The following is a 70,364-nucleotide window of genomic DNA, read 5'->3' on the forward strand; positions in this document are numbered from 1 at the left end:
CCAAGGGCATTCATGTTTTTTTCAGTGGTCTTGTTCACTGTGGTAATAAATGCTTGAAGAAAATGAAAATATGGCTGCCACATGATATGATGGGCCTAAGCAGATATAAATCAGGAATATGGTGTGCTGAGGCCTAAAGTAAGATAAAGTGTAGGGTTTTCTTTTGAAAGTTAAAGGAATCCAATCTAAGATTAGGAAGTTAATGTTAAAGCGTAACTCTCGCCAAAATACAACCTAGGGTCTTTTTGTGAATGTACCCGAGTCAAACTTTTGTTTAAAAGCATAGTTAGGTCGGAAGCGCCACTTTTAAGATTGACCATATTGTCGTTTTCGGGTCAAATGCCCATTTGAATGGGAGTGCTAGGGGCACTACTACTTTGATGCAATCATACTATGATCGCGTCAAAAACGCTATTTTTTAAAACACTAAGAAGGCTTGACACAACATGAAACTTTGCTCAAAGTATCACCAGGGTCTCTACACATGAACTCGAGCATTGAGAACATTTTTTTGTGTACACCGAGTTTTGTGTTGTGTTGTGCCTTCTTAGCGTTTTAAAAATAGCGATTTTGATGCAATCATAGTATGATCTAAAGGGTTGAGGGTTGAGTGATAGGTTGCATTTTGGCGAGAGTTACGCTTTAAGGGATCGTATAGAAAGAGCAATAAAAACACGTTGAGAATAATAACCATAACCACCATTTGTGAATTGTTTTTTATGCTCAGACAAGAGGCAGGTAAAGAAATGGAGACATTCAGTGCAGATCCAAGCATTGCAAACCCAAAGCTCCAATCCCTGTGGAAAAATTGTCAGCTGTCGGCAATTAGGTCAGTGAACAGGTAGATGAAGTGTTCTTACCAGTTGTCCTCGTGAAACATGCTCAAGGAAGAACATGGACTGAAAGATTTCAAGATCATAGGACTGAAAAAAGAAATAGGTCAAAGTTGCATGTTCTGTTGTTCTTTCTGGACTTCAGTGCAGAGGTAATGATATTGATATGTTTGGGAACCCTGATTACATTTTCTGATCCTTTCATTGATATCTGTGGTGTACGTACAGTTTTGTAGGTCATTTTAAATCCAGAAAAGAACGTGAGGCAGAGTGTGGAGCAAAGGCTATGGTCTTCACTAATGTTTACATCAAGAACTTTGGTGAAACCTATGACGACAAGCAACTTGAAAACATCTTTTCAGAGTTTGGTAAGTTCAGACATACAGAGAGGATTCTTTGAGCTCCTGTGTGTGTGACAGGGCAGCCCATAGTTCATTTTTTTTAACGTATTGCTGAAAGTCATTCCAGATCAATTCAACAACAGCCCCATTTTCTGTACTTATTACTTATTTTTATCTTGCGATTTTAGTCAGAAAAGTAAATGTCCATACTACTCCAGTCATATCTGATGTGTTTGTGTGTGTGTCAGACTCAGTCATTGAAGACGGCATGTGTTTTACAGGCAAGACGCTGAGTGTTAGGGTGATGCGCGATGAGCGCGGGAGCTCTCGTGGCTTTGGCTTTGTGAACTATGAGAATCACGAGGACGCTCAGAAGGTGCAAACACATTTGGTATCCTGTGCTGTCCTTTTCCTTTCTGCATTTGGTATCCTGTCCTGTCAGGTGTCCTGTCAGGTGTCCTGTCAGGTGTCCTGTTGGTGTCCTGTTGGTGTTCTGTCCACTCTGTTTGGTGCTCGCCTCTATAATGTTTGATGAGTAAAGCAATGATTGCTTTACTTTTAGTCACCGTCGAAATAAAAACTTTTGTTGTGTTTTCCCCAAACCTTTTTTTATTAAGTGTTGTATGAACCAAGCTGCCACTCATGACTGTCTCTAAATAAATAATCATGACTATAACGTCTGTTTGAAATAATCCGAAATCAAACGCACCATTCTGGTTCCATTTTTTTCTGTTGGTTGTAATGGGAGAGCCTTTTTGTCCTCCAGCAGCAGGCTGTGCACATAGTGAGTGTTTTCTGACAGAGGGGGGTGAGTTGGTATGGCCTTGTATGAAAATGGTATTGGCAGAACATGTGAGTGTGGTTGGTTGTTTGAGCAGGCTGTGGATGCGATGAACGGGAAGGAGCTGAATGGGAGGATCCTGTACGTTGGCCGTGCTCAGAAGAGGGTGGAGCGGCAGGGGGAGCTCAAACGCAAGTTTGAACAGATCAAGATGGACCGCATGCACCGCTATCAGGTGTCAAAACACTCTTTCCTTCTCTCTCGCTCTCTCTCTCTGCCTGTCTGTCTCTCTGTCTCTCTCTCTACACTCACACACATACATTTATTGAGCCTGAAGTCTGCTTTACACTAGTCAGCACATCAAGGACAGTAAAAATGAAGCTTCCTGCAAACGTTAAGATACACTGAAATCAATATTCACTAACATTAACTTGTCTTGCTATAAGGTGATTGTACACTGTATCTGTATGTGTATGTATAATTTGTGCTGCAGTTGAGGATAGTTCTAATAGTGAAGTGTTTGTTTTTTTTCAATTGGAAATACAATGAATAGGAGAAATGTTTGGTAAGTGTACACATTGTTGACAAGTTTATTTAATGTAAATGTTTAAGTAATGCACAAGTAAATATACAAGTAATAATTGGTCACTCACTCTCGCCTATCTATCCTTAACTGACTGTAAATGTATTTTTTAGGGGGTTAACCTTTATGTAAAGAACCTGGATGATAGCATCAATGACGAACGACTGAGGAAGGAGTTTGCTCCCTATGGCACCATTACCAGCGCCAAGGTAAACCTGTACACTGGAAAAGCTCAGGCTCAGTTTGGTGACATAGCTAGTTGAGCAAGTAGTTGAGCAACAGACTGAAATACTGTAGCTCGTCTGGTAGCTGCGCCCAAAAAACTGAGATCACGCTGTGCCACTTGGGTAACCCACCTTGACCCCTGTGTTTCCACCTGTGGCCCTTAAGGAGCTTGCACACTGCTCCAACAAACGCCAACGAACTCCAACAAATACCAACAGTTGGGTCAGTGTGGGCCGGCCGTCTTTGTTTGTTGCCGTTTGTTGGATGGAGTCGTTAAGAGTTTGACATTACAGTTGGTTTTATGAACATTCTAAAGACTACCACCAACAGCTGCCAACTTAAGAATGTTGGAGTTTGTTGGTGTTTGTTGGAGCAGTGTGCAAGCTCCTTTTAAGGCATTTGCATCCTGCCCCAACAAATGCCAACATACTGAAGTTGTAAGTTGTTGGTTGCCGTTTTTAGAAAGTTCAGAGAACCAACTTCCAGCTCCAGCTTCCAGCTTTTTGGAATTACTTTTAAAGGACCAGTGTGTAGGAAATGGAAATGGAATATAAATTGTAAGCATTCCAAAAATGATCACCATATGTTGTCAGAGAGTAAGGAAACACGATGAATTGAAGTAATGGCTTATTTGACAACATTACTACAACCCGTAAAACCCATGAAAAAAATGAGTTACGGGGCGGAATCTCTTGGAATTTTCGTTTGTGTTTTGAACGATTAATTCTAGAATAGCGTATTAATAATGGGCTGGCGTGTCCTCCTATTTGTGTTGCCAAATTGGCAAAGGTCAACTTGCAGTTGTAGTCATGAACGCCTACGAGAGGCAGGCAAGAAACAAATTAAGTGGACATCGGAGGAGCTTCCTGAGATGGCAACGTCTTCATCAAATGAAGAATATTAAGTCTGACGCAGAGCTGGACATATTTCTCCACGACAGGTAGCCTAGGCTAAACTTCATCTGCATCGCTAACTTCAGCTAAATATCGCGTCTGGTAGTCTTGAGAACGTTCACCAGTGATTTGATTTTGGCCTACAGAACGTTCGGTAACAATCCTACAAATCGCTCCTTTAAGGTGCTGGCACACTGCCCAGACAATGCCCAACCAACCCCAACATTCTTAAGTTGGCAGTTATTGGTTGTGGTCTTTAAAAAAACAACTGTCAGTTCTACACTGCCTAGAGACATGTAGAACTCGAACAATCAATCCAACAAACACAAGGCTGCATGATTTGTGGAAAATATCTAATTGTGATTTTTCTGACCGATATTGCAATTGCGATTTTCACTTTCTGTCTAGGAGTATGACATGGATATAAAAATCATAGTGGTAACAAGATTATCCATTGGGACAGAGTTGCAAGCGGCAACTTAGTGATTAACAAAAAATAACAAATACAAACTGATGGTGCACACTGACCCAACTGTTGACCCAAATTAGCAAAGGCCAACTGTTGACCCATTGCTGAAGTTGGTTGGTATTTGTCTGGCCAGAGTTTTCATTAGCAGTGTTTTATAGTGATGACTGATGCCATAGGCAGTGGCACTGTATAGTTGAAATGCAAAATAGAGTTGACAATAATTTATTTATATACACTTAGGAAACAGCAGTAGTTAATTAATTAAGTAAGTAGTCAGTTAATCATTTTGGTACTTTTCTGGGCTATCAAAGATCGTCATTGGGAAAACCCTGTATTCAGCAAGTCTAGAACTCTAGAAGCCAATTTATACAGAAGATAGTAGTTCTACAAGTTTTCATGTCTGCATCAGTGTGTGGCTTTTCATTTCTGACTGCCTTTCCATGTCCCCTCTCCTGGTTCAGGTGATGACTGACGGCAGCCACAGTAAGGGCTTCGGCTTTGTTTGCTTCACCTCTCCAGAGGAGGCCACTCGCGCCGTCACGGAGATGAATGGGCGTATCATCAGCACCAAGCCCCTCTATGTGGCATTGGCACAGCGCAAGGAGGAGCGCAAGGCCATCCTCACCAACCAGTACATGCAGCGGCTGGCCAGCGTCAGGACCATGCCCGGAACCCTGGTGACCAACTACCAGCAGCCACCCTACTACATCCCCACCATGCCACAGGTGAGGAGGATGAGGAAGAGGAATAGTAGCAGTAGGAGGAGCAGCAGCAGTAGTATGATGAAGAGGAGGAGGAGTAGGAAGAGGAGGAAGAGGAGGAGGAAGAGTAGCAGTAGGAAGAGGAGTAGGGGGAGGAGGAGGAAGAGTAGCAGTAAGAGGAGGAGGAGGAGAAGTAGTAGTAGCAGTAGAATAGGGAGGAAGAGAAAGAGGAAGAGGAGGAGTAGTAGTAGGAGGAGGAAGCGTAGCAGCAGTTGGAGGAGGAGGAAGCGTAGCAGCAGTTGGAGGAGGAGGAAGCGTAGCAGCAGTTGGAGGAGGAGGAAGCGTAGCAGCAGTTGGAGGAGGAGGAAGCGTAGCAGCAGTTGGAGGAGGAGGAAGCGTAGCAGCAGAAGGAGGAGGAGGAAGCGTAGCAGCAGGAGGAGGAGGAGGAAGCGTAGCAGCAGTTGGAGGAGGAGGAAGCGTAGCAGCAGAAGGAGGAGGAGGAAGCGTAGCAGCAGGAGGAGGAGTAGTGGTAGCAGGAGGAAGAGGAGGAGTAGTGGTAGTGGAAGGAGGAGGAGGAGTAGTGGTAGTAGAAAGAGGAGGAGTAGTGGTAGTGGAAGGAGGAGTAGCAGTAGTAGTATGAGGAGGTGTAACAGTATAAGTATACTCTTTTGATCCCGTGAGGGAAATTTGGTAAAGTAGTAGCAGGAGGAGGTGCAGGAGTAGAAATGTAATTCTGTGTCAGGGTGTGATAAGTGTTTGTATACATGTTAGTGTTGCACGGTGTATCGATACTAAAAAGGTATCGCGATGCCTTCACGCAAAAAACTATACGATTTCAGACGTTTTTAGAATCGATACTTTATTAAAATAATAACGTTCTGTGTGATGAACTGCTGCTCTCACTGCTCCTTGCACGCATCTAGGCAAGTGGGCGTGTCAAGCAGGCAGCTCTGAGTGAGTGAGTGCGCAGCCAACGTCAACATAGTTCTTTGCCGACAGTTGTTCTAGGCCTTGTGGATAAAACAAAAAGTGTAGTGAAATTTGCAACTATTTCGGATACATCGCGAATTAAGGCAAGGTACACAAAGTCATTTAAAAGCAGTAGGCTACGCATGGAACTTGGCTAAACACCTCGCAGACATATCCCAACATTTTTAAAGAGTTCAAAGAACGACAGGTTAACGAATATGCTATAGAAAACACGACTAGGCCTACATGGTTAGTGCCAAGTTCTTCTCTTATGTTTTAGTCTAGCCTAAGTGAAACGAGTATGGCTCTCTGGGATAAAGCGAACCTTCCTTCATCAATGAATTTTGACGAGACATAACGAGCTGTAATCATAGGGTGCTAACGTGATGAAAGCGCAATGTTCACGCCAGAATAACATTACCATAACTTGTAAACGATCTATTTCATGTTCGATCAGTAGCCTACTACTGGTAATATTTCTCATGGCATGTAGACTGCAATTTGTTCAATAATTATTGCCCAGATGTAGGATAGGCTACCCGAAATGCGCTAATTAAAGCCCACAGCATATAATACCACTGCAGCATGTTGAGTCCTAATAATAATAGCGGCGTATTGTTACAGTATGTGCTAGCAAATCATGTTATCAAAGAAATAGACGTAATGTAGGAATGCACACAGATATATTGCAACAGGTAATGGTGTAGGCCCCTCTGCATAGCATTCAGTGATTTGCATGCAGTAATTTTAACACTGACCTTGATCTAGCCTAGTTTGGCTATTTAAAGCTATTTTATTGCCAAAACACAACACAATGTAAATTAACTGTAACAAACAATAAAGGACTTAATCACAGAAACACTACAAAAGTGCACCAAATTCAACACAAATGACTCAATACACTTGGAGGAGGTATGAGTCCTTTCTTCTCCAGATGTCTTAGGATTTCGCCGTAGTATCGTTTTAGTATCGAGCATCGTGATATTTATGGCAGGTATTGTATCGAAGTCATAATTTTGGTATCGTGACAACACTAATACATGTGTGATGTTAATGGTGATGTAAAGTCTTGTTTCGTTACAGCCTCCAGGCCGTCATCCATACAATCCAGGTTCTAATGTCCGCTTTGGCCCAAGATGGACCACTCAGCCTCCCAGACCACAGGGTTAGTATGTCAGCTTGTAGGTTCACGCCTCCTGTTTTGTTGGTGTGGGGAAGTGGCTCTGGTGCAGCTCAGTTGGACCATCTATCCCAGAGTGCCTCGGTCTAACAAGCTTTTGTCTGGTTGGCTACATTAGCGCTGTACTCTGCTCAGTACGTGACGACCCGCCGGGCCTCCACCCCAATCAGCAGTGTCCAGCAGGCCTCCACACAGGCCCCACGTGTTCCCAAAAACATGCTAAGGATGGGTATGCCATGTGTGTGGGGACGGAGGGGGTTGGTTTTGAGCACGCTCCTCCCACTTATTCCTAAGCACTTTTCCCACTTTCATGCAGGGCTGCAACTTACGATTATTTTGATAGTTGATTGATATGTCGATAGTTTTCTCAAATTAATCGAGTAGTTGTTTATCGATAAAATAGTGAAAAAATTTCTTGAGTGTTTCTCAAAGCCCAAGAATTTGTCTTCAAGTGCCTTGTTTAGTCCACAGGCCAAATCTATTTAGTCATAGAAGTTCTATACGGTCATAGAAGAGAAGTTAAAGCGTAAAATATTTAAGTATAAGGAAGTAAAATCTGAGAATTTTGAGGTAGTTTCCTTATGAAATTACACAAACGGATGAACGATTCCCAATATAGTAGGTGATTTAATTCAATAGTCGCCAACCATAACTAATCGATTTATCGATTAATAGAGTACTAAAGTGAAAAAGTCACGTTGTCCTGGCAACCGGATTTTCACAGCTTCGCTGTGTTCTTTCTTTTAAAACGAGAATAAATCAATTTCACGAGGTGAAAATCACTAGATTGAAACGTGTGGAGGCTTTTATGTATTTTTCCGGGGTATTAAAAGGAAAAGTTTGCGCTAGTATGAAAGATAAAGTTTACACACCTGAAAAAAAATCAGCAGGTATGAGTACTCTGACTGATGCCTGCATGTAGGGGCGAAGCACTGCACCATACTGACAGCAGTTCTATTCTATTCTCAATATTACTTACATCATTGGTAAAGCAAACTCGCTAATCATTTCGCAAAAAAATCGTTCCTTTCAATTCAATTCAAAGAACTTTATTTTTCTGTTAGGAACTTCACATGTGGAAGAGCATCAGGGTGTGTCCATACCCAACAATACATACAATAAACACACACACACACACACACACACACACACACACACACACACACACATCATGATCATCAGCCCACGTTTTTTTTCCATAAAACGTTTGTGTGGCATAAGATTTACCCTTGTTAATTTGGTTTGTTTAGAACTGAAAATCAGGTTGCCAGGACAGCGTGACGTCACACTTGAGTACTCTATTGTTGCAGCCTTACTTTCATGAACTGCAAATTTTATTTACGGTACTTTGTAGTTGGTATTGATAACATTTCTGAAACTAATCAGTGCCTCTTATACTGCTTTAAAAAATGATTAAACTGAATGTTGCCTTAAGGGTGGGAACCATGCTCTTGGAGTTTTTGGGCTGCATGCGATTCTTTATGGAAAAGACACACAAAAATGCACAGGCCTTGTGTGGAGGTGTTCAGGGGTGAGCTGGAGGTTTGCATGATTTGTCATTCACTGCTGGGTCAGAGACCTCTGAAGTTTGTTTACAAAAATGACCCAAAGCTGCCATCTTTGCCCATCTAATGAAATCCTGGAGTTAACCGAGTTGCACTGCAAGTTAGCTCTCGAAGATCACAAAACCCACTCGCAGTCAGATGACAAAAGTGTGTAGGGCAGGGGTCACCAGCCCGTCGATCGCGATCGACCTGTAGATCTTTGGGACTTTCCCAGTAGATCCTGAGAACAACAGGATCAAATTCCTGCATGTTTGCCAACGTTTAGGCTACAGGGCCTAAATTTCAGCACAGGATTGCGGGTGTAGCGCATGATTCATTCCAGTTCCGCAATTCTAGCCATTGAGCACACATTTTACAGTGCCAACTGATAATGTTAATCTAATAATGGAGTGTTGTGAATGTGGGACTGGACGGACCAACTTCTGACTTGAACTGAACGTAACCCGATGTAGAGAGACATGCGCACAGAACCACATCTCTCCCTCTCTCCCTCCCTCCCTCCATCAACTCCTAACTGACAGGAAAGGAAAACAAAAGTTTAACGATCAGGAACAAGGACTACATAGTGGCCATGAGACGCGAGGGAACATGGATGTGTTCTCCATTTGAGGAACGTAATCGATTGTGGACATGCACAGACATTACACAGGTGCACCCCATGTTATTTTCCCATACTCCCATCTACTAATGGATGGCAGCAAAGATGGCAGCTTTTTTGCAGGCGAACTTCCAAGGTCTACTGGGTTGTTTTTGTGTTTGTCTCAGCCTACGTGTGTAGTCGGGTTGGGGAATTATTAGGGCTGCATGATTGCGATCATAATCGCAATATGAACCAACGCAATTACTCAATCGCAAAAGCTACAACAAATCGTTACATTTCTGACTTTTATATTATTTTCATCTTCATTGGTTATGCCACTTCTGGTTGGTGCGTGTGCGTAGGGCGTTTAAAGAGGCACAGAAATTCTGATTGGTGTGCTTCAGTCAGTCAGGGTGCTGTGCTTATGTGACATTCTAATTCATTGACATTCAGAAATCGTATCACAATCGCAGTTGAAATATCTGTCAGAAAAATCGCCATTGGATATTTTTCCCAAATCGTGCAGCCCTAGAAAGTATGATGAGCTCTCAGTGAGCTGCTTGCTCTGGAACCAGTGATCAGTTGGTAATATCAAAATTAAAACGGTGTCTATGGACATTTGTCTTCCTTTCCTTTCTATTACTCAAATAGTCCAAATGAACATAACATACTGTTTCCACTGGGATCTTTTGCAGTGTAAAGGCTTCACGACAACACTCTCATTGTAAGATATTCATTGTAAGATATTCACATCAGTGCAGAGCCGCTTGGACGTAAATGTCCAGTGACTCAGCTGCAAGCCCTGCAGTAATTGGCACTTTATGAATCATACTCCTCTTTTAGATTCTGACTCCGAGCTACCAACTCTTACCTCATTGAGCGGAGTTGTACAGTGGATCTCTATCTAGTCCGTCTCAGACCAAATATTTGCAACGAGGCGAATTGCAATTCCTTCAAACAGCAACTTGCAGCAATTTATTTGCAAGGGTTTTGCAATGATTTTGTCTTGTCTTGTGTGTGTGTGTGTGTGTGTGTGTGTCTGTGTGTGTGTGTGTGTGTGTGTGAGAGAGAGAGAGACAGTATTAAAGGGAGCATGAATTAAAAACATTAAAAGCTATAAATGTGTAAAGAGAGTGTTGTGATCTCCCGGCAGCCAACATCGGTACCCAGACTGCAGGAAGACGAGCAGTCACTGGCGGTGTGAGTCGTGGGGTCAGCCAGTACAAATACTCCAGTGGAGTCCGCAACGTCCAACAGGTGATGCCCGCACCTTCGCCCCCTGTGGGCCAGCAGGTACGCCCACACAGTCCAGACATGCTCAGTGTTATACTCACACTATGCCATTCATACCGTGCCCGAGTACGCGTGACCCCCAAAGTCCAATTCATTTGATCAGTGTGTTCGCTCCATACCGGGGCCTGTGCCTGCTTGAAGCGGTGGTCTCGGGCACGGTTCAGTGAGACTTGGGCCTGGTGCCCATGTAGTGTGATCGCTAGCCATGCCCCAGCACGGATCTCAAACATGATGTCAATGATGCGACTAATTTGAGACTATTTGGGTCAGATCTTTTTTCACTACGTTGAGGAACGTATATTCTGTAAAAAGTAAAGTGAGACCTGTTCTTCCCCCATAATAACCACCAGAAAGGAGAAGGTATAGGAGGTGAAACCAAACCATGTTCGACTGTCAGCTATGAGAGTGGGGGAGAGGGGAGGGGGAACAATCGTGCTCTGGCACGGTACAAGGGAACTAATAGAGATTAATACTTGTATTGAACTTGTATTGAAAACAAACCGCATTCATGTCGACGCCTATGTGCTGAGGCCTTTAGATGGCAGCAAAGTGGTAAAATGCATATGATGCTGCTTGCTCGATGCATTTGAAAGACAAGGTTGTTTTAACTACTGCTGTGAAAAAGGACTATTTTATCTCATTGAAAAACATTTTTGTAACATTCCCATTGTTTTAAACGGTAGACATAGTTGATTATGATATGAAACTGTGTTTGGCGCTTTGGCTGTTACTGAAGTGTTTGCTGGTGTCTAGGTTGCAAGCGGCCCAGTGGTGGAGCCAGCGGTTCATGTGAGGGGACAGGAGCCTCTCACAGCCTCTATGCTGGCATCAGCTCCACTCATGGAGCAGAAACAGCTGCTGGGTGAGTGTTCACTAAGTGTGTGTGCGTGTGCGTGCGCTTGTGTGTGCGTGTGTGTGCGTGCGTGTGCATGTGTCCAAACTCCTCTGGGGGTACTTATTCTCCTAACACTTCAACCCAACACGCTTCCCATGCACTTAGGATGCACTTCCATTTATTTCTTCTTTTTATTTCTACCTCCCTTTTTCTACCACTGTCACCTTTGGCTACACTTTGATTAGTACTTACAACGTCTGCACTCTCATCCTCTGGTAATAGTACTGATTGATGTTTTGTAACTGAGGAAGAACGTGAGGCTCGAAACGTAACTGGTGAAATCTTCTCATTCTTCACTTCTCAAAATTTTCATTTTTGTAAGTGGCCATGGATAAAGGCATCTGCCAAATGAATAAATGTAAATGTTACCCCCTAAGAACCTTTTGGTGTTTTATTTGTTTGTATCTGTGTCCATCCGACTGTCCAGGTGAGCGTCTGTACCCCCTGATCTACGCCCTGCACCCCAGCCTGGCCGGGAAGATCACTGGCATGCTGCTGGAGATTGACAACTCCGAGCTGCTCCACATGTTGGAGTCTCCCGAGTCTCTGCACTCCAAGGTAACGCGCTTCTGCAGCCGACTTATTTTTGATCCTCTACGGAGACCAGCTACCGCTCATTTATCCACTATGCAGTATATATCCAGTGTTGCAAAGAACTTTAATTTACACTTTTTAAAGCATAGTTCAGATAAAGTGAAGTTATTATAATTTTGTTTTCAGCATAATGGGCATATGCATATGGGATGGGATTTAGATTAAACCAAAAACATAAATAATGTTTCAAGAGGATTTAGGCCTTGTGAAACAAAGTACTCTCCCTGATTGTGAAACTACACTAATAGTTGAGGATGGGGATTCATCATTCTCATTGACTGTCATCTGTTCTGTATAAGCCTATTCAGCCCGTCATATCAGTTCAGCTCATTCACTCTAGCTCAGGAACTGACTGAATGTCTTTGGGTGGTTTTGACCTGCAGGTTGAGGAGGCTGTTGCTGTGCTTCAGGCTCACCAAGCTAAAGAACTTGCAACTAAATGAAGTGAGTACCCCCCCCTTCTTCATCTCCCTCCCTCCATCCCTCCTTCCCTCCATCCCTCCCTCTTCCCTGAGTTCACTTTAGATTCCACTGATGTCACAGATGAATCTTATCCCAGCACTCTTTAAACCAAATATCCAACCAACGGGTTCTTAGTGTATGTTCCTTTATTCAGTGTGCATCTTTTCACTGGTAACTAGGGCTTAATTGGTAATGTTATGGAGTTTATATATGCATACTGTACCCTCCAGAATTATTGGCACCTCTGCTAAAGATGACTAAAAACTGGTATAAAAAATAATCTGTTGGTGATTTATTGTAATCTCACAATGGAAAAAAAAATGGGAAAAATCCAACCCTGAAGGGATGCAAATTTATTTTGAGAAAAAGGAAAAACTAAATAAATATTTTTAACTAAAAAACGTTGCTCACTATTATTGGCACTCCCTGAAAAATCTTATTTACAAAACCTAACAGACACATTTTCATATCTAATTTCAATTTATTTAAGTTAATCAGAGTGTCTGTGAACTTTCAGACATAGTTTATGACTTTCTTTTTCACTATGGTATGAAAATAGTCACACAGAGGCTAAATCCTCTAGTCATTTTTCAACATTGGAAAGACAAGAGAATACACTAAATGTCAATAAAAAGAAATTTGTACATTTGACATTTGTAAGTCAGAGAATGTGTAAAACTAGATACTTTGTTGAAAATACCTATATTTACAGTTAAAACAATGATTAAAAGGTTCTTATAATCTGGAAATGTGACAAACATGCTTGGACAAAGACCCATGTTTTTATTCCCAAAGGCCTTGGGAACCTAATTAAGGTGCATGGTATCATGAACACCAAGAAAAACCTGAACATTTTCAAAGGAAACCTGTCAATCTCTGCCAAGACACTAAAAGTTGGTCATGATTGGATCATTCATCAGGTCACAAACGTCCAGATCTAAACAAATATGGTTTGCTGAACACAAAATCAAGCTTCAGACATTGCCATCTCAGTCCCCTGATCTAAACTCCATAGGAAAACAGTGTAGTGAGTCAAAGAGGAAAATGCACAAGTGTGAACCTAGGAATGTAAAAAATCCCTTCCTTTGTATTCTCCAACTTTATGGGATTCTTTAGCATAGGTGCCAATAATTCTGGAGGGTACTGTACATGTAAGGTGTCGGTTTGGTGATGTTGGTATATATTATATTTACAGGAAAGACACAACAGCAAGACTTTACTGAAAGGGCACAAAAGTAATGTAAAATGATTTAAAAAAAAAAAAGAAAAATTTAAAAAATATATATACAATTCTATAATTGTGAACTGACATCATTTGGCTATTCTATTGCCATCATGCAGTTTCAGTTTGTTGCATATGTTGTACTTTTGTTAAAAAAAAAAAAAAATGTTAGAAATTAAAAATGTGTGTTACTTGTTGTGCATTAAAATCTAGGCATATCACAATTGTCCTGGTGCTTTTTTTTCTCAAGGTATGAGAGTAGGGGAAACCTCATTTAATTCAAAAAATGTTTCCTGTGGTAAAGCCATTATCAGTATCATCAATGATTGATTTACATGCTAAATAGAGTGGTGTGTGTGCGTGCAAAGAGATGATAGACATTGCACAAAGGCAGCTAAGGTAAAAATGCACAGGTCTTGGGAAGTGTTAGTTTCACTAATCTGACTGCAATTTACAGGCATGTGACTAACATTTTAAATACGTTCATCATTTTCGTGTAGTTTCCATAGCTGTTGGGTTTTGAAATTCCATCAGCACTTGTTAAGTTTCTAGTTGAGGCAGTTCTTCTGCTTCTCTGAAAGCACATTTTCAGCCACAAGTTGGAGAACTATGTTGTGATTTAGGTGTCCTGCCCCACATACATCTTATCTGTTTAGCCATGAAATTACACTGAGAATGTAATGATTGTCTTAACACACTTTACTCTGAATGTGCAGAAGATCGCCTTAGCAGATGCAAGAGCGTACACACACACACACACACACACAGACAGACAGACAGAGCTGTCAAACTGTCTGTTTGCACCCACTTGTAACAGATCCAGTCGTGCTTGTAACAACACTTTTGTACATAATTACATCAGGGGCAGTAAATGGCACTGGACCAATTGTGTCTCTGCTAGATTTGGACTTTTCTGCTGCTAGTGCCCCTTCAGCAGAGCAGCGCGCCTTTCATATGCTTCCTGAAGGCCTGGTCCCTGAGGCCGTAGATGAGGGGGCTCAGCACCCGGGGCAGCAGGTTTAACACCAGGAACTGGCCAAAGAGTACCTTGGTGCGCCACAGAGGGAACACGGTGATGAGGCTGTCGATCACAGGACCCAGGTAGGCCACCATGTAGAGCAGCAGTTGGGCAGCGTGCAGCAGTATGGTGTGCTGGGCCTTTTGGTGTTGCCCCTTCGAACTGGCAGCTCGGGCCGTCCAGAGCACGTGCACATACGTGTAGAATAGCGTCACCCACACGACGGCCATGAAGATGCCGTTGCCCGCTGTGATCACCTGATAGACTGGCCCGAAGACGCTACTGTTGTAGCACAGGATGTCAGACGTGTGGAATTGCAGGGGGCGTTGTTTCAGGGATAAGATCAGGCTGACCAGGCTCGGCGTGATTCCTGCACACCACGTCGCCGCGTTGAAGACCTGCGCTCGGCTGGTCGTGCAGAGGCGGCCGTGGTGGAGGGGCAGGCACACTGCCACAAAGCGCTCCACCGCCATGCCGGCCAGAATGACTGGAGTGATCTGGAAGCTAGCGGTGGCGGTGATCACCAGGATGTAGCAGAGAGGCACACTGATCAAACCCGGCGCGTAGGTAAGCACATGCAGCAGAACGGATGTCTTCACCAGCAACATGTCGTTTAGCACCAGATGGACGTAGAGCACGTAGCGGGCCTCCTGCCTGAGGGAGGGTACGCTAAAGTAGACACGCACAAGCGCCCCATTAAAGTAGAAGATGAAGAGCCCACACAGCACCACCGTCAGATTTTTGGTCAGCACCTCTTCAAAGGTGTCCAACTTCTGCCTCTGTGTGGTGTTGGAGCTGGTGTTCTGCATGTCGTCTGCAGCAGCAAGACTTCAGCCACTTAACATGATGCTAGGCAGTCGTTTTAAGATATCTAATCTCAAGATGATCTTCAGCCTGTGGGGGAAAAAAACAAACAGTTGGGTGTTCTGGGCACTCTGCTGAAGTGTGTGGAGTCACTGTAACTGACGCATGATGTCTTGCACTCCTGCTCTTACAGTGATGTAGACCCTGAGTTTGTGTCGCTGGACTTAAATACCTTGAAAGATAGGGGGCACACAGTCACAGAAGTTCCCTGAGGTGTAATGTTGAGAGAGAAATGGTCTGTTGAAAGATGAAGCTGGGGACCAACTGTGCCTCTGAGAAGATAACTACCTCATGCACATAATGACTTCATTTCATGCTTTACATAGTTTGGAAACAGTTAATAGTCACCTTATCTGAACGTTTAGTCCATCTTTTAAATGTGGTTGAAGAGAAAAGCTGAAATAAGAATCCAGAAGTTTTATAATGGGCTCACTAACAAGGTTCAATAAGATCCCACCCCCCTCAGCCCCACTTTCTGAGTAATGTATAGCGTGTACGTGTACATTTGTGCAATGCTGATTTCCATTTGAGATGGAAAGTGGCTGAAAATCTTTGAGATCAAGTTACACTGAAATGTAATATATTTTGTTACAGAAAAGTGCAATGGTTAAAAACACCTCCAGAGCCCTTTAAAATGTTTTTCCTTTTCAAAATAAAATGAGATCATTTATAAAACAGTCTTTAAAGTTGTTACCCAAGGAGCTTTTCCATGTTAAATTTGCAATTTAACAAGCTTTTCCTTGTTAAATTTGAAACCAGGTGTTGTCTAAGTACAAATAGTTCATTATGCTATGTAATTCAGTGACCATCAGAGTCCTCACAAGGAGTTACACCACTGTTCATAAATAGTCATGCTGATAGTGCCATGTAGCACACTCCACAAGATATTTGGTGTTGAATTATAAAACTGATAGGCTAAAGCAGTCTGGTAACAGGACGTTATTGTGAAATCCTGAATAACTGACCACACGAGGGAGCCGTAGGGCTTTGCCCTGTCAGCACACTCAAATTTGACCTGGCTATTCAAAACAAAAAGTAATTTGTGTGGTGGTGATGGTATTTTTCAGTCAGCCAGTCTCCTCTGCCAAATTTTGTATGTATGATGGCACTTTGCTCCCGGTATAAGTTCAACACCAGGGTTTGCTGCCGCAATGTATTATGCATTAATAGAGGTATTCAAGTTGTAACATTTGACATTATTATATATGTCAAAAATGTCCTAGTGGGGATTAAACATTTGTTATTAAAAGTTTAATACTGTAATAAAAAAGAGAAAGCATACAATTCTGATTCTAATAATGGGAAGACTTAGCCTCCTTGACACCAGACCTTATCTCAGTTGAGATTAAGAGTGGGTCTGAAAAGGCTTCATTGACTTACAATTTCCAGGGTTGTAACTAAGTGAAATTATAAATAACAAATTGGTGCATTAAACATAATTTCAGGAGTGCAGCAATCAAATGCAAATGCAAAGTGAATTCAAATTCGCTAAAAGGTTCATCTGGGTTTTCCCAGGCTATACAAGACTGGGTATCTACAAATAACTCCTTTAGGTGACGAAATGTTTAGGAATTTTAAAAACAGGAAGTACATACTCCCAAGGCTTAATTAACATTAATGTTAGTTTATTCTTGAATTTGTCCACATACCCAGTAGTACCCACCCGAACACTTACTCAAGGTCTTAAAACCCCTTAATCCCATCCTAGAAATACTCTTGAGGGAAGATGCTTGAAGTTGGTTGTAAACAATATTTTTTATTTTTATTTATGTTAATAGAAATTATTAATATTTGGCCTTATATGTATCCGTATTCTTAAACAAAACTAGAGTCTAGTTAAGTGAAGTAAACAAGGCCCAAACAAAGATGACTGGGGGGAGCCGCTGACATTTCAGCTCTTGGTCCTTTAGGTGTCTGCTCTGGGACACAGATCGCTGATCGTAAACAGTGCCATGCCACTGAGAGAAATTCTCAGGGGTCACTGAAAGGCCAAAACCGATGTGATGTGAGTGTTTATCAAGGTTTAATTAACATTCATGGGATTAATGTCACAGAAAGGCACCCACAGAGACAACGATGAAACGTACTTCTCATGAAAATAAGCCCAGTGGCATTTTGCTCCCATATGCGATACATGTTGTTTTCAAACATTCAGGAAATCAAAGACAGAATTCTAAACATGGTTATGAAATATGCAACTCTGACTAAACAGTTAAAATGATGTATAGGAGAGGAGAGCACCTGTGTTTAGAGGGTTATACTTAAATACTTTATAGTTAAAGCAGAAATGTCAAAAGCATAGAGCCCTCCATTTTGACATGTAGGTAACACATGAACAGATGGTTGCAACAGAATGGCTTCTGCTGTGACAGGAGGTAACATGCATGCACATTTTACAACCCCATATTTCAATATTACATATCTCTCCATCTTCAGACATAAATAACAGATTACACGGCAGTGATTATGGCTACATGTCACTGTGTGTGTGTGTCAGTAGGCATAGGCATGCTTCCATGTGTGAGTGTATGTCTGTTTACCCTAACCCATCATCAACTCAAACAGAATGTGATGACTAGATAGCTAGTACATTCCTGTGTTGCTCTAAACAGTGAAGTGTGTTTCTGAGCTCTTTTTTAGTTATTTTTTTTACAGTTTAGTTACAGCCAGCAACTACATACTGTCATCTGCCCATATAACTGCATTGAATTCCTTGTTAGTGACCTCATTTAGAATTCCTAAAAACAAAGAACGGCACTATTGTTTCTATATGGTTTCCATAACACAGAAAGTCCTTTACAGAAACTCCTTTAAATTGTACGTCTATAAAACGCCTATGGAAATAGGCCGTTTCTGGTCATAGCAAAAAGCAACAATCTGAAAATGAAGACATATCATTGACATATCAATTAATCTGAAGATAATTAATTTCAGTCAATACCACACTAAATGTCCAATGTTCAAGCCCAGGATGGGCCTGAGTAGTGAGCGTGTGGCTGATGGTGTTGCTGACGGGCAGCTACAGGTCGATGGAGACGGCTAGAGGTCAATGGAGACGGCTAGAGGTCGATGGAGACGGCTAGAGGTCGATGGAGACGGCCAGACGAAGGCAGAGCACTGCCTCTGGAGGCACATCCCTGGTGCTAATCTCATTGCCATCCAGCCTGAGCACTCTGATCTGGGAGAAATTGGCCATGTCCACTACCCTGCAGAAGCTGCCCAGAGAGAACTCTGCAAAGTAGGAGCAAAACACATGTTAGACTAGAGCCATCTGGTGAAAACGAGGGATTGTATAAGAGATCTGGGAGGTGTATTTGATAAAGACCCCTGTAATTTAGAACACATGCACAGTGTTTTTGTAATAGGTATTGGCATGACAGCATGTCATGACTTGTGCATTATGTATTTTCCCCTCAAGACATGAATGCAATTACACAATCCATTAATCTTTGTTGATCTATAACACTATCTGTCTATAGAATCTATACTGTTAATTATCTCACATCCTAGAGGCAGTTTGCATGTCTGATTTTGTGTTTGGAACATCTGTTTGGACTACCTAGTATACTCCTCAGAACACAACTGGTCAAAGCAAGACACCTGGCACAGAGGAGCCATTATAGATATTTTCTTTCTTTTCAGATAAATGCTAAATCTATGGCTTCTCTGAGCTGCGTTGTGAGAGGGGTCAAAGCTGTGGTGCCCTGGTGCAGTACCTTTGATGTGGTTGGCCTGCAGGTAGAGGTTCTCCAGCTTGGTGCTGATGGTGGGAATCCTCTCCAGGCGGTTGTGAGAGAGGTCCAGTTCCAAAAGACTAGTGGTGTTGAAGGCGCTGGACGGAATCCCATTGTCGGTCAGCAGGTTGTGCGAGAGCCTCACATACCGCAGAGTGGGGTAATTGGAGAGGAAGTTCTCGGGGACGCTGGTGATCTGGTTGAAGTTCAAGTAAAGCTGCTGGAGGTCCTGGGGAAGGCTGGCCGGCACTTTCTCCAGGCTGTTGCGGCTCAGGTCCAGCACGGTTAGGGAGTCCAGACCCTTGAAAGCACCACCCACTTCCTTAATGGCGTTGCCGTGAAGATTCAAATGGCTTAGGTCCACCATGTCCTTGAAGGTGTCGTCCGAGAGCTTCGTGATTTTGTTGTTGTTCAGCCGGAGGTCCACAAGGGAGGTGGGGAGGTCCTCTGGGATGACCGTTAAGCTGTTGCTGTTCAGGTAGAGCTTCTGCAGGTTCTTCAGTTTGCTGAATACTTTCTTGGCAATCTTGTCTGAAGTGAGCTGGTTCTTGTGCATGATGATCCAGACCAGATCTGTGGCATTGTCGAACACGCCCTCCTTGATGCTGGCGATCTGGTTGTTGTGCAAGTAGACGTACTTCATGCGCGAGGGGACAAAGGGGACGTGCTGGAGGTTGCGGCTGTGGCAGTACATGGCCCTCGGGTACAGACCCGGGCAGTCGCATTCTAGAGGGCAGTCGGACTCAGGATTTTCGGTGTTCCATTGTGACGCTGGATAACCGTTCCGGTAGCCATAGCCGTGCCTGCTCCGCAGGTGGGAGAGCCAGTAGAGGGAGTTGCGGGAGTACGACAGGCAGGGCTGGGCCAGCGAGGCCAGGAGAAGCAGCAGAGCCCACTGCATAGTCACTGCAGACACAATTCAGACCCTCAGCAATGCTGTCCAAAGAGGCAATCCAACAATCACAAAGAGGCATGCAATTTATGATATTCATAGTCATTTTTGCAGGACAGAGGTCAGTTTTTAGGACAGATGTGAGTATTTACTCAGTACTTATCACTTATCAGTCACCAAAATGTGGGGACTTAGTCAATGCATTTGGGTTTGGACTTATATTGTAAACCTGACACTACATCATGAATGAATGAATATTCCACAAAAACAAATTAGAAGCACACAGAGATCATCATAGCAACTGATTAGGCTTTGAAGCGACCTAATTGTCCCCTTTATTAATTTGCCATGAAATGTGATGAAAGCATCATTCAATTTGAGGTCAATTTAATAAGTGTAATTTCTATCGGCACTTTGTCATTAAAAGTTGTAATTGCGTACAGCAACATTCATCAACCACCAATTAAGCCACATCATGCAGTTTTACAATTGTTTACTTGACAAATAGCTCAGCTTGATGGCCTTAGGGGTTTAAAATTCTGTGACCAAGCCAGGAAATGTGTTAAAAGACACCATTAAGTGGCAAATACCCCACATGGTTTTGAATAACGTAATTACAGTCCATTAGTATGTTCCAATGTTAGCGTAAATCTTGAAATATTTAAGTTTCTTATCTTTTAAAACACTGCACCCACAAGCATAACAACAAATTACTTTGAGGAGTGAAATCAAAATAAACAATCCATCTGTGCGTTTTTGTGTTCTTTTACAACTAAAATGCCTTCTAAATTCCTGGTAAATGCAAAGATCAATTATGTTATGAATACAAATGCTACTTTAATTATACAATTAAGAAGGACTTATTTGAATCTCTTATAGTGGTGATGTGCATATGATAACAATGTGATAAAGACATAATGATGTGCCTACCAGTCAGAGGAGAGGGTGTCCTGAGTGCTTGTCTGTGTCTGTATATCCCCTGGACTGTCTTTGAGTAAGAGGCATAGAGGGGTTTTGTGGAAATACCCCTCTCCAGCTGCATACCAGAAACCAGCCAATTAAGGGCACACTCTTTGGAGTGTCAGAGCATGCATACAACACACACACACACACACATATACACACACACACTGTGTCCTCCAGCCATGTCAATGAATCCCATCTAGGCTAGCTGGGACATCTGCAGTCTCAAGTGCTTTGTTTTTTCATGTGTCAGGATGTAATGTATTATTATCCCCTACCTCCCTATAACACACACACACACACACACACACACACACATACTCCTGCTTGTCTGGCCCTGTTTATTTATTGTTGTGGAGCTTAGAGGGCATCAAGGGCATGACTGATCTACATGCCTCTATGTATCTTGGCATTAGGACAGCGTCATCCTTCAGTTCGCGTCTCAGTGCTGTAATGGCGATGGAAATACTATTGGCCAAAACTGAAAGGTAATGAGCGTCTCTTTTTGATTTATGTTTCATTAGCTGTCATCACCAAATTCCCCGTCCTGTTTTTGATGGTCTCTCTGATGAGAGACATCCGTTACGCTCCAAAGTGTAACCTGAAGTGTCCTATTTGTTCCTCTGCCAGTACATACCTATAGCTTAGATTTGCATATACTGCCAGATGACAAACTCGACTGCTACCTGCTGATTTCGTTTTATGGTTTCCACTAATGTCTTAATGTTTATTCTTATTTTTTGATAACTTGGGGCCATTCTTAAGATCTTTTTAAAGATCTCACAAAAAAGGGGATGTCAACCAAGGTCAAGCAAATAGATTTTTCTCTGTCCACACCTGGAATTTGATCTGGAACTTTGTTGTGTTTTTTCTTCTGTGGTTGTGACACAGTATTTCATACCAAAGAATGATTGTGATAACACCTACACTGTACACAAACTCATAATTGCAGGGTAGTTGTTAAAATTCATACATCTTTTCTTCCAAAAGATGATATTCAATAATAGTTTTGACTGTTATTCATTTTGATAATTGGGGGCCAAGCAGCGAAGCTGCGAGGACCTCATTGTGTTTCTACGTTTTCCTATTATTATTATTATATGCAATGGAAGTCAATGGCAGCCCATAGAACCGTCTGGTAAAAAGTTGGGAAATTTGGCACACTAATTGGGGACGGTCCCATGATTCATGTCACCAAGTTTCATGACGGCAACTCGAACCCTCTAGCGCCACCAACAGGCCAAAGTTGTAAGTGTGTTCACTCACGTAACTTTTGACCCGTAGGTCCGATTTTCAAAAGTCAGGTATTGGAATCCTTGGACCAAGCCGAGTTCAACGCACCCTATGACTTCATTTTCCGCCATGATGGATTTTCCGCCATTTTGGATTTCATCAAAAACACTTCAAATGTATCAGGGGTCACATACTTTCTCTGATTCCCACCAAATTTTACACAGATCATCTTCAGACCAAGCCTCACAAAAGTTATCACTTTTCGTCTTCGGAAGTATTACCGTTCGCCCGTAACAGCCAATCAAAATTTGCGGCGAAGCCGCCAAACAGGAAGTGAGCTCATATCTCAGCAACCCTTGCAGTCATCAAATCCAAACTTGGTATATGGACTCATGACCCCATCAGGAGGACGCTCTAGAAATTTGGTGACCTGTCACCTCTAGGGGGCGCTGTAAATCAGTAACATGCCTTTTGGACTGTAGCTGCTGTTGTGCCTAGAATTACAATGTACTAGTGGTGTCTGGTAATACTGTGGAAGATCCTTATGTTGACAGATGGCAATTCATGACATCAACATAATTGATTTGGCCGCCATATTGGATTTAATCAAAACGACTATCAAATTTCCCTAGGTCACAAATTTCATCGGATCCTCACCAAAATTGGCACAGACCATCTTCAGACCATGCCCTATCAGTGCTTTGATTCCATAACAATTGACGGAAGCGTTTGCCCATAGCAGCCAATTGAAATTGGTGGCGAAGCAACCCATTCACCTATCATAACCAAACTTAGTCCATGGAATCAGGACCCAATCAGGGGGACGCTCAAGAAATCTGGTGACCTTTGACCTCTAGGGGGCGCTGTAATTAAGAAACTTGCCTTTTGGCCTGTAGCAGCAGTTGTGCTTAGAATTAAAACGCACGATTACAGGCTCTGGAGCATACACACTGCTGCCCATCACAGGTCATCTCCTTCAGGAAGGACACTTGCAAGTCCACGAGATGTGCTCATAAATAACACAAAACAGACACCTTTACACTCTCATTATTTAGGGCGGTTGGTATTCCATAATAAAGTCCCAGTATCCGTTGAGAGACCTCATTAGGAAGTCTTCATCACAACGTGATCAAAACAAAGGTAAGGCAAGGCCAATTTAGCAGAAAGCTCTCAGGTCTCAGGGGAAATACTTGTTGGTAAAACCCGCTGTTAGAACTAAACATGGTGCAGCTTTTAGCTGCTATGAGGTTCAGCTCTGGAACCAACTTCCAGATGACATCAAAAATGCCCCAGCTGTAGCAAGTTTCAAATCTAGACCAAACAGTTCTTAAGGTGCTGAAGCAACTGTGGTGGGTTATTGTGTCCCGTTCCATTTAGTGATTTATAAACAAGCATTAGTGCTTTAAAGTCCATTTTGTGACTTACTGGAAGCCATGCAGTGACTTAAGTATTTTAATTTTAGTCCCTAGACTAGCTGTTGCATTTTGTATCACCTGAACTGTATGATGGTCTTAAGGAAGGCTTGTGAAAAATCCATTGCAGTAATCAACCCTGCTATTTGTTTGGGAGACAGGCTGCCCAGACTTTGTTTGTTTTCAGTTTTTGGGGCCTGGGCGATCTACGGAGACAGTTTTTTTTTTTTTTTTTTACAGTGTCATGAAATGGGCAGCTAGTGGATTGTGAGATCAAAAGGGTTTTTTATGGATCGTGAGATTGCTGAATGTGCGAATGTAATGGGCTTGAAATCGCGTATGATCGCAGACTGCACCTTTAAATCTTTCCTCTTTTTGTCTCTTCTCCTACCACTACCACTCTCTCCACCCCCGAAAATGCTCTCATTTCCCGAAGAGAACTTTTGAACAAAGACTCATCATGACAACCATGCATGATTAGACCTGCAGTTTTTATTAATACAGGGTGGTGAGTTGTGTTCAGAGTTTTGTGTAGAGAGAGACAGTTCTCCAAAAAGACATGAGAGTACAAAGAAGAATGGGATCAGAAAAGCGTTTAGTAATTCAGACCAGTGCCTTTGTGCACATGTTACGAGTGCTCTGCGTGTGGCCACTACACTGCTCCCATATGGAGCAAAGTATTTACGTATTTTCTAAAAGAGAAGTTGCAGTAATGATGATACATCACTGCAACAGGATTATAAAATCTCAGTGAAAACAGCTGAAGATAATAAAGTCGGTGTGTGTAAACTGCTTGCAGGGTAAAAAACGCAATCTTCCATACCTAAAATATGAATTTTATTGCTGGATGTGAAGTAGTCGTGTTTAAAATCATACTAAAGAGGTGTGTGTATGTCTCTGTGTCTGTGTGTAGGTGTGTGTGTTTCGTAGCCCTGGTGGCTCTTAAGATGCAATGCCAGCCTTCTTCCTCCTTTTCATCAGAAGTGGATTCTGTGAGTCTTGAACATTTTTTATTCTGATCTGGTCATAGTCCACTCTTATTTCTGACAGGCCGCTGGTCATTTCCTTCTGGAGATGGGGGAAAAAAAACACAAAAACACTCTTGAGACTCCATCCAGACCACTGGGACACATGGGCTGCACATCACTACTATAGAGTGCGTTCCTTTTATCACTAACACCATGTCCTAACCGGACGCGATGCGAGCGAACATTAGCGAAAAAAATCTGTTTAATTACATTGTTTTCAATTGGAGTGTCCTGCAACGCTACGTTTTAAGATAACCTTTTGTCGGATGCCCGGTTTCCATTTTCTTTCTGTCGCTCGCTTTGCTCTGCTATTTTGAATGAGAAATATGACGCAATAGAAGGGCGTATTTAACGGGTTCAGTGTAGACAGATAACGACAGTCGCTTGCTCAGATCCTATTAGGACATGGTGTAAGGCATTTACCTTCACTTCTTCCCAAGCTTCTAGTTCTTCATTCAGGACTCGACTTGTGTGGAGAGGAGTCTGGGGAACTTCCATTGACTGGGAACAGAGGATACAAATACAGTACATTAGTCATAAGTGTGCCTGTGTTTCTGCGAAAAATATTTTGTATTGCGCTGTAACCTTTTCCACAAATGGTCATTAAAAACTCATAAATGACCAGTGTGCTCACAATGTGAGCCACAAATGTATTATGTGGGCATAGTTGCAACGTTAGCAAGGCAATACCAGGTTTGTCAGTGAAATTTTAAACACAGTCTAATCATTTATCCAAACAGGAATGTTTAAGACCACAAAGAATGCCCAAATGTGTTTCATTTGATAACTGATGGAAGTGGTATTGTTGTGAAGTCAGTATTGTTGTGAAATAAATGCACATACTAATTCATCTGTCCAAAAGAGTCCCATCTCAGTTACATATTCACCAGACTCACCAAATATGTGTTTACACTATCTTAATATCGAATATATCTATGGCAAGTTGAATGTCGGTTGTTCACTGAGGTTGTATGTATACGTGACTGAGTGGTCCAATGTTTCATATTGTAAGTGTGAGTGATGTCTCACTTGTATCCAGGGGTGGTTCATGAACTCTGTGATATTCATCCTCTCTGTGGGTTCTGTCTTCAGCAACAGCCTGATCAGCTGCTTTGCTGCAAAGAGTGGGAGACATGATCTCAATCTTACCTGTGCAGTTTTATACACTTAGAAATGTATGGCTTTATAGTTGTTTGGCAATAAACTGATTGTTCTTCCTATAAACACAAACACTTGACCTGCCCAGTGTCAGATATATGTGATGCCTTTTTTCTTTGCTTGAGTTACAAATCCCCATGCACTGGCTGTTTTCGGATCCCGCTTAGTTTGCTCTAAATAAACAATGAATCCATAATTTTATACCAGTGTGCCGTGAAAACTGGTTTAATACCTTCCTCTGACACATCCGACCACTCGTCGGTAGGGAACCCATACTGGCCGTTCCGAATTCTCGTCTTCATGCCGGGCGACATGGCCTGGCCGTGGAGGGAGTAAAACGGAGGATAGCCACACAGACTGGGGGGAGGGACCGAAGGAAGGGTGGGTTCCAAAAAAGAACAAAAACGAAACAAAACAAAAATCGGGGACGTGAGAATGTGAAGAATGCAACTGTAATTACTTGCTGCAACTCAGAACCAGTGCTTATTGGCGTGCTACTCACAGTATGTACATGATGACCCCAAGGGACCACATATCACAGGACTTGTCATATTTCTCTGGACCAAGGACCTCAGGGGCTGGAAGAGACCAAATCATGCACATAAATAAACAAGCCTGTTCTAAAATGAGCAACTAGTTAGATTTAACACTAAAACACCTCCAAAACACTGCTGTTTCTGCTTAGACACCTATTTTGCTTACCAACATAGTAAGGCGTGTAGCAGGGCGTGGCCAGTGAGTTGTGTGACACGGTTTCTTTGGCAAACCCAAAGTCTGTCAGTTTCAGCACAGCGTCTGATCGTTTTGATGTGTACAGGAGGTTCTCGGGCTAAGAAAAAGTCCGAGGTGAGAGCAAAGGTTAATGTTAAGTGCTACTAAGTTACAGACCCTCTCTTTTGGAGGTTTGCTGGTATTAACTTACCTTGACATCCCTATGTGCAATGTTGATGGCGTGTAAGGCCTGGATGGCTTCTCCAATATGCTTCATGATGTTTGAAGCCTCTGTCAACACACACACACACACAATTTTATATACATTGATTTTCCATCTGTTAGCCTGGTTTCAACATTTACTTTTGGGCAATTCTCCCATTCCCCATTGTCCTCCCCCAGAACATTTTTAATTTGTTTGATGTGATTTCCTGTATTCTGGTGCATTTTGGGGATGGCCAATACTAAATTCAATCAGATTCATAGCCTACGTCCTGATTTGTTGATATTGAGGCAATGATTCCATGCAAAGGCTTGGGGTTCAGGGCCCCCTGACTCCTTGGGCCCCTGGGCCTGGGCCCGGTAGGCCCGTGCAGTAATCCATCCCTGATTACAATACCAGCCTCAATTACAAACGAATCAAGAGACAGGAAACTATAAACTATGCTGCTCGACAATAGTGCAGACGCCTGTGCAAATTTATGGATGACTTCAGTCAAGTTGGAATAAAATGGACAGATTCGAAGTAGGCTATGGGATTATGACTTCACGTCAAGTTAAAACTGAAGATGCAATATCCAAAGTGGGTGATTATAACAGTGTTTTCACTATTTAACAATGTAGCCTCATGGATAAGGTAATATGGGAAATATGCTTTTAAGCGCTTAGTTACGCACTTTCTTTGACTTACGCACCCTTAAGCACATGGGACAATTCGCCCCTTTGTGAATAGGGGGTGGAAACACTGGATTTTTGATCATAGCATATCAAGTGTAGACTTTGTATTAACTTTGAAATCACTGGACCAATCTAACCAATTACATAGATCACGGATTACTAACGTTACTTACTACTTCACGACTAACCATTGCAAACTGATACTGAATTGGCACTAAGGAAACTTTGCATTTACCTTTATAGAATAAATGTACACATTCTTCCGACTGCAGTTATTTTAGGGGTTATTACCATTTTATTGCTTCATCTAACTACCACGGCCAGAAGCACTCAGAAAAACTGCAACGTCAACCTCTCTGGTCACTGCTGAGTTGGTAGAACAGTGTTATAACAGAGCGGGTTGATAAACTAAAGAAATAAAGTATCTTTGGTTGTAGACTGTCTTATAAAGTAAATATTTCTACTTTACCTCTCTCTGTGAAGCACTGGTCTCCTCTCTTCTGGATGCGACTGAACAGCTCTCCCCCTTCCATGCTGTGATGAATTTTAGAGCGACAAACACAAAAGGTATTCAAACACCAAGTAACTCAAGTGCAGCCTGGTGATATTTGCCAAGAAGGATTTCTGCATACTGTTTTCAGAGGTGAAGGAGGCGATAGGTACTCTGCTTACTATGAGTCTAATGACTCATGCATGTGTATTATAATAGGAGTCTGATGACTCATAAATGTATATTATAACAGGAGTCTAATGACTCATAAATGCATATAGCCGATGAGTCCATTTCAAGTAAAGTACAGAATAAAAGGGTGTTACACATGCATCCTAAACAGCTGGACCTGCCAGTGGAAATGAATGGTCTATGCTGTATACAGACAAATGGTGAATACTGCCAGAAGCCTTTGACTGAATGGAAACTTTTCTCTGCCTTTCAGCATTCACTGGCAAATGGTTCTGATCCAAAAGCAACCCATTAATTTGTGGTGTGCATAATGATACTGACGCAGGAAATGTTATCACCACCACATGTACTACATTATTGTAGGCTGCGTGAGGCAAGAAACACACCATTCCACCACATGTGCTACGTCATTCTAGGCTGCGTGAGGCAAGAAACTCACCATTCCATAACTATGAGGAGATACTTCTTGCCCTGGTAGAGGTTCTCGTAGACGTCCGCGATGCCCACGATGTGAGGGCAGGTAGAGGCTCGACAGTGCAGCTCGACCTCTCGCCGAGCCTTGGGGCAATCCAGCAGCATCTACGAGACACAGAGAAACAGAGTGAATAAGTAAGCATGATATGCAAGGACAGGTAGTTTTTGTACATTTTCATGGACGAGATGGATAAAGTGGACAATGTGTACACGTACGCTGGTGTCTAATCAAACCTTTCCATTACTGCGCAGCGCTATTGTACAGGAAGAGAGGAGAAGAGAGAGGAAGGATGCGGGGGAGGGCAAGAGGACGCTCCCTTTATTCATTGACATCTTCGTATGGATCTAAGATCTAATAGAAAGCTCTTAGCTGCTCCACATAAATCAGCCTGAAGTCATTTAGCCCTGACAAACACAAGCTTAGCATACTTCCTGTTTGAAGGCCGCCTGAACCAGGCTAATGCCAAACATGGCAGCTCCATATCCAAAGCATATGGATAATGTATGGATGAACTAACGGGCTTGTCTGTGTTAATATATTCAGAGAGGCTTCCAGGAGTTAGGAAGTATGTGAGTTTGTATGCATTGCGTTAGCAGGAATGTGGGTAGCGTTCATGCCTGCATTTAAAAGCTTAAGGTTTTACTATACTATAATCACAGCATGTCTAGACCATATAGCACTCACTTTTCACATGTTAATGAACTCAGACCAAAAGGTTTTAGGAGGCATTAACGCCTCACCCCCTGCAAACGCACACATATGCATACAATTAGAGTGTACATGCACTGATTATATAAAGGAACATGGAGCAATGATAGTTGAGTTGCCTGGAATAGAGTCCCTTGCAGATAGATAACAACCCTGAACAACGGGTGGCTTGAAATGCCTGTTAAACAAGTGTGTCCTGGCTCGTTAGATTTTACAGTTGGGAGAAAAGCTGACCCACAGGAGAAGAGTAACCACAAAGACCCACTGAAAACCAGAGCCAATCTACTCAAACTGTGTGTTGAAAAAACTGTTTTTAAAAAAGGTGTGTTTTGAGGACAACATATGCTTTACATTATTCAATTTCAAACAGACTCCAACTGATTGTGAAAACACTGACTCTTTGGAATTGGCAACACGCCATTTAGCCATTTCTTAAAGCATTAAGGAACCAGGAACAGAGGGGAGAAACAAAAAAATAAAGCAATGTCCAAACAATTTTGGTAGAACAATTTCTTGGATTTAATCCTAGTACGGGCTCACTGAGATGTCCATCCCTAGCACAGTGTGTCCTGACCCCTTGACCAGTGTTCAGAGCTGCTAAGTATCTCTTCATCTCCTGCACAGCCCAGGATAATCCCCCAGCACACTCTACTCTGCTTGGCTCTCTCACAGCGGACTACATTTAGCAACAAACACACCCGTCCGTCCTCCGCTAAGAGGGTTAGCAGAGCCAAGCCCTGGAAGCAGGGACAGCACGAGACGTCTGGCACTGGCTGAGGCCGAGGTACACCTCAACATTCCCCCCACCCTTCCAGAACGGCACACAACAGAGGTCGCTGTATGAGAACATGCCGTCGCTGTCACTACTAAACAAACAAACAAACAAACACACACAAGTCAATACAAGTCCTGAGCATGGAGATCAGATCACCCATAGTATGTTAGCTTGTCTGCAATGGCATCTGTGCTGCATAATGCTCACTGGTGAATGAATAGCACAGGTCTGGTGAAACATCCTTACATAGCCATCTCTCTGGTATGTGTGTATATGACCCTTGAGGGACTATGTGGTCACCTGCTGTTCTATGGTGCAGATCCATTTTCAATTATCTCCTTACCATAGAACAGTGTTCTAGTGTAGGCTATAGCTCTTTCTTAAGGTGCCCTTTGAACTTGTGTGTTGTTGTTGACATACTGTCGTGTTTGTGTGTGTGTGTGTGTGTGCGCACATTGGGTGCTTGAAAGCTTTTTGGGGATGGGAAACCTACAATAACATGGCTATATGTTATATATATTTATATTTAAGAGATTTAATGCTGTGAAGATAGGCTTCTTCAACTAGATGAAGGGGGGGGGGGGGGTACATCAAAGCAACATCTTTGGCCTTCCATGAGTGAACCATTTCATTGCAATATCCAATTCTCAAAAGGTCTGTCTGTGACCCAATGACCCCGCAGTAAAAGTTAAGTGCACTACTTTTATAGGCCTACACAAGGCAAGACCATCAAGAATAAGCAGGAAGCTCAGACGTGTTCCAACCGTTACACTCAAAAGAAAATGAGGAAGACTGCAAAGACCTGAGACCACTGACGCCCATCCGCATTATGGTGGTTGGTGTTTAACTCACAGAATGACTGGCGCTGCCCCAAGGTCTGCATGCATTTTACAGGAAATCTGAAGCATATTGTTGCCTGTTCCCCCGCACAGACATGTATTGGGGCATTCATAGCATATTTTGTGGACAAACACAGCAAATCATTGTTCCCGTAAGATCCCCGGTATAGGGAGCTCTTTCATTAGTTAGAGCTGTGGGCAAAGACTTGGATACACTTCAGACCACTCTCTCTACACGCCTTTAAACAGGCGGGGCCCATTACCAAACTTATATATCCAGTCATGCTTACGAAATAATGCAAATTATGATTACCTTTAATGCGTACTTTTGACCGTTGCTCTTCCGAAATACTTCCAGGACCCTGCCATTTATGCCCATGCCAAGTACTTGACTCGTAACTTTGTATTCTTCTGTTATAACGCTCTTCTTCAACCCCGGGATCGCTTTTACCTGATTTTGTGCGTTGGACATGACTAAATATCATTTATTTCTACCTTCCTATTTTGATTGATTTCCAACGGAAAAAGTAGCCTGAGACTTATGCTCACACACTGTCGTAGCAGCGGATGTATTTAGGATTTCCCTGGCTATCCAATTAGTTAAGAGTGAACCGACGGATCTAAATGCAGCATGTTACCTCGTCTTCTTAGACGGATGTGGGTAAAGGCCACATTCACAGATGATAAACTTTTAAAAGCGTCCTAATTTCTCGCTCAAATTTGTCATTGCTGTTCCGGATGTTTATCGGCCAAAACGAAAGCGTCCGATGAACAAAAATGTTCTTATCGTGGAAAACAGTTTTTGGTACCACTCAGTGGTATCCATCCAATATTCCTGCACAGCATTTTTCGTCTCCCTAAACTGAGGAAGGTTTACCAACAATCGATCTAAGCCCTGGTCAAGATACCGATGACAGCCAGTCAGAGATGTTGTTTCCTGCCTATGACCTCACACTCCATGTCGGGTAGTGACAGTGGTGCGGTCCTTAAAGGCATAGTTCTGCAACTCTACGGCGTCTCAGTGCAAAGTGACACGACTTTTTACAGTGCTACACTGTAGATGTGTTTAAAATCACACCATTCAAGCCAAATTTGGCATATTTCACACCTAGATGGATGCATTATTTTGTGGAATTAGGACTGAAGCACGAATTGACTCATGAGAGGGCAGTAGAAGTGAAATTGCCATAGGTTATAAAAGCCTTCCAGACCCTTTCATCAATCTCTTTGTAAAAACAGTGGCTGGGAATAGAATAACAGGTGATTGTAATTTATGTTTAAAGCCTACAGGACAAACAATTTTCGCATAATGGGCCTGATACAGAACATGTTCACCTGAGCAACAGTGATCAGCATGTAGGCCTAAGAATATAAGGAAATTCCATATGAGTTCAAAGAGCTCAATTGCTCAATGTTTGTCCAAAAAGTCCCCATGTGACTGACCTTTGACACCATGATATTACCTGATATTTTCGTCAATTTCCAATATGAGTAACCATCTAGTGTTAAAAATGTACCCAATGCGTCTAAGAGCGACGAAAAGGGTTGTACTCCTATCTGTGACAACAACGTTACATAGTGCAATTGCAACACCACACGTTCCAGGATAGCATTTGCCATGTCAGACTCCATTCTCCTTATGGAAAGTCCATGTGGTGTCAAAATGAGTTGGAAGCTGAACTCAGTTTCACTTTGTTTATCATTTATTATTGGGGTGATACATTGGGACAAGTTGAATGCACTAACTAACAGACACTACAAGAATGTGCCTTATCCTTCCCTCATATCAGTGTTACATATACCCTCCTCATAATCATTATAGAAATACTTATACTGTATTGTTTCTACACAACCCATTTACTTGTGTTGCATTCCTAGTACATTTCTATGTGAAACCATAGCACTGAGACTCCACTTTCCACCCTGTCTTCTCCTAGAACATTCCCTGGACAGCTCAGGGCATCCGCATCTCACAGGCAGAGACTGAATCTTAGAGTTCTTAGATGGGTCTAGGAGATGACACCACCCAGACACTGGTGTTACCACACACACAGTATGTCTGATGTGAACTACTCCACCACCCTGGGGTGCATTGGCAATGGGAAATTCTTAGCAACTATGGTTGTAGGAGCCAAATTGAACTTCATGTTAATTCTTATATTTTCTTTGTTTATTAGCCAGAGTAAGTATGTGTGTGCATGTCTGTGTGCGTATGTATGTGAGAGTGGTTGATTGGATTGAGTATGGGCACAGGTCTGTCTGTCCCACCTCCAGGATCCTGGAGGAGGTTGCTGAAGGTGGAGCCCCAGGGGGATGACCTTAAGAGCTGTAGGCCGCAGCATGTGGGCGTGGCTGAGAAGGGCATACAGTCTTTTGACCGTGCTGCTGTGCTGACTAAAGCTTGGACTTAATAGAAAGCCTTATAGTGCATTTACTTGTTTTACTTTACCACAAACTGTCAACAATAAATGGTCAGAAGGGACCGACTTGGAACAAAACCACTACTCCTCATCATTTAACACGCGTCAAGACTAGGATCCACTCAGCCACAAGTGGTAGACAAAATTGGAAAAACTTAAACGCTACTACAATTTAGTCAAAAGACTGTATGCCCTTCTCAGCCACGGCTTCTTCACCTCTAGGAGAGCTGGAAGAAATTGAGTTAAGAAAGGCTTTGACACGTGAAGATGCAAAAAATGCTAGAAAGAATAGAAGTGCTGCAATGTCTCGCAAAATGAATAAGATAAATAAACTTATGTCTGATCAAGCAAATGTGGAGGAAGTTAAAAAGGATTTACAGAAATACATAGAAATGCTGGAGAGTTTTAATGAAGTTCACAAGCATTATCAAACTTTCCTGTCAAAGGATGAGCATGTTAAAGACACAAAGTGGTATGAACCAAAAATGAGGACCATTGAAATGTTTATAAATATAAGTATAAGTATATATACTCTTTTGATCCCGTGAGGGAAATTTGGTCTCTGCTTTTATCCCAATCCGTGAATTAGTGAAACACACACAGCACACAGTGTACACACAGTGAGGTGAAGCACACACTAATCCTGGCGCAGTGAGCTGCCTGCATCAACAGCGGCGCTCGGGGAGCAGTGAGGGGTTAGGTGCCTTGCTCAAGGGCACTTCAGCCGCTTTCTACTGGTCGGGGTTTGAACCGGCAACCCTCCGGTTACAGGTCTGAAGTGCCCCCCAGTAGGCCACGGCTGCCCCAAGGGTATATGCTGCACACCATGCCTTTAAGGCCAAGGCAGAAGAGTGGATTCAATCTTGTCCAATTTTACCACCAGTTTTACCACCACCTGAGAAAGAGGAGGAAGTTCGTCCTGAGGACAGCATCTCTGTGGTAACTCGGGCATCGAGCAAAGGGACAAATGTTAGTACAGCATCAGCCAGACTGGTAGCAGAGGCTGAGAAGGCCGTTCTTGTAGTCAAGACTGCCGCTCTGAAAGAAAGACATGCTTTAGAAGAAAAGGAAGAACGTCTAAGAAAAGAAAGAGAGGAATTAAGGAGGCAAAAGGAGACTCTGGACTTTGAAGCTGAGCTCTCTGCTGTAAATGCCAAGCTTGCAGTGTTGGCTGGTGCTGAAGAGCAAGTGGCTTCCACTCCAGTGGATGGAATGAACGAGTACCTACAGGAAATGGAAACCTTGCGTGCAGGACCTCAAACCACTAACATGAGCGGTGGAAGGACTGTTCGACCCAGGCATGGTGTGCAGCATATACCCTTGTTCCAACCGCGCAGCAGACAAGCAGGTTTGGATGAGGACGACAAAGAACACTGGCTACTCCAGGACACCCAAGAGGCTATAGGCGCAGTTCAAAGGCCACAGTCAGTGCAAAGAGGTAATGTTCTTCGGCAAACTATCGTTGAGAAATCTCATGATCTCTCAGAAAGAATTGAGCTTAGGGGGGCAGCCGTGGCCCACTGGTTAGCACTCTGGACTTGTAACCGGAGGGTTGGCGGTTCAAACCCCGACCAGTGGGCCGCGGCTGAAGTGCCCTTGAGCAAGGCACCTAACCCCTCACTGCTCCCCGAGCGCCGCTGTTGAAGCAGGCAGCTCACTGTGCCGGGATTAGTGTGTGCTTCACCTCACTGTGTGTTCACTGTGTGCTGTTTGTGTTTCACTAATTCACCGATTGGGTTAAATGCAGAGACCAAATTTCCCTCACGGGATCAAAAAAGTATATATACTTATACTTAGTACAGAATATAAACAGCTGGCTGATGATGTTATTGTAAAATCACATGTAGACACAGAAGGTCCTGTGAAAACACATCAAGGACAAGAACAGCGCAGGCCAGTACAAGACAGTGCAACCTCTGGTAATCTGATAAATATTTTGAATAGACAAAATGAAATCACATCTATGCTACTCAAGCAACAGCAATTGTCTTTATTGCCACCCAAAAGTGTTACCATCTTTGAAGGGGACATCTTGCAGTTCAGGTCATTTATGTCATCTTTTGAGCACAACATTGAGATGAAAACTGAAGATGCACAAGACAGATTGTTTTACCTTGAGCAGTACACAAAAGGTCAAGCTAGAGAGTTAGTAAAAAGTTGCCAGCACATGGATAGAAACCAAGGCTATCTCAGAGCCAAATGCCTGTTGCACGAACATTTTGGCAATGAGTATAACATTTCTACAGCTTACATTGAGAAAGTACTTAATTGGCCTACCATAAAGCCTGAAGACCCAAAGGCCTTGAACGACTATACCTTGTATCTCAAAGGATGCTGTAATACCATGGAAAGCCTGGATTACATGAAAGAACTGAATGTAGCTTCCACCTTGAAAGCCATTGTCATGAAATTGCCCTACAAGTTGCGGGATAAATGGCAGACTAAAGCTCAAGAAAGGTTGGAGAACAACAGCGCTATCACATTTGCAGATCTTGTTCAGTTCATTGAGAAACAAACAAAGATATGTTCCAACCCAATATTTGGAGACATACAAGACAAGGTTGCAGGCAGGAGAAGTCTCAATATCAGTAAGTCCATCTCTAGGCCCAAGTCTTCTTATGCAGCTAATGTGGCAACACTGAGCACTCCAATGGCTCAAAGCTTGAACAGTAATGATCCAATTCCCAAATGCCTCTGCTGTGAAGGTGCCCACAAAGTAGAGCATTGCTCTGACCTCAGGAAGAAAACCCACAGGGAAAAGTTAAACCTTTTAAAAGAAAAGGGACTCTGTTTTGGTTGTTTGTGCAAAGGGCACTTAAGCAAAGACTGCAAGGACCGTCTGTCATGCAACATGTGCAACCGAAACCATCCCAGTGTGCTTCACATCAACTTTCAGGTCAAAGGTGAGACTTCCAGGTCAGTGGAACCACCACAGCCCATCCCAACTGTGTCATCAAACATCTGTAGGCATAATGGGGCCGGGAACTCTAAATGTGCACTTTCAATTTTACCTGTTCAAGTGAAATCTGTTAAAGGAAACAGGATCATTCAAACTTATGCTTTTCTCGATCCGGGAAGTTCAACAACATTCTGCACGGAAAGGCTGGCGCAGAAGTTAAGCCTGGAAGGAAAACAAACCACTGTGTTATTGAGAACATTGTTATATGAAAGACCTGTCAAGAGTGTGTTGCTGTCAGGACTGGAAGTGAGTGAGCTGAAAAGTAGCAAATTCATGCCTATAACTGAAGTTTACACTCAAAAGTCCATGCCAGTGACAAAAGACAACATCCCAACACAGGAGGACTTAAAGGAATGGCCTTACCTCAGTACCCCAGATAGACTCTGATGTTGACTTGCTCAATGGAATGAACGCAGCAAATGTGATGGAACCCTGGCAAGTGATCAATTCACAAACATGGGCCTTATGCCGTTAAAACCCTGTTAGGCTGGGTGATAAATGGTCCATTGGGAGGATGCAGCAAAGGTGTGGAAATTGCCACAGTGACTGCCAATAGGATCTCCTTGGTCGACCTGCAAGAACTTCTGGTGAGTCAATACAACACAGATTTCAACGAGAAGGCCTATGAAGAAAAAACTGAAATGTCAGTGAATGACAAGAAATTCCTGAACATTGTCAATGAATCTGTGAAAGTGAAAGAGGGTCACTACTGCATTAACTTACCTTTCAAATCAGATAACATCACAATGCCCAACAACCGCGTTGTTGCAGAACAGCGCCTGTTGAATCTGAAAAGGAAGTTCAAAAGAGATCCGTACTATCAAAGGGAGTATACAGAGTTCCTCAGTGATGTCATTCACAAAGGCTACGCTGAAATGGTTCCCTTTGCACAACTGTATAGGACAGATGGAAAGGTTTGGTATATCCCTCATCATGGGGTATATCACCCAAAAAAGAAGACCATTAGAGTAGTCTTTGATTGTGGTGCAACCTTTCAGGGGACATCCCTTAACTCTGAACTACTCCAAGGCCCAAATTTGACGAACACGCTGATTGGAGTGCTGACACGTTTCCGAGAAGAACCAATAGTGCTGATGGCGGACATACAGGCCAAGTTCCACCAAGTCCAGGTGACTGAAAGTGACACGGACTTCCTGCGCTTCTTATGGTGGCCACAAGGGAATGTGGATGATGCTCCAGTGGAATATCGCATGACTGTTCATTTGTTTGGTGCAGTCTCTTCACCAAGCATAGCCAACTTTGCTCTCAGAAAGACTGCACAGGACAATGCAAACAACTTCCCTCCTGAGGTAACAAACACAATCATGGAACACTTTTATGTAGATGATTGTTTAAAATCTATGCTCACAGAACTAAAAGCAATGGAACTCATCTCAGACCTCACTGAAGTCTGTCATAGAGGAGGCTTCCATTTGTCAAAATGGATAAGCAACAGCAGAGCTGTCCTTGGTGCTGTTCCACAAGAAGACAGAATTAAAGAGATAAAAGACTTGAACTTGAGCAAAGATCCATTGCCCATGGAACGAGCCTTAGGACTTCAATGGTGTGTCCAAAGTGACTCCTTCAAGTTCAACATCACCATCAGTGAGCGTGCACTTACCAGAAGGGGCATCCTATCAATGGTAAGCTCTATATATGATCCATTAGGCTTTCTGTCTCCACTTACCTTGCCAGCTAAACTGTTGTTACAGGAATTGTGCCGACAGGACCTTGGATGGGACATGACCATTCCCAACACACTTTCTGACCAGTGGACCAAATGGACCGGAAGTCTCTCACAACTCACAGACTTCACGCTGTTTCACGCTGCTTTAAGTCAAATGATTTTGGTGAGTCAGTGCAAAACCAGATTCACCACTTCTCTGATGCCAGCGAGCTAGGCTATGGAACAGTCAGCTATCTCAGAATGACAAATGGAGAAGGGAAAGTCTATGTATCATTCTTGATTGGCAAGTCAAGAGTAGCTCCATTAAAACGACAGACCATCCCAAGGTTGGAGTTAGCAGCTGCAGCTTTGTCAGTTAAAGTGGATAACATGTTAAAAAAAGAATTGCCGCCACCTACAGATAGGTCAGTGTTTTGGTCTGACAGCACATCTGTCTTAAAGTATATCTCAAATGACCACACTCGTTTTCATACCTATGTGGATATAGGACATCTACTGTAGGATTAGGGAGGCTACACAAGTCAGTCAGTGGAGGTATATTGACACAAAGAGAAACCCCGCAGGCGACTGCTCTAGAGGTGTGAGCGCAGAGAGGTTCATGAGGAACCCAAGGTGGATCTCTGGACCAGAGTTCCTTTGGTCATCAGAAGAGGACTGGCCGAATGAATCTGTGGACAATGTTGAACTTTGTGAAGATGATCCAGAGGTGAGGAAATCTGCAACAGTGAATGCAATTATGTAGACATGTGAGGAAAGGCCCACAGACAAATTGATCAATCACTTTTCAGATTGGCTTAAGTTGAGAGTAGCTGTTGCATGGATCCTTAAAGTGAAAGAAGCATTAAAACACCTCGTGCAGAAAGGAAATGACTCAAAGAAAGATTGTAAGCAGACTCTAAGGGTAACCAGAATGACAAAAGGGTATGTCAAAGACAACATAAAAGAAGCAATAACAGTGAATGATCTGATAATGGCAGAAAAGTCCAGTATCTAAAGTCTGCTTGCTGCTGGAGGGTGATGACACTTCTGTGATGGGTTCAGAACAAGTGAAAAAGGATTAAAGATAAGTGAACTGATTCACTTTCCTTTAATATTTTTGCAAATAATTTAAAATAATTCCGGTGCAAAAAGAAATGGCTCCTTTTATAATTTAATGAATTAGTTGTCTTTGCCTCTACAAATACAATCAGGGGCCGGTATGTAGGAGCCAAATTGAACTTCATGTTAATTCTTATATTTTCTTTGTTTATTAGCCAGAGTAAGTATGTGTGTGCATGTCTGTGTGCGTATGTATGTGAGAGTGGCTGATTGGATTGAGTATGGGCACAGGTCTGTCTGTCCCACCTACAGGATCCTGGAGGAGGTTGCTGAAGGTGGAGCCCCAGGGGGATGACCTTAAGAGCTGTAGGCCACAGCATGTGGGCGTGGCTGAGAAGGGCATACAGTCTTTTGACCGTGCTGCTGTGCTGACTAAAGCTTGGACTTAATAGAAAGCCTTATAGTGTATTTACTTGTTTTACTTTACCACAAACTGTCAACAATAAATGGTCAGAAGGGACCGACTTGGAACAAAACCACTACTCCTCATCATTTAACACGCGTCAAGACTAGGATCCACTCAGCCACAAGTGGTAGACAAAATTGGAAAAACTTAAACGCTACTACAATGGTTTTGGGAAACGCATCCCTGGCCAGGAACAGGTGCAATCTGACCTGAACCATTCTTACACACACACACACACACACACACACACACACACACACACACACACACACACTCCGCGGATAAGGTGTCCTTGAGCAAGGCACCTAACCCCAAACTGCTCCCTGGGCACCAGTTCAAGGGCAGCTCTGTGTGTGTGTGTGTGTGTGTGTGTGTGTGTGTGTGTGTGTGTGTGTGTGTGTGTGATCCTGGTAAGCTCACTGCTCCAAGTATGTGTGTACACTACCCCCGGATGGGTAAAATGCAGAGAACAAATTTCCTACAGGAGTTTCCAACAAGACAATTAAGTAACTTATGTTTTTAGTGAGCCTCTTCTGCATTTCCAGATTGTAGTGTAGATCATTCATTGCAACATTTAACCTGGTTGTCATGCATTGCTGACAGATAAATATACTGCCAACTGACATAGGGGTGGAAATTCAGGTTTTAGACCTAGAACCCTCATATAGCCATGGAGTGAATGGAATGGACCCTGGACACACACAAGGTTGTCAACCTAAAGTGGACATCCTTAACCCATGTCCTGCATACCACACTGTACCAATGAGGGAGACAGCAGGGGAGTATCAACCTGGGTCTGCAGGTTTCAGCTTGTAATGTAGGCTACGTATGAAGAGTTAAAACTTGCTGCTGTTAAGTCTTACCAGCCAATCTTGCCACTGGGCTGCACATGTTCTCAATTTAGTCTCCATCTGCTCATTTCACCCCTAACTTGGAGAGAATTTCTTCAACACACAAAACCCAGCCTTCACGCCAAAGCATGATTGCAACTCAGTCTTGGCCTTTCACCTTTAAATTTGGCTACTGGTAGCCAAACATCTATGTCCAAACATCTATGCTACACATGGAATTTAGAGATATTGCTGACAGCTCCCTGTCAGTTCCCAATTCTGTGTAGACCTATTTTGTGTACAGTGTGTGTCTCTTGTAAGGCAAGACAAAAACAAAAGTTATGCAATTGGGTCTCTTCACTCAGAGCGGAAGATGAATTTCGTTCTAGTTAAAAGTTAGTAGCAAATTAGACTATTCCTACCTTTAGACGTGCGTTGCATGATTAAATATGCTTCATAGGTTGAAGCATAAAGTGAATTACAAAGACTTATACATTTCACGGTGTGTAGGCCTCTTTTATCCTTATAATTCCCAATCGGCCTGATTAGCTGCTTAGTGGCATTGGGACCGCGTTTGTCCTGTATAGGAACGCCAATATTAGAATAACTTGTTTCCTACCCGGACGTATTTTGTGTTACACGTGTTTCCCCACAGCAGGCAGGAGGCAACTGCTGCAGATAGCATACAGTTTAGTTAGCTAACAATGGTCTGTAAGATATTTAATCATTTTTAGATAGCACATGATCATCATTCTGTAAGAAGATACCTCGCAGATACCTGTTTTCAGCCAGTGCCAAGATGTTTGAGAAAGCATTTCGTGTGAAGTCCAATACAGTAATTAAAGGATCTGACAGGTGTGACTTCTTGCTTACTAGATTTCTAGCCAAAATAAAAGTACTCAATGCAGAAACAGATGTAACTAGTCAATTAAATAATGTATTTATCTTGTGTTGTGACCATGTTAACGTTATAAATATCACCCAGCTTCGTCGCCCGCTCTTTGTCCCATGCGAATCTTGTACAGTATGCAGTAACTTCTGGACAGGGACACTGATAAAGTTAACCATTGTAACTTTAATAACTGAACTGAAACATTAACTTTTGGTGTATTTCACGACAATTCTCTTATCGTTAGAACCTGTACCGATTTATCTGATTAAACACTGGTTGTGTACAGGCTCAGGACAAAAGAAAATGCAGAATTAGTGGCCTGTAGCCTAACACCAATGAAATTAGTCGATTGCGTGATGATTACTAACTGGCATCTCTCTGGTTGTAGGAGAAAGCTACGAGCTGATATCTCCGCGGCGTTTCCATCCCTCTCGGCGGATGAGCTGTCAGAACTCGTTCCCAACAAAGATGAGTTGAATGTGGTGAAAGTTTATGCTCATAAAGGAGATGGCATTACATTTTATGTACTCCACAAGAATCCTATCTTCTTCCAACTGGAGAAACAGATTTACCCCACAGGTACAAAGGAAGTCATTGTTGCCAAACCCCGTTGCTCTTGTCCTACTATAAGATGGCATAGTGTTGAAATGCTGCTCATTTGCATACATTGATTCAAGTAATTGCCTTTCATTGCTTTAAACTAGGAAGTACTGTCTGCAATCGTGTGAACTTCATGTGTACAATGCTGTACTGCTTACATACATTTTAACAGATGTTGTCGTCTATTGATCGAAACCCTTTAAAAAATATATTTTTCAGTGTACACCCTCTGGAGGTATCCTGATATGCTCCCAGCGCTCAGAACCTGGCCAGCAGTTATACAGAAATTAATTGGCGGTGCAGGTACTGTATGTCGGAAGAAAAGGATTTTTATAATCACTAACTTTGCAACTCTGTCTGTGTCACTGGTTAACGACAGAACCGTTGTTTAGCGACAGAACACCACTGACAATGTGAGCATGCCAAAATAATTCCCTATTATGTGTTATGCCACAGAGAGGATTTCTCAATGCATTTACACATCTGCCCATCTCTTCCCATCAGATCTCATGCTGCCTGGGGTTGTTGTTCCTCCGTCCGGTCTCCCTGAAGTTGCTCGTGGAGATGTCTGTGCGATTACTGTGGTTGGAAATAGGTATGCAAGACTGCACTTTCCAACGTTGTTTAGTGGTTAATCTATTGAATAGAATACATTTGTAAAGGTGAACAGAGCTTAGTGGCTGAAGAGCTCTGTGACTGAAGGTTGTCAGATCATTAGACTAAATGACTAAAAATTAGAAATAAGCTTGAAAGTTCCTCCTTAAGCTTGATAAATATTGTTTGTTCCAAGAGCGCCTGTTGCTGTGGGAACTGTTACCATGTCCAACTCAGAGATGGCAAGCAGTGGCATGAAGGGCAAGGGAGTGAATGTTCTCCACACCTACATGGATCAGCTATGGTGAGGACCACAGTTTCCCCTGTACTGTACTGCCCTGCCAGACCTTCATTACTCTTACTGCAGTATTAATGTTTTTGGTGGATGTAAGGTATTTAATGCCTGGATAGCAGGACTGTTTTGTTGTTGCTCATAGCACTGGTGCTACAGAGGTTGATAGTTTTGTAGCACAATCCACAACATCTCTAGCATCGCATCGGTTTGTAGTTACAAACACCTCATCTGTAGGATACACTCTAGAAAACATTTGAAATAAGGTGTCACCAGTGCTAAGCTGATAAGTCATCCATAACACAGACTGATTTTTTTGTAGCATATGCTACATATATGTGATAGGGACGTTTACTCTTTCAGCTACCCATGTAAAGTTTCCAAGTTGTCTTTTTCTTTACCACAAATCTGTTCCCTTGTTTTTTTCCACAGGGCATTTGGCGATAAGAGTGCTCCTCCTACCATCGCTGCGCACGATGACAAGGATGTGGCGGAAATGTTAGAGGAGGGTGGAGGTGAAGACGAGGAGGAGGAGGGAGAGCAGGAGAACGGTGAAGGAGAACCTCACCCCACCCCTGAGGGCAGTCGGCTGACGAATGTCAACTCTACCTGTCCAAACATCCAGCAACTAAGCCTAGCCGAGGGCGAGAAGGAGCAGGCCGATGAGGAAGACGCAGGAGAAGAACTGGAGGACCAGGACTCCAGATCTCCTCAAGGTGAGAGAAACTGAAGTTTCACAGAGGGAAAAATTAAGGGATTTCAGTGAGATCGTCTTTCCCTGCCTTAGGGCTTGTTTTGTGCCCTGTTTTGAAGGGATAATATGTCAAACTGTGCTAATGAAGGCCTTTGCGAGCAGCGGAATGACAGTCCTGTCAACCTTGTCAGGCAATCCTGCAGCAAGAACAAAAGGCACAGTCTTTAAGGTTTCCAGGAAGGTTCAGACTGAAGAATTAACATTAAATGCCCATTTTGACACACAATTACAGTTTTAACACACAATTCATAGTGTGAGGAGATAGATTGATTAGACTATGAAGACACATACTTATGTCATTATTCTCCAACCATGTATGCGAACATGTATTAAACTATTCATAGTTTATTTGGACGCAGAATTGTAAAAGTCCGGCTTCAGAAAGTATGAGTATCTGATCTACCTGGCTGAGATGAGTTGTGCTAATTAGAATCTGCTGGTTTAGTGAATAGTTGGAACAAATATGTGGTAGGACTTTTACTTTCTGAAGCCAGACTTTTACAACTCTGTTCGGACATACGTAGTGCAATGACTTTGTCATGTCATTGTTGATAGGTCCCTGATGTTATCAGCACAGCGTGCGAACGAGGTGTCTGCAGGAGGCCCTGAGGTGCTCTTGACCTTCCTGGGGCCTTCATGATTAGAGAGGAGACACAGCTCTGGGCAGAGGTCCTTGCTCCAGGGATTCCAGGGGTACTGTGGAATTAGAGCCTGTCTGGTGGGAATGTTGACGTGTTGTTGTTGTCTTTTGCTGTTGTTTACAGAGCAGATGGATGAGTTACTCCTCCAGTGTTTCTTCCATGCACTGAAAACCAAGGTGAAGAAATCAGAGCTCCCCCTGTTGACCAGCACCTTCCTGCGGATCCACATGGTGTCCTGCTGGTATGACTATCCCCACTCATCTCATCCCCTAGTCACACACCCCTAAAACACACATTAAAGGAATTATCCGGAGTAAAATGCACTTTAGATCAATTTACGGATGATTGGGAGTACATACGTTGAGTTGACATTAAAATCATGTCATTCGGATGTGTTTTGAGAAAGTTCGATTTTACCGTTTTTAGTCAAAACTCGTTAGCCTGGAAGTGACCAGGGCAAGTCATTTTGCCGCTACAAAATGCTATTTTTATGTCTCTTCTACAGTTCCAAACAACATTACACTGACGTGGTAGTGAGTAGAGGGTCCCTAAAGCCAAAATGAAGTATCCCGAGGTCTTTATGTGGTCGGATAGAGAGTCCAGAATGAATTTCATCAAGCCAGTACCTTTGTACTCTGGATATGCGCGCTTCCCACCACTTACTTCTACCACTGTACTGTAGCTTGAATGTGATTCCCTTGCTGTAAGTCACTTTGGATAAAAGTGTCTGATAAATGAATAAATGTGAATGTTAATGTACTTTTTCCTTCCTTCCAGCCCTAGTGGGAAGCAGCTTGACATTAAGAAATCTAGCTACAAAAAGGTATAGTGTTTTTTATTTTATTATATATAAACCAGATTCCACTCTACAACACAACAGTTAAAATAATAAGTCGGAAGAAGCCTAAGGAATAACAATACAGTGCATTTGCATGCACTGTAATTATACTCTTTGTAACAGTTTTTTTAATTATTATACCCCAAACAGCGTTTCAGTGATATAGTGGTTTATTTCTCCATTATTTAATCTAAGAAATTTTTTTCATGTTATCCAATGTAAATTGGAATGTTGCGATTTTGCTATTATCTCCTACAAAAACAAAAGAGCAAATGGATTCTTGTGACTCACTATCCTGTAGTGATGTGGAATAGAATGCTTGGGGTAAATTGCTAAAGATAACAGAAAAACATCAAATGGTCCAACTAGACACTGTGCTATTTCTAGAGATCCATGACAGAAGTACCAGGCCTGCTGGAGAGTGTGTAGAACATCTTTAGCTGAAGAGTAAGTAGGCCAGACTCATGAAACACAGTTGCATCAAAGAGATGACTCGCAAGACCTCATCAAAAATATCTCACCGAAACACCACATAGAGCAGAGCTTGCCTTTTAGGATGAGAAGTGTCGGACCGTTCTGCCTGATATAAAACAGAATTCAGTCCTTTTCTTCTCACTCATCTCCTGTTTCTGTGCTCTCACCCCGGTTACTGTCTCCCTCCAGCTGTCCAAGTTCCTGCAGTGCATGCAGACGCAGTACCAGCTGGTGCAGGTGAAGGAGCTGAGTAAAGGCGTGGAGAGCATCGTAGTGGTGGACTGGAAACACCGCGAGTAAGTCTCCCGCACTCCTTCTTGGTCACTCCACACCAACACACTCACAGGGTGAAACTTGACTTAAAGGGGCAGTCAGCGATGGCACAGGAAGTTGTGCTTGTTTATGTTTATGTTTATATTTACTACCAAGGACTATACGACACACACAGGAGAGGTAGCTCACCCCTCCCTTCACTATTCCCAGAGAAATTCCAAGCAGGGCTTCTTTTTTGTTTGGGGCCTGGCAGTGTACTCAAAGAAAGGGCAGCTAGCGGGTCGTGAGGAGATGATTGCTGAATATGACAAAAAATGTAATGGGCTTGAAATGGCGTGTGATTGCTGACTGCACCTTTAATCTTCATGCAACAGACTTTTGACAGTATTTTATGCCTGAATTGAGGCGTGGGCCAGGCCGTTACAGATTTGAAAATAGATGATTATTATATAATAGTTTTCTTATAGCGTTCACTTCATGCATAGACGTTTTCCTTGGTTTAAAGAGGAATTCCGGTGATTTATCACATAGATCTCTGTTTCTCTGGGGGCATGTTCATGAGCCCACATGTCCTCAGAGTGTAACGCTGTAGCTGCCTGGTAGCTCTTGCTGTTGGTTGCAGCAACTCGAGCTAGGTAGAACCGATTGTTTTCTTGTGATCGTTTCCCTCGTACCCACAGTACTCGGTGTCCTCGAGAAACAGAGATGTATGTGAAAAATCACTGGAATTCTCTTTAAAGGGACACCAGGCAACGTTTTCGTGTTAATTAATCATCTTCGTAAGTCGGTATATGGTTAAATGACTCATTACGGGGCGAATGAAGGCTCTCTTGCCCGCCCCTACTGCCTGTAGGAAGAATATCCCACTTTCAAGTTCGGTGTATCCTACCCGCCGACCGAAGCAGGATCAGTTTACAGCACAGAGGCAGGCTAACGAAACGCTAGAGATTGTTGCAAACGTGTGTATAATGGCAGAGCCTGCGAAGAAGCAGTGAAAACCCTTGACGGAAGATGCAAAGAAAAGGAAAAGAGCTTCAGACCGAGCGAGGGGGAGTTTCGTAGAGAAAAAGCATCAGGCTTGCCTGGTGTGCCTTTAAGAGCTGTGCATGTGTGTTCAAACCCTCTCTTAGGTCAGTAGCGTCACCAGACTTCCCATAGACAGTGTAATTGCCTTAAAAGAACTTCTGCTTTTGAGTCTGTGCATGCTTTTACCTCCTTTTCAGACTGCGCTCGTTTGTTACCCCCGAGGATTGTGGGCCAGTAGAGGCCCCAGCGGAGGCGGGGCCGGGGAGTGAGGCGCTGTACCAACCCCCTGAGATCACTTTGATGTATATGGTTACCGCACGCTTAGAGCCTCTCTTCCAAGATGCACACAAAAGGTGCGTGACTGCTTTAGTTGGGTAAATATGCATGTATCAGATACTTTGCATATAGCAAAAGAAAATGTATCCCACCGCATCTTGAAAGCTGTAATTATGTTTATGTTGAGTAAATATCAAACAGTCCGGGCTTTGTTTGGAGAGTTGTCTTGAGGTTGGCTCAGACTGTGCTCCTGTTATCCTCAGGAAAGGAGCAGCATTGCAGCCCGCAGACGTGAGAACCATCATCACTGACTACGTCAAGAACAATGAACTGGTTGATGGGGTCAACAAAAAGTGAGGGTTTTGCCATATGATTTAGTACTAAAAAGTTAGATGTTTTCTCACCTAACATGCTTATAATATTCTGTCTATGTTTTGGGCCATGTAAGTGTAAATGTTAGCAGTTCTGGGGCGTGTTTCCCAAAACCATAGTTGCTAACAGGTTAGCAACTATGGTTTTGGGAAACGCACCCCTGATCGGCATCTCTGTTCCCTTCACAGCTTCGTCACTATTAACCCAACTTTGTGTGACTGTTTGCTGGAGAAATCCGAGTACAATGAAATCGAAAAGCTCAAATGGGATGATCTCTTCACCAGGTAAAGGCCTCAAAACACAAGGCACCAAAGCGTATGTGAGGCACCGCACTGCTAGTGACTAGAGTGAGCTTGAGTTGACTGAATAGCGCCCTCTTGTGTTTGCAGAACGCTGGGCAAGATGCAGCAGTGCCACCAGCTGCAGTTCCCCGGCCAGCGAGCAGTAGTGAAGAAGGGCGCTGTGGAGCCCATCGATATCTCAGTGGCCTCCAGGGGCTCCAACAAGAAGGTACTTAAGTGGATTAGATAAGAGTATAAAAGATTCTACTCCCCTTTCTGTACTGTTATGGCCTTGTTCTGCGTGACCATCAGAAGTACTACTAAGTGATTCATCATCTGTGTGTTTATGTTTATATTTGTATTATATGTGTGTTTATGTCTATAAAGAATATGGTGTGTCTTTATTTCGGGTCTGGATATGTTGTGTCATGTTTTTATAAGAGTGTGTCTGTGTTCTCTGAAAGTAGTGTGTACTATTCCTTGGCTAAGCATAGAACATTATTCAGTGGAAGTGTTTTTATTGTGGATATAGAGCCATATTCCCCAGTTTTTCATATTTCATACCACTGCTCCTCTTGTGTGTGTGTTTCTTCTATGTAATGCATGTTCCTATGTGTATTGTAAAGTGTAAAGTGCTATAAGAATAAAATGATCACAGCGCAGTGAGTTGGGAGAGAGAAAGGAAGAACACATAGGCTACTACTGGCCAATCCTCTCCAATTGTTTAGAATTGGACTCTGGGCGTTTGGGAACAGCTGAGGGAGGAGGCTACTTGAAACTGCGAGTTTCGGTCGGTGTGAGCGAGCGGACTTTCAGTTGACAGTAATTAACACCCTTTTGAACAATCTAAGCTGTGCGAACGTCAGAGGGCGGTCTACGCTGATTCATCATTAGTGAGACACGAGGACAGCTGCATGCAATTCCTGTCAGCATAACAATAGAGGCTGTTGCTGAAGCGTCAGCGTCAGCCCTCGTTTCAGCCGTACTCGTTTAAGATGGACGCGGTCAAGACGAGCAAGTTTACCTGTGCAAGTTCACCGAGCACAGGCGCCAACAAAGGCAAAAATGTGCCATTCCACCATATCTGTTATCAGCGGCCATCGCAGAAAACGGCATTATGCCAGAAATCGCCTTAACCTCCAGCAACTTAAACGGTCCTCACCTACAGAAACCTCCTTCTCCATGGGCTTGTGGAACTGCTATGCCAACCACCTTTCTTTGGAACTCCTTGCTCTCACTGAGACTTGGGTCAAACCTGAGAACACTGCCACTGCTGATCTCCAACAAATGGAAATTCACCCCGCTACTGCCTTCAAACAAATATGTCTCATTCGAATTCCATGCCATCACAGTGATCGCCCCAGCAAAACTCTACGTGCTGGTCATCTACCGCCCTCCAGGCCAACTAGGTGACTTTATGGACGAACTTGACACTCTGCTGTCCTCCATCCCTGAGCATGACTGTCCGCTTCTTGTTCTTGGCGATATGAACATCCACTTAGATGCCCCAGGCTCAGCGGACTTTTTGGCCCTGATCCACTCCTTTGACCTCAAACTGGTTCAAAGCCCACCGACTCACAAAGCTGGCAAAGAGCTTGACTTGATCTTCACTCGGAACTGCAGCACAGACACCCTCATGGTGACGCCTCTCCATCTTTCTGACCACTTTTTCATCCAGTTCAACGTCAGCCTGACAGAACAGCCTCCGGCTCCTCAGCCGATGGTCACGTTCCGCCGCAACATCCGGAACCTGTCTCCAACGCACTTTTCCTCTGTGGTTGCCTCCGGTCTACCTCCACTCAACACCTTCTCCTCTCTGAAGGTTAATGAGGCCACAGACTCGCTCTGCTCCACACTGAGCTTGTGTCTAGACGAGCTGTGCCCTCTTACCACAAGGCCAGCTCGATCCAAACACTCTGGCATCCATGGCTAAATGATACCCTCCGATCGCAGCGCACCAAACTCAGAGCCGCGGAGAGGAAATGGCACAAATCCAAACTAACTGATGACCTCAAAAACTACCAGACACTCCTGACCTCCTTCTCAGCCAGCATCACTGCTGCTAAGACGGCTTTCTACAATGACAAAATCAACAGCGCTACAGACACTCGAAAACTTTTCTCAACCTTCAAATCGCTACTCAACCCTCAGCTGCCTTGAGTCTGTGCAAGGCTCTAACACTTGCCTACAAAGTAGTCTCTGGTTCTGCTCCCACCTACTTGAATGCCCTCATACAGACATACGCTACCTCCAGACCGCTGCGCTCCTCAGACGAATGACGTCTAGCTCTACCACCAGTACGCTCAGGCCAATCCAAACTTTTCTCATCTGTTGTTCCTCGTTGGTGGAACACACTGCCAGTTCCTACAAGGGCAGGGACATCCCTCTCCATTTTCAAAAAACTCCTGAAGACCCAGCTCTTTAGAGAACATCTCCTCTCATAGCAACACTTACAACAAGTCTTGCTGATCCTAGCACTCACCAGCCGTCTTAAACTGACACGTAACTGTTAAAAACAGCACTCACTGATGCACTTATTCTTACTGTACTCTAATGTTTTTTAAATTGTCCTAAAATTGTTGAGAATTGCTCTAAAACTTAAACTGTTTACCATGTTGTTAGTCGCTTTGGCTAAAAAAGTGTCAGCCAAATGTAATGTAATGTAATGTAATGATTATTATAGTAGTAGTAGTAGTAGTAACATTTCATAACTCTCTCCTTCTTTCAGGTCACCATGGTAAAGAACCTGGAGGCGTTTGGACTGGACCCGGCGGCGGTGTCAGTGGCCCTTCAGCACCGAGTTCAGGCCAGCGCGGTGCTGCACAGCGTGCCCGGTGCCAAAGACCGCGTTCTAGTGCAGGTCCAGGGGAACCAGATCACGCAAGTGGGCAAGCTGCTGCTAGGTAGGTATCACACGGCCCATGTGTCCTCATTCTGCTGCTAGGTAGGTATCACACGGCCCATGTGTCCTCATTCTGCTGCTAGGTAGGTATCACACGGTCCATGTGTCCTCATTCAGCTGCTAGGTAGGTATCACACGGTCCATGTGTCCTCATTCTGCTGCTAGGTAGGTACCACTCGGCCCATGTATCCTCATTTTGCTGCTAGGTAGGTACCACACGGCACATGTGTCCTCGGTAGCTAGGTACCACATGGCCCATGTGTTCTCCGTTTGGCCTCCTCGGTCCTGTAATATGGACTCCAGTGCCACATGCATCATCTTGAGGTTTGTTTTTATTGCAGTTATGGATTTATAAGTTTGTAAAAGGAAGAGAAACTGGCAGTTTGGTGTGTGTGTGAGGACGTAACCTGACACTAGCTGTGCCTAATGACTTTGTGGTTGTGGTTGCATGGGGTTTTCCATTGGTGACTGTAAGATTCATTAATTAATCCTGTGTGTGTGTGTGTGTCTGTGTGTGTGTGTGTGTGTGTAAAGATTTGACCTGTTTTGTGTCCTACAATAGCTGCTGTCTTTGCATGGAAGCCTATTTTTCTTCTGGTACACTGTTGATTGTTTATTGACACTGTTTACACTGAAACTTTTCATTCTTTTTGTAGAAAATGTAGGTAGTTGGTGAGAATAATCAACCCTTTTGTCTCTTTACAGATGAATACCACATCCCTCGTAAATATATCCAAGGACTAGATAAAGCACCCAAGACTGGCAAGAAGAAGTAGAGCAGTCCACCAGCACAATACCCACTCCATCACTGCTGCCTAGCCACCTCTAGCACTCATTTGGTTCACTACTGTCGACTCGGAGAGCCGCCCTACTCCGCGTTGGACCCTCACACTCACTTTACTGGTGTGTGTGTGTGTGTGTGTGTGTGTGTGTGTGTGTGTGGTGACAAAGTCAGTTGCATATGACGCATCACATTCAATAAAGCACCTGTCGCTCTGGGAACAGACTGTGTGTACCAGAGTGCTTCTTGGCTGAGAATGTATGATTGGTTTCAAAGCATTTGACTCCAGCATGGCCCTCACAATGAATTTTCTGTCCTGCCCTGGCAGACCAATTTAGCTAAATGATGTTATTGTAATTTAGAGGTAGCGCTCTCATTCAGATCTAATTCTAGCTCCGCTGTAGAGCTATAAACTCACCCAGACTTTCATATGAAATATTTACGTTGCATTGATTGCTTTACCATGTGGCAGTAAGTGGAGTTTGTGTTAACAGATTTAAACAAGCCTGATATGTATGTGCTCTATCAAGTACTTTGGTGGTGGCTATGCTCAGATCTATGGATCAAAAACACTTCATATGTTTGATTCCTCATATGCATGTAAAGATTCATGGGTTAACTGGGCAGTCCCCAGTCCTTGTGAACAGTCTATGCTGTGGCTCTGAGGCAAGCTTGTGATTGGCCGGAATATTGGCTGGAGATTGGCTGGTTCAGTTCAAGCCACTTTGTTTGTGGCCCTTTTTCCAGAGCCCTGCACTGGAGTTTGTTTGAGTTAATAAACTAGATGGCTAAAGGAATGAAAGGCATTTTGTGATAATCCATGAAAAGTGTACTGGACTAAAACGAAAGACTTAAACCCCTTACCCCTATCTTTAAAGACACTCTTAAAGATCTACCAAACTCCAAATCCATAGACAGGAGCAAGACAATGGAGGGTTATTCCATGTCGGAGCAGTTTGCCTGACTGCAACCCTCACCAGGTTTTGAACCCTTTCTTACACAATTGTCACAGCTAGCAGCTGTGCCTAAATAGGGATGTGTTCCCCCCACATAGGTTGATCAGGCCAGAAGCTTCCATATAGTACCATACTTGCTCATCCCCCTACCTGCCTGGCTGTATTGACCAGAGTCCAGCTGTACAGTGCTCCAGGGAGAACAAGCTGAAAGACTGATGGCCAGCCGTATGGGTCAAGAGGTTGGAGGTCACCTAAAGGTCAGTCTCTACCATTTTTTAAGCACTACTCACAGCTTTCAGTAACTCCTTGGTGCTGTCACCATCCACTGTCATTAGGCCTGTTCCACGCTTCATCAGTCACTGGACGCTTCAGACTGCAGCAGCAGCAGAGGTAAGGGCCATGACATGCATGCACAAACACACAGGAATGTAGAGGAGGGGGCTGCAAGTTCAGACATGGCCGACCCGCGTCTGTTTATGGCGTATGTGGTGTTGAAGGCCTAACATTGACCTTTTACACAAGGATATTTTCCACCTCCTGATAGTTTCCATACCCACCCCGCACCCCCTGCCCCTTTACAACAAGGAGAAAGTTACATACTGTAGCATTGACTGTAGTGACATGCAGGTCCTCAAAACATGTTTAATCTTTTAGTAATGTAGTATTGGTACAAAGCAATACTTGGCTTCCTTGAACATTGCAGACAGAATATTTTGACATCATATGATCATGATGATTTATGCCATGCCATGCCATGCCATGATGACGATTGATATATACAGTACATTTGTACGCATAGAGTTATGTTTTCCTGGCCTGCTTTTCCAAAACAAGTTTCAGCCATACATGGAATTCATTCTCCAGTAGCCCACATGTATCACAGCAAACACACCACAGTTTGTTATCCTCAGAGGGCCTTTAAAACACGTTTGCCTAGAAGGGTTGGGCTGTAATCAAATTCTTATCGGTGGACTAGAATCAACGGAAAGTCTCAGAATTAGGACATCAGGCAAGTTGTTGCAAAAACATGTTCTGTTTGAAGATATTAAAAATGGCTCTTGCTATGAGTGTGCAACACAATGTATTTCTTTTACTTTAAAATAAGTGCTTCAAACTCATTTTGATGCTACAATGACTTATAATACGGGGAAGGATGTCTCTGACTTGTCAATGCACGCACAAAACTTTTGATATTGCACTATGTGACGTTGTTGAATATTGACGCCAAGGGGCATAGATATAAATTCTTCCATTGTGTTTCTTTACTGTCTTTACATAAAATTGAGTCACATCCCTTTAAGAGGTTTGACAGTTATAAACAAGCTATTGAGAATGGAAAGAAAATGGAGCTGCACGCTTGGACGTTCCTCTGTATTTAACCTGGACAATGATGTCTGCTGATGATGGAAAATGATGTCCATTTATGTGGGGCATGAATTTTAATAACAAGCTCTGTTTTTATGCGGCAGACAGTCTGAGATACACGTCATCCAGTCACTTAGGTTTTATGGCCCAGCTCAAATAAGTTGGGTACACAAACACTGAAAATTAAGTCAGGTTTATAGAGCCAATGAGAAGGAGAGATCTGATAAGAAGACACACGAGTCTGTGTGCTTATGAGAGAATCACTTGTTGACCCACTAATAAAAGGACGAGGTGCTGATGGATATCTGCAACTGGAACCACTGCATGCATATGTTTTTACTTCCTTGTTTGAATACAAATCCGTGTAGATTTACTGGAAAGTGTTGCCCCTTACCTACCACTGCAAACACACACACACATACACACACACACTCACGCACACACTCACACACACAAATACATACAGTAAACAAACAACAGAGAAACATAAATGGAAAATTATACAAGTTCTCGTTATAATGTGCGATTCTGTCTGTATTTCTTTATTCTGCCCCCTGTGTCCCCAATCCAACTGCGTCCCAGTCTGCTCATTCGATGGATGTCTTCTTTTGAGGGGTGAGTGGAGAGAGTGGGCCAGGGCTTAGTGCATTTTTTTGCCTGTGCACCTTGTCCTTCCATTTTCAGCTCTCGGTGGAGCGGGCTTGTTAGAAAGCGTTCGGACATTTGAAGGGCCAGGGAGACGTCCGCTGGGATGTTTCGACTGCAAATGAACTTAAATGAGTGTGTCTGGTTCCTCTGCTGGTCTCTGCAGGGGATAAAACAGCCCGGTCCAAAGCAGAATGAGCCCATTAACACAGGGTTTACAAGGCAGGAGAGCTCACAGAATCTGCTCTTTCAGAGTGCCAGGGAAAGATTACACTCTAGCCTCCAGCGCCGCGAGCTGTGAATGAATTACTGTGAGATGATGCAGTCGCTGGCTGTGGCCTGGCGGGTGGGGGGTGGGGGGGGAACCTGCAATTCATATCTGTGAATAATTAATACGACTCTGGTTCACTCAAGCTTCCATCTTCCAGCTCTGTGGAGGTTTTATCCTTTAATGGCGGATGCCTGGAAAGCTTGGTGTCGGTCAGTCACTGTGGTTTGGCCGTTGTTACTGTGGCGGCGGACGGGGTCAGGCAGCGTTTCATCACAGCGAGGCCGTGTTTGGCGCAGGCGATGACCTCCTGCCTGAATTTGGCCTGTGTGGCGGCGTACAGGTACATGTTGACCGCCGCGTTGCTCAGGCACAGCATGGTGCCCAGGTCAGCCGCCACGTTGAGCGCGACGCGGTAGTCTTGTCGCTCCAGCTCGAGGCTGGACGTGCGCAGAATGAACTGGGTCACCGCGCGCACGGACGACAGAAGCAGGAAGGTCATGGACACGGTCACCAGCAGCACCACTGACTTCATCCGGCGTGAGCGCAGCAACGGTGGCGGCGGCGGTGGTGACGGCACCATCCCGAGGCTCGCCGTGGTAGTCGTTACCACGGAGACCGGCCGCTCACCGGTGGGCCTGATGCGGTTGCACTTAGCGATCTGGCGCAGCGTGAGCCCGTTGAGCGTCAGGATGACCAGAAAAGGCAGGATGTAGGAGAGCAGCGTCTGGAAGCCCACCAGCAAGTGAACGAAGAGGGTGGGCACCTGCGCGTTGTACACACACCTCCACCTGCCCAGCCGCTGGTCGTACTCGGACGCGTTGGCCCACAGGTAAGGCACGGCCACCAGGTGACTCAGCACGAACGTGCAGCCGATGGCCCACAATGCGCTGCGGGGCGTGCACAGGTGCAGCTTCAGTCTCCAGGTGTTGATGGCCAGAAAGCGTTCGGCCGTGAAGGTGACCACCAGCCAGGTGGAGGCGTTGTAGGAGCCGTAGGTGAAGAGGTCGCGGAGGCTGCACCACGGTTCCTGCGCCCAGAAAGGCTCCATGCTGTACAACTTGACCACCAGCTCCAGCACCACAGTAGAGAACAGCACACCGGTGTCGGCCACGGACATGGCCATCAGGTAGAAGGTGCTGGATTTGGACAGCTTACAGTTCCTCCTCCAGAAGATCAGGAAGGTGATGATGTTGGCTAGGATAAACGTTAATCAGTTAATCACACAGTCATTTCCACACATCCTCACAAGGATCAAACTGAACTCAGGTACTTGACAAGTAATATGCCTAAACAACTCCTGAACATTCAGAATTTCAATCACTGAAATAAAAAATCCAGTGAGAAACCATTTGTGGTAGTTATCCACAATGTAGTACAGTACGTATATGTAGTAGCGTGTGTGTGTGATGGTCGGATGGCTTTGAAAGTAAATACTCACAGGGTATTCCAATGGTGGCCAGGACTGGGTAGTAGATCCTTTGGAGGGTTATCATCCAGTGTTCCTGAGTGACCATGCTTTCGCTGTTAGCCTGAGCCGGACTCTCCTGCCCGAACCCAGGTTCTGTTTCATTCTGCCCGCTCATCTCTTTCTCCGCCTCTCCTCTTGTCGTCCTCTCCACCTGTTTGTTCCTTTTCTTCATCGGGCCAGAGAGACCAATCTGAGGCCGCTCCTCTGAGCTCCGCCCCCTTCTGACCGTACCTGGCGGTTGCCACGGCAACTCGGTCTGAGCAGCAGGGGGTCAGAATTGCCTCATTGTGGGAACTGTCTCCCTTTTTGACCTGACAGCCATTCCTAAACCCAACGTCACAGGGGTATTTCTGTATTGCTTGTTCCCGTAATAAAGAAGGGCCCTTTACGATTGGTGTTTATTAGTATGGTACACACACACACAGTTTGTGTGCACATACACACATCTCTTCATTATCACCTTTATCACTTATTTCATCTCTCTATCTCATCCTTCCTCCCTCCTTCCACACATACACACACAGTGTCTCTCTTTCTCTCTCTTTCTATCTCTCCCTCCCACACACACACACACACACACAGCCTCTTTCTCTCTCTCTCTCTCTCTCTCTCTCTCTCACTCTCTCTCCCCATCACACACACACACACACACACACACACACACACACACCTCAGTGGGTTAGTCTGGCACAGACACTGCTGGTGAGAGGTCCAGACAAGCCGATGGTCCACACAGCGCAGACATACTGCCAGGTGGGCAGGAAGTGGGCATGAAGTGGGCATGGGCAGAGGAATACAGCCAATGGCACACACACACACACACACACCTGTACACCTGGAATCTGTTCAGTTCCTTGAACCTATGGCCAGTAAGTAGAAAAATAGTGTGGACAATTAGATTCTACTAGTTTTGTCCAGGGTTCTTGGACTCTTGAGACCCTGAATGGTAATCTCATGTGAAAGATCATTTCTGGTTGTACCTTCGATCTCCTTTAAGAAGCTTAGCTGTTCAGGAACCATTCATTCTTCGTCTGGTTTGCCTTGTAATCCTCTTCAGAGGATTATTTATTTATTTATTATTTATGTATTTGTGCTGGCTGTAGCATGACGACTGATTAAATAATGTATCCCCTTTGTGATGGACAGAGCAAATCCGCCTCTTCAATGGCTTTTGTGTCTGGACATTGTATGTTGTCATTTGCAATAACCAGGGCAGGTACAAAAAGCATGTTGTCATGTAAGGACGACCATTGATCTCAGTGGCTTACAATGCTTCAATTGCAACATTGAATTCATCATGGTTCAGGCTTAGATTGAGTTATGTGCCCTGCCTTGTTACTAAGACTAATGACTTGTCCGGTGAATCACAAGGGCAGAGGGTGCCACGCTAAACACATGCAATGAGATGCCAAAGGTGCATTAAAGCATCTTGCCACAAGATGGCACTGCAGAAGAGCACTTCTAGCCAACATCCCCTTCAGATGGTAAAAAGAATTATCTTCCTTCATATTTCTTCTGATGCCGTGTACCGTCTGTTTGAAAACTGGTCCATTCTGGTCATGGCCATCAGATGGCTTTCATTGTATTGTTATTATTATTGTTGTGTTTTTCTTCCATCCTCTCAGTTGAAAATGCCACAAACTGAACGCTAAAGCCTGTGGTTGCTAAGCCGCCCATCTGATTCTAATTACTCTTAAAGTACTTTAGATCTGGTCCATTGTGAGGAGGTCCTCTTACTCTCAAGCACCATTGCCTGCAATGTTCTTTTCAATTCAGAGATGTTCTTGGTGTGCCCTTCATTTACTATAAATGCCTTAAGGGTTGGGGGGTATCTGTTGCTAGGGCAACTAAGATTCATGATTGGTTTGTCTGAGTGAGAGAGCTTGAGAGCTTGAATCTCTGATGTGGAGTTTTTATTTATTTATTTATTTAGAACACATCTGGGATCAGCTAATACTTTACACGGTCTTGAGAGAGATGGACCCTCTGTCCCATTGTTGGAACAAGTCTCTGTGCCCTGTGTGGAGACCCTTATTGTGTCCCTATCCGGGGGTGCATGGGAGTTACTGGCGGCAGATTCCTCTCCCACCTCAGCTTGGCCCTGCGTAGGCAGCAGTGGTCTCTCAGTGGGCGGCTCCTATCAAGGTTAGGCTCTTGCCTCAGGGCCCACTTGTAGTTTCCATTATAAAAATATAAACCTGCTTTTATATACAGCCCATTCACATGAAGAAATTATGTAAGTAAGCCCGGGGCAACTTCTAATGGAGAGCCGATGTTTGTATTTATTTTTCTATATATTTTACACATCTGAAATCCGGAGAATGGACGGCAGTTAATCCTGGGCTATATGGCAAACATTTGATCTGTTAGCTGGAACACCCTTTAATGCAACATTACAAACAACTCTTGATTAAGAGTAGATTTAGCTGTGTGTTAACAAACACTAAAGATTTCAAGCATGGGGGTCGGGGGGCATGCATGCATGCATGCATGCCTGCCTTTTGCCAGCTGATTGGTATTCCAGAGGTGTCCTGATTCCTCCGTAATTACCTAGACTCCTGGCTTATAATTAAATCAGGCATATAAAGTACATGCAGCCGCGCGGGGCTGACTTGGGCTTGGGCTCCGTCTCCGTCTCTGTGTGTGTGGGCGCCGCTGCGGTCGCTCACGCATGGCCGGCCCTCTAACCGTAGCCTGGAGCGAGCAGGGAGGAATGCCAGATATTTTTGTTGTTCTACAGGTTCAGAGGAGTCGTTGTTAGAGAGACGGGGTGGAGGATTCTACATTCCTTCCTGTTTCAGTGGCAGGGCCAAGTGGAGCATGGAGATACAGAACGGTAGCAGCCTGCTCTTACTCTTTAGGGGTGTCAGCTTGTTTGTTTAGGTGACACATCTCCAAGATTTAAAAAAAAAAAATTTTAAATGTTGCTGTCATTGTGAGTTGTTTTTATGGGGGAGGTGGGTGTCTGTGGATGCTATATCTGTAAGATGTCACAATTCTTACAAGATTATTATTCCCTACTTGATTTAATGTGACTGTTTTGGGACAATGTGTAGCTATAATGTGATGTTTGTATTCAGAGATGTGTTCTGTGTACCTGTGTGTTTTTAGTCATTAATATTAAATCCTAGTGGGTGTGTTTGTTTTCTTCGGTGTGTATAAGCGTGTGCATGTGCACGCGTGTGCGTGTGCGTGCGTGTGTGTGTGTTTACTCTGTTTACTTAGTTTACTCTGTTTCTTTACTTCTCAAGAGCTGTCCAATTGTCCAAAGTACTGGGCTGGGTTCTGTTCAGACTCTAAAGATGGTAAAGATGTTTCTTTCTTTCTTTCTTTTTTTCTTTCTGTCAATTCTTTTTTTTCATTCTTTGTTTCTTTGGGGAGGTGTGGGAGCGGTAAATATGTTTTAATATTTAGCTATTTTGTATTAATCAGTAAGTGATCCCCATGTTGTTGTGTTCAGTATGTATGGCAGATTGGGTGCTTCCCACATAGTCCTCATCCAGCTGTGTGTTAGCTTTGCTGCAGGTGTGTGTGTGTGTGTGTGTGTGTGTGTGTGTGTGTGTGTGTGTGTGTGTGTGTGTGGACGCCTGCTGCATGCGTCAGAGTGAGTCCCAGAGATGCCGAGAACCTCTGATCCATCGTCCAGATTATGTTTGCCGTTCCGAGAGGATTGCGATGGTAAAATGGATTACACCGCTGGACATTTATGTGTTTTCTCCCCCCCCCCTCCTTTCCCTTTTTTATTTGCAAAACTGCTTAACTGCTTTGATGATGAAAAAAATGAAATAAAATGGCTTATGATGGAGGGATCAGATTTTTTGGCCCCTGTTGTACTGGGATTGAGTCACGGATGGATAATGGAGGAGAAGAAAGAGAGAGAGAGGGAGAGAGAGAGAGAAAGAGAGAGAGAGAAAAAGACAGAGAGAAAATATGGAAAAGATACAGAAGATATACTGTATGTGCAGGGGTTGTTTTCACATATTGCATGTTATCATGTCGTACTCAGTTTGCGGTCAGTTCCATCTCCCGTGTGTTTGGGTCTCTCACGTGTGCCCTCCACTCCGCTCCGTATCCATCTAGGCCGACGTGAGGGGCTTTTGTGGAATCTGGCCCGTCCCCAAAACCCATTAAATCTCCTTGTTTTCCAGCATCTCAAATCTCTGTTTGAACTCCCCGGGCATGATGCGGGGCTTTTCTGGGTAAAGTGGGCTTAAAGAGCAGATTAGCGCTGTGCGCTGCACCGCACCACACACCGCTGTCCTGAGAAGGCCCGTATGCTGCTGCCACAGGGGCCACCAGGTTAGCATGGATCCCCACCCACCCAGCGCTGCTCTACCCAACGCATCATGTAACTACACATCAATCACACAGAGTCTGCTCGCTATTTCAGATGAGTCTGCTGCTATTTCAGATGAGTCTGCTGCTATTTCTCAGCACCAGGTGTTTGTTCACCTGAGACTGTCATTTGGTATTTTAACCAATGTGTTGAACAGAATTTGTATTTACTATTTTGCTACGTACTGGGTTCCCTTTTAGCATTATGTTTCTGTCTGAATATGTGAAATATAGTGACAAAATAGTGAGATATTTAGATTACGTATTATAGCTGTGCGCTGTGTACTTGTGTATTTTTAGTCATTAATATTAAATCCTAGTGGGTGTGTTTGTTTCCTTTGGTGTGACAGAATAGTGAAACATTAAGATAATGCATTAGAAGGCTATAAAGTTTCTATTATGATCCATACTAACCTTTGACCAAGACCTCCTAGCTTCTTATTAAGGACTTACCCATAATAAAGTGTAGCCATTTCCATATATACTGTACATACATGCATGTATACATACATACAGTATATTTTACAACTTGGTTCATTATTTCTCAGTCACCTGGAAGACGACACTGGTAAATCCTTCTTGCATCCCGTGAGGAGGTAGGTAAACAAATAAAACACTGCGTTGGTATGCGTTGCCATGAGGCAGCGTGCGGCGCAGTGTGTTTTACAGACATTAGTCCTGTGTCAGTGTGGCTATGTCGGCTGCCGCAGTAAGTAATTGCCTTTTCCTGCTCAGCAACAGTTGTGTGTGATGGATGGGCTTCCTCTTTATAAAGACGCATCGCCCCTGCTGCCGCTGCTGCCACAGTCCCTCTGGGAAACTGCTGCTCACACACACACACACACACACACACACACCCCATAGGGAAAGGGGGACAGAAATGTTGGAACAGAGATTGCGTGTGTGTATACTGTAACTCTCTTTATGTTTCTCTCTCTATATATCTCTCTCTCTCTGTGTGTGTGTGTTACCGTCATTGTGTGTCTTGGTGAGAGAGGTAGATAGAGAGATTGCGAACATGTCGCGTGTATTTGTATTTGTGGAGAGAAGAGATTCCATGACAGCAACTTGCACATGTGAGTGTATAGAGAGAATGTCACTGGTAGACTCTCCACCAAAGATGGTGTGTGAGCGAGACAAGGACAGTTAAAGGTTTATTTGGATTGAGCAACTGGCTGAGGCAACACACTATGTGCTATACATGCAAACATCTGTGTGCGAGTGTTTTTTGCAAGCCCCCGCTGTGCTACACTGTGTGTCTTTGTGTTTGGTTGCACTTGCATTTCCGTGCGTCAGAGCATGGCGCGTCAGGCGTGTTGTGCTGCGTGTTGAGTGCCTCGCCCGGGTGTTTGAGAAATGTTTTGCGCCAGATTCCGTGGCAGGGAATTGCATGATGCAATTTGAGAGTTGCACGGGGGATGATTATAATGGCGGGTGTGAATTATGCATGCTCACGCTCTGAGCTGTTCTGGCAGAGGGTCTTCCATTTCAGAGGGTGAGAAACATCCTGCTGTGTGTGACACATGTGGCTGTGCCTTCAGCTCCGGTCAAATTTGTTGAATTCTTTTCATCAGCTGCAATCATTACCAAAGAGTTATTTTAACAATTAACCGCTCTCTGTTGACATAGCTCCTCTTTGCATTGCCCCAGTCTTACATAAGTCCTTCCTCACGGCAGGGCGATGTCATCTTCTAACACGGTGCTCAAGGAGCAGAGCCTTTTATGTGAGAGTGTCTGGAGCAGCTGAGTCTAGAGACTGCAGAGTTACTGTGGGAGCACAGCACAGCACGGCACGACACGGCACACCCACATCTTTCATGGCTCTAGCCTAATATAGCGCTCCCACTCATTGGAGAGAGGATGGGGATCATTTAAGCCATAGCATCCCAGCATGCAGTCTGTCTCAGGGGTGTCTATGGTGGCATCTTTGGACAGTGTGAGGTGTCCCTACTCTGATATCTATCTATCTATCTATCTATCTATCTATCTATCTATGAATGCATCTATGCGTATGCATGTACAGTATGTATATATCTATCTATTTATTTATCTATGTAGAATTAAAAAGAGTTAGATAAACATACTACAACACCCAGAGTAAGTGCATATGTTGTGCCTGTGGAGCTACTGGTGAAAGTCAGGGGGATTTCCTAACTTACTGTACTATTAGTTCCAGGGGCCAAGAATAGCCTGTGTGGTCATAGCAAAGTGCGTAGGCGTGGACTGACGGCACTCACACCAGCGCTGTGTCTCTGGCTAGGACACACACACACACACACACCAGAGCTGTGTCTCTGTCTCTCCTGGAGAAAGGCTCTCTGTGTTGCTCTGACATTGACGCCTCGCTTTTTAAGCAGTTCACCTGGGCTGCAGATAGAGAAGTTCCGCTATCTCCTCTACGACACACACACACACACACACACACACACACACACACACACACACACACACACACTGAAAGCTTTCTGAGAAGGAACAAGAGGGATGTAAGTGGACACATATACTCATGTGCTCAGAGATGCACGCACACACACACACACACACACACACACACACACACACACACACACAGGAATGTCCCCCAAACTTGCTATCCTTAGAAAGCAAGTGTGTGTAGGTGTGTGTGTGTGTGTGTGTGTGTGTGTGTGTGTGTGTGTGCTTGTAAGAGTGAGATGTATTTTTAATGGAAATCAAGAATAGAGGGAATTGAGTAAAAGCATTAATGGTAGCCAAGAGCGACGTACCTGAGCACAGAATGTTTTTCTTTTCTCAACAGGGTCAAACTCTAGATCAACCCCCCCCCCCCCCCATTACCCCACACCCCTCACTCTCTCTTTTTCACTGTCTCCCACTTTTAGTTTTTTTTTTCTGGTCTACAACAGACCTCAAGGCTGTGTAAGTGGCCACACTGATCAATATGTAAGCAATTTACTGCTATCTGGACAGCATGATCAATTCATACAGTGGCTAGCTCAGGGGAGGCCTGGCTGCCCACCGAGTGTACATGGAAATGTACTTTTTAACAAATGCCTTCTTTCACAAAAATGTACTTTTTCGTTCCTTTCCATTAGGTCGACTAGAAATTGGAATTTCTTCCAATTTTGTGTTCCTAACAGAAGCAGGATATTCAGAGTAGTAGAGTAGAGAGTAGAGTGATATATTGGGAGAGGGGGCAGCAATGCTTTACAGTGATTACAGTGATTCGTTGCAATAGCTGGGGCACACACACACACACACACACACACACACACTTGCATGGCCCAGGCTGAGTATAATTGGGATGCACTCATAATTGTCATCCCGACTGAGGCTCAGCATCCCGTTGCATAATTCATCTGCCGAGACTCCTTCATCCCCTTGCCCCAGTCTATTTATAAACATCAGTCTTCATTCATTCCCAAGCACCCCCCCCCCCTCTCTTGCACTCTCTCACACTCTTTCTCTCCCTATCTCTCTTTCTCTCTCTCTCTCTCTCTCTCTCTTTGTCTCACACACTCTTTCTCTCCCTTTCTCCCTCTCTCTTCCTCTCTCTCTCTCCCTCACTCTCTCCACATCCCCACATTTACTTAATCTACCTGTTTCTCCATCCTCTTTACTTATGGGAGAAAGCAAAGAGCCTGTAAAAAAGAGATAGACAGATGAAAAGAAACAAGAATGAGAGAAAGAAAGGGGGGTGATGTGCTCTTTAATGACACTAGCTATTCCCTGGAGTTCTTTTTTCTCATCTCTATCGTTAAGGTTTTTTTTATCTGCCTATCTATTTATTTATTTGAGGATTAGGGAGAAATAGAAAAAGACAGACAGACAGAGAGATGCAGAGGGGGAGGAAAGAGAGGCACAGAGAATATTTATGTAACCTAGGATACTGACCTCTGTGGAACTCTAGCAGAGGGACAGGTCATTAAGTAAGTCGTGTTGGCCTCTGTTCTGTCAGTACCATGCACAAGTTTGCCTGTCCAGTAGTTATATTTACATTATGAGAAATATACTAAAGACATTCATAATGCTTAACTGTTGTAAAGCTGCCTGTATCACAGTGGCTGTGATTGGCTGAGCTCCAGTGATCACTTGAAAGGAACAGAGACGTTCCTGTGCTCTCACTGGAAGCATCAAGGGATAGACATATCAAGGTTTCTGCATCAGTGAAGCATTTGCAGTCTTTTTCCAAGGAAAAAAATAAACCACATCAGTTATACCTCTGCAATACAGCCTGTATCGGTATTTTTAGCACTTTCATTGTTGTTGTTGCAGTTTGAAAACATGATTAGGTCTACAGTTGAACACATCGCTAAGCTAATCTCCACGGTTCTTTGTGGGTTTGTTATAACATGAACCATTCTTGACATGGATGTGCAATCTAGGTGCCTGAAATGAAGCCCACAGGTCTTTCTATTGACTGTTGTAGATACCAAATCTCATTCAGGGGGACAGAAAACATCTATCATTTCTCCAAGTATAATTAGTGAGAAAACGATTTTCTGGTTTCCAACGGCACCCCCACGGGTCATTTCTCATTGGATTTCTGTAAGAAGAACGACGTTGATGTTAAATGGCAGTATGCGATTTATCTGCTGTGTTGGAGACGTGACTTTCTCTCTCTGACACCCTCCCTCCTATCTCTCTGTGAAAGGTTGGTGTGTGAATATAAGGGACATGTGCAAGAATGACCTGTGAAACCTGTGAAATGGAATTCAATTGGATTTTTATCATCATGAATTATTTCCCCTCACAAGGTTGACAGCTGAAGTGAAAGCTGAATGATTACTCTTGTGATTTTGAGTCTGACGCTGATAACAGATTCTTGAACATGTTTAAAGGTGCAGTCAGCGATTGTGCAGGAAGTCGTGTTTGTGTTTATGTTTATATTTAAATTTCTTAGCAGACTCTTTTGTCCAAAACAACGTACATTATATTTTAACCAAGGACCAAACAAAAAACACCAGGGAGGTAGCTCACCCCTCCCTTCTGCAGTGTTGGGTCAGATTACTCTGAAATGTAATCCATTACTGAATACAATTTCAATTTAATTGTACTTATACTTATAGAGCGCCAAAACATTACACATGTCTCATGGCGCTTTACAGAGTGTTAGACAATCAGAGAGAGGAAAAGAAAAGAAAAGAAGGCCCATGGGTAACCGGGGTAACAGGGGCGAGGAAAAACTCCCTAGAATTGGAGATACATAGGAAGAAACCTCGAGCAGATCCACGGCTCAAAGGCCTGTATAAGGAGACTTACCTAGCGCTCCCTTTAAAGATCATTTTGACTTGTTTGACAGTTTTGAAGACAAATTTGCAGCACTGGCAGTCAAATTTGTTTGTTTTCATGATGAAACGTCTTAAAATAAGTCAAACTCTTCTTAAATCAAGTCAAGTGATATTACGAGAAAGCGCTTGGTATAGCTCTCTTTGTACTGTAATTCTCACGGTAGGAGCATGACCCTTTCTGTCGAATTGATAGAGAGAAAAGTGTATAGAAAAGGCCCTTGACTCTGTATGTGATTGATAGTGTGTGTTGGGCAGAGGCGGACAGAGTACACAGCTTCATTACTTGAGTAAAAGTACAGATACCCTTTGCTAAATTTTACTGAAGTACAAGTAAAAGTACAACAGTCAGATGTCTACTTAAGTAAAAGTACTGAAGTACTTGTTTTTAAAAGTACTTGAGTATCAAGAGTACAAGAGTAGCCTACATTTTCTAAATATTGCATTACTACTGCCACAGTGCTTACATTTATGTACAGAAACGTCCTACATGGAGTTATGAAAAATGTTAATACCTTGGAAATGTAAAATGAATTGGAAGTAAAATCAAGTCATTTTCATCTTTTACCATGTTGCCAGGGATGGACAGTATTTCTAATACATGCATTTAAAATACGTATTTCAAATACAAAATGCTATTTTGTAATTGAAACACTTGAAGTGAAAACTATCATTAACTTGTTCAGAAAATTAAAATAGTCTGGCGAAGTGGGGCCACAGATTGGCACATTCCCGGGATGGACCTGCTGCGTCTTCATTCATTGTTTCGTCCATGGTTTCATCTCTTATCTAAATCTGACCATGGAGTTGACTTTTGGCGGAAAGCTGAAGGTGATTGCTGATAGGCTGTCCCAATCAGTGGCGCCTGCACAATCCAATCACGTTTGAGAGGGAAACAACAAATTGAGGGTTTCCGAGATTCTTCTTTTTTCCTTTTTTTAGAAGTAGTAATGGGTACTCACGGTTATGGATAGAAATGTAGTGGAGTGAAGTGTACAATATTTGCCTCTCAAATACTTGAGTAAAGTCATGAGTACTCCCCAAAAATGATACTCGAGTAAAGTACAGATCCCTCAAAATTGTACTCAAGTACTGTACTCAAGTAAATGTACTCCGTTACTGTCCGGCTCTGGTGTTGGGGGTACTTGATAGGTAATAGTCGGAAAATTAAGATAGACCCAATTTGGAGTGTATGGACCCAGAATGCAGAGAACACATTGCCAGTATTTTAAATACACTGAATATTGATTGCATGATGTAAAGCTATGTTATGTATTAAAAGAAATAATGTAAATGTAATTAAGTAATCTTCGACACTGTAACTATAATCTGATTACACATTTTCTTTTTAAATGTAATCTGGTCTGATAGTTTCTTGGTTTTTGTAATCTGATTACATAATCCAGATTACTTGTAATCAGTTGCCTTTCAGTATTCCCAGAAAAACTCCAGGGTTTCTTTTTTGTTTTGGGGGCAAGTTATTGCAGTTATTAGTTTTGTTTCTTTCCAGTTACCTGAGCTACCTACAGAGACCAGTTTTTTTCACAGTGTACTCACGGGATGGGCATGCAGCTAACAGACGGTGAAGAGATGTTCGCTGAACGTGAGATAAAATGTTATGGGCTCACAATCGCTGACTGCACCTTTAAATGCCACCGTGGGTGAGTGGAACTCTGCACATGTGGAGCCAGGGCACCCAACAGATGAAAAGTGTGTGGTGCCAATAATTCATTATTCTCCCATCTCTCTCCCTCTGTTTGTGTATCTGTGTGTGTGTGTGCACGCACATGCGTGTGTATCTACGTGTGTGTGTGCATGCATGTGTATTTGCGTGTGTGCGCATGTGTGTGTATGTGTGTGTATGTGTGTGTATCTGTGCGTGTGAATGTGTAGTACATCTCTCTCTCCCTCTGTTTGTGTATCTGTGTGTGTGTGCATGCACATGCGTGTGTATCTATGTGTGTGCATGCATGTGTATTTGTGTGTGTCTGTGTGTGTATGTGTGTATGCAGGGTGCGATTTGTAGGGGGGGATGGGTGGGATTTCCCCCCCTCTGGTCTTGATATCCTCCCCTCTGCTTAATTATTTTCATCGCCGGGGGGGACAACATTTATCCCCCTCTGCCCCTCATATTGATTAATGCTACTTCATATAAGTAAAGCGCTGCAACGTGAGAACAGTCTAGAAGGCTAGCCTACATAATAATCTGACATCAGAAACGTACCGTCACCGTCAGCACTCATGCTGCTGACACAGTGGCTGCGTGATAACTTAATTTGGCCTTGATCGTGCAGGACATTTCAGAATGTCGACTGTGTAATCCATCATAAATGGCTAGTTTCAATGGAAAAGTTAGCTGGACAAATGAAAGAAAACGATAAGGATGCAGTGAAGCATATCGTCATATTTTAGAACCTTCAAAATTTGAAAACTGATGCAACTGAGATGGAGGACAACTCCACGTATAGAACGTAGGCCTATTGTCCGAAGGAACTTACATTAAATGAGGAGATAGCTGAATGTCACAAAAAGTGTTACAGAAATTGCTTGGCATCGCTTATTCAATGGCTACCGAAACACCTGTAGTTTGCGGAGGATGAACGAGAAAGCACTCGTTTGATAAATCAGCTAGTAGGCTAGGCCTAGTAGACAAATAACTTTCAGAAATAATCTGTACTGCAAAAACGAATGTTTGTGGGTATTTAAACTATCTAGCGGGTGTTTTAACAGCTGCAAGAAATAGAAGCTTCATGGTCTTTATGTTCTGGTTCGTATTATTATTTTCATAAAACTTCAAGTTGCCCTATAACTTTACTCTCCAAACTTCACTGCACTGTAGCCAATTAACTGAAAGTATGATAGTAGGCTATTTATTTTCTGCAGGCTACAATAAACACTTTTATTTTTTCAACTTTTGCAATATTACGCACTTGGCTACTGAACGCAAATCAGCAGGAGAGAGAATGCACGTAGCCTACAGTACGCAGCGTGTAGTGCAATGTGTGCTATTTGGTTACCAACTAACACTGTTAGCCAATTCACTAACTCAAGACTTCAGTGCCATCATATACAACATTTTACATAACAAATACAGAAAGGATGGAGGCAGCAAAAGTAGAGGAGTCATTTCAGATGGGGCAAGAACAAGGTGAATTTGTATGCTTGTCAAAACGTAGTCCTACCCTGCATTAGAGGAGCTGATCATCATACCAAGCACACTCGCTGTTTATAGTCATACATCACGGTAAACTAAAACTAAGATAAAGGTAAATGTTACAAAGGTGGCAAAATGAATATAGGCTATTATTAGCCATGACATTACTAGGCTACACAAATTGCACCGTGTGTGTATGTGTGTGTATCTGTGCATGTGAATGTGTAGTACATCTCTCTCACTCCTCTATTATGTGCCTTTATTAAGTTGGTTATCTTCTCCTGTTCTGTCTTCAGCTTCTGCCACATCCTTTGTTGATCTCTTTCTTTCTCTCATTTCTTCGTCTGTCCTCTGGGCCTTCTACTCCTGCTCTCTCCAACTCCTGTTTTCTCTCTCTGTCTGTCTCCTACTCCTGCTCTCTCTCTCTCTGTCTCCGACTCCTGCTCTCTCTGTCTCCTACTCCTGCTCTCTCTCTCTCTGTCTCCGACTCCTGCTCTCTCTGTCTCCTACTCCTGCTCTCTCTGTCTCCTACTCCTGCTCTCTCTCTCTCTGTCTCCGACTCCTGCTCTCTCTGTCTCCTACTCCTGCTCTCTCTGTCTTCTACTCCTGCTCTCTCTCTCTCTGTCTCCTACTCCTGCTCTCTCTCTGTCTCTCTCTCTGTCTTCTACTCCTGCTCTCTCTGTCTTCTACTCCTGCTCTCTCTCTGTCTCTCTCTCTGTCTCCTACTCCTGCTCTCTCTGGGCCAGATGTACTAACGCTTTTGCGCCCACTTCAGGCGTATTTGTTTCGCAGTGTGCGTGTTAAATCATTGCGAGGTATGTAAAAACAGGCCACAATGATGTAAAAGCGCAAACTGCCTGTCGCGGGAGCTGAAAGTGGCAGATTGCGTTTGTCATGTCATGCATATGCATTCATGGGAGGATCCAGGGGAAAGTGGAAGTTTAGCGTAAAAAGATGGGAGGGGAAGAGTAAAGTATGTACAAAGACTGCTCCTGAAACGCACGTTTATTCTGCGCCTAAATACTTCCGCCTTGTAAAAGCAGGTGTTAATCCAAATTGCAGTTCAATGTGTCAATAAGAGAACCTTTCAAAGACAACAGAATCGCTATTTAGAGCACCAGTTTTTGTGGTGAAAGTATTTGTACTACCAAAAGCAACCTCAACTTTCGTTGGCCTTTCGAATGTCTTTCACTTTCACATCATTCACTTAAACTTTCCTACTTGCTAGATTTGACCAATCTTCCATAGCCTACGTGCACAAGTAGTTTGAGTAGAACTACTGATCTTCATTATCTCCCTGCTTGTTTACATCTTATCATGTATGGTATTGTTTCATGATCGCTAAACATTTGATTCTTTTTAAAGTTGTCATCAGTTAACTTCATTCAACTGCGCTTGTATGTAGGCCCTGCCATTCAGTTGTGGACGTTCGTAAATTGCGTTTATGGGCGGAGAAAGGTGCAGTTTACACTAAGGATTGAACGATTGATAAATACGACGGAAACTTGGGTCTGACAGCGTTCGCAATCTGCAGT

General features: G+C 43.5%; 5 protein-coding genes across 13 annotated transcripts in view; 2 read left to right on the forward strand and 3 right to left on the reverse strand.

Annotated features, from left to right (window-relative positions):
* The window catches only part of LOC121712953 (embryonic polyadenylate-binding protein-like), a 15,746-nt gene extending 1,979 nt beyond the window's left edge, over positions 1-13,767 (forward strand). The window contains exons 5-18 of one of the 6 annotated variants that reach the window (XM_042097100.1): positions 728-829; positions 1,062-1,201; positions 1,456-1,550; positions 2,053-2,190; positions 2,509-2,520; positions 2,652-2,747; positions 4,587-4,850; positions 6,879-6,960; positions 7,094-7,204; positions 10,274-10,413; positions 11,167-11,275; positions 11,736-11,866; positions 12,286-12,346; positions 13,560-13,766. In XM_042097100.1, coding sequence (XP_041953034.1) covers positions 728-829; positions 1,062-1,201; positions 1,456-1,550; positions 2,053-2,190; positions 2,509-2,520; positions 2,652-2,747; positions 4,587-4,850; positions 6,879-6,960; positions 7,094-7,204; positions 10,274-10,413; positions 11,167-11,275; positions 11,736-11,866; positions 12,286-12,345 — 1,480 coding nt within the window. In that variant the 3' untranslated portion in view covers position 12,346; positions 13,560-13,766. Of the gene's footprint in view, positions 1-727; positions 830-1,061; positions 1,202-1,455; positions 1,551-2,052; positions 2,191-2,508; positions 2,521-2,651; positions 2,748-4,586; positions 4,851-6,878; positions 6,961-7,093; positions 7,205-10,273; positions 10,414-11,166; positions 11,276-11,735; positions 11,867-12,285; positions 12,347-13,559 lie in introns of all 6 variants that reach the window. The other 5 variants (XM_042097098.1, XM_042097102.1, XM_042097101.1 and 2 more) reach the window with 5 other exon arrangements.
* A 578-nt stretch (positions 13,768-14,345) lies between these two features.
* Positions 14,346-15,413, reverse strand: LOC121713285 (odorant receptor 131-2-like). Its single transcript, XM_042097796.1, has one exon. It carries the CDS (start codon positions 15,411-15,413, stop codon positions 14,517-14,519), a length of 897 nt encoding a protein of 298 aa, XP_041953730.1. The 3' UTR covers positions 14,346-14,516.
* Positions 15,414-17,270: 1,857 nt separating this feature from the next.
* On the reverse strand, positions 17,271-21,082 carry fmodb (fibromodulin b). Of its 2 annotated transcripts, none has more exons than XM_042098069.1 (3): positions 21,025-21,082; positions 19,185-20,138; positions 17,271-18,699 (listed from the first exon to the last, which is right to left on the reverse strand). In XM_042098069.1, exons 2-3 carry the CDS (start codon positions 20,101-20,103, stop codon positions 18,548-18,550), a joined length of 1,071 nt encoding a protein of 356 aa, XP_041954003.1. In that variant the 5' UTR covers positions 20,104-20,138; positions 21,025-21,082; the 3' UTR covers positions 17,271-18,547. The 2 variants fall into 2 exon arrangements, with proteins under 2 accessions (XP_041954003.1, XP_041954004.1); XM_042098070.1 differs by having other exon boundaries at positions 19,185-20,108; positions 21,025-21,067.
* Positions 21,083-24,174: 3,092 nt separating this feature from the next.
* Positions 24,175-40,937, reverse strand: LOC121713763 (MAP kinase-activated protein kinase 2-like). Of its 2 annotated transcripts, none has more exons than XM_042098657.1 (10): positions 40,798-40,937; positions 28,618-28,757; positions 27,966-28,030; positions 26,811-26,890; positions 26,591-26,717; positions 26,391-26,466; positions 26,121-26,245; positions 25,760-25,845; positions 25,154-25,231; positions 24,175-24,770 (listed from the first exon to the last, which is right to left on the reverse strand). In XM_042098657.1, the coding sequence occupies exons 2-10, from the start codon at positions 28,755-28,757 to the stop codon at positions 24,645-24,647; spliced, it is 903 nt and encodes a 300-aa protein (XP_041954591.1). In that variant the 5' UTR covers positions 40,798-40,937; the 3' UTR covers positions 24,175-24,644. The 2 variants fall into 2 exon arrangements, with proteins under 2 accessions (XP_041954591.1, XP_041954590.1); XM_042098656.1 differs by lacking the exon at positions 40,798-40,937 and adding an exon at positions 31,289-31,931.
* Positions 40,938-41,019: 82 nt separating this feature from the next.
* Positions 41,020-59,636, forward strand: eif2d (eukaryotic translation initiation factor 2D). Of its 2 annotated transcripts, XR_006033023.1 has the most exons (16): positions 41,020-41,230; positions 41,656-41,846; positions 42,087-42,170; positions 42,372-42,462; positions 42,658-42,765; positions 43,186-43,469; positions 44,272-44,389; positions 44,926-44,971; positions 45,650-45,756; positions 46,957-47,112; positions 47,299-47,388; positions 47,596-47,691; positions 47,797-47,917; positions 50,417-50,591; positions 51,296-51,529; positions 59,602-59,636. XR_006033023.1 is itself a non-coding variant. In XM_042099255.1 (15 exons), the coding sequence occupies exons 1-15, from the start codon at positions 41,175-41,177 to the stop codon at positions 51,364-51,366; spliced, it is 1,794 nt and encodes a 597-aa protein (XP_041955189.1). In that variant the 5' UTR covers positions 41,020-41,174; the 3' UTR covers positions 51,367-51,596. The 2 variants fall into 2 exon arrangements, 1 of the variants encoding a protein (XP_041955189.1); XM_042099255.1 differs by lacking the exon at positions 59,602-59,636 and having other exon boundaries at positions 51,296-51,596.
* Positions 59,637-70,364: the final 10,728 nt, after the last annotated feature.

The sequence above is a fragment of the Alosa sapidissima genome, chromosome 7 (assembly GCF_018492685.1).
Source record: "Alosa sapidissima isolate fAloSap1 chromosome 7, fAloSap1.pri, whole genome shotgun sequence".
NCBI lineage: Eukaryota > Metazoa > Chordata > Actinopteri > Clupeiformes > Clupeidae > Alosa > Alosa sapidissima.

Bases quoted from the DNA above. Each gene is read 5' to 3' on its own strand.
- LOC121713285 (XM_042097796.1), bottom strand. From the start codon at position 15,413: ATGCAGAACACCAGCTCCAACACCACACAGAGGCAGAAGTTGGACACC.
- fmodb (XM_042098069.1), bottom strand. From the start codon at position 20,103: ATGCAGTGGGCTCTGCTGCTTCTCCTGGCCTCGCTGGCCCAGCCCTGC. The intron at 18,700-19,184 runs GTACTGCACCAG...CCTACTTTGCAG, and splicing joins GCAGGCCAACCACATCAAAG to AGTTCTCTCTGGGCAGCTTC.
- LOC121713763 (XM_042098656.1), bottom strand. From the start codon at position 31,447: ATGTCCAACGCACAAAATCAGGTAAAAGCGATCCCGGGGTTGAAGAAG. The intron at 26,467-26,590 runs GTAAGCAAAATA...GGTCTCTTCCAG, and splicing joins CTACACGCCTTACTATGTTG to CCCCTGAGGTCCTTGGTCCA. The intron at 24,771-25,153 runs GTAAATGCCTTA...CCCCATCTCCAG, and splicing joins AAGCTTGGGAAGAAGTGAAG to AAGGAAATGACCAGCGGCCT.
- eif2d (XM_042099255.1), top strand. From the start codon at position 41,175: ATGTTTGAGAAAGCATTTCGTGTGAAGTCCAATACAGTAATTAAAGGA. The intron at 47,389-47,595 runs GTGAGGGTTTTG...TTCCCTTCACAG, and splicing joins GTTGATGGGGTCAACAAAAA to CTTCGTCACTATTAACCCAA. The intron at 50,592-51,295 runs GTAGGTATCACA...GTCTCTTTACAG, and splicing joins AGTGGGCAAGCTGCTGCTAG to ATGAATACCACATCCCTCGT.